The sequence below is a fragment of the Gossypium arboreum genome, chromosome 8 (genome assembly GCF_025698485.1).
Source record: "Gossypium arboreum isolate Shixiya-1 chromosome 8, ASM2569848v2, whole genome shotgun sequence".
NCBI lineage: Eukaryota > Viridiplantae > Streptophyta > Magnoliopsida > Malvales > Malvaceae > Gossypium > Gossypium arboreum.
This window is the reverse complement of record NC_069077.1, coordinates 10,625,007-10,697,095: the sequence shown is the minus strand read 5'-3', so window position 1 is coordinate 10,697,095 and position 72,089 is coordinate 10,625,007. Positions and strand designations below refer to the sequence as shown.

The 72,089-nt window shown below is 34.3% G+C and overlaps 3 protein-coding genes, 1 long non-coding RNA gene and 1 other non-coding gene across 6 annotated transcripts; 4 read left to right on the top strand and 1 right to left on the bottom strand.

The window, feature by feature from the left end:
• The first annotated feature begins 27,399 nt into the window (after positions 1-27,399).
• On the top strand, positions 27,400-30,289 carry LOC108468192 (PGR5-like protein 1B, chloroplastic). Of its 2 annotated transcripts, XM_053018410.1 has the most exons (11): positions 27,400-27,905; positions 28,052-28,094; positions 28,166-28,276; positions 28,532-28,628; positions 28,730-28,830; positions 29,007-29,063; positions 29,245-29,321; positions 29,448-29,499; positions 29,601-29,711; positions 29,793-29,890; positions 29,980-30,289. In XM_053018410.1, exons 1-11 carry the CDS (start codon positions 27,850-27,852, stop codon positions 30,047-30,049), a joined length of 873 nt encoding a protein of 290 aa, XP_052874370.1. In that variant the 5' UTR covers positions 27,400-27,849; the 3' UTR covers positions 30,050-30,289. The 2 variants fall into 2 exon arrangements, with proteins under 2 accessions (XP_052874370.1, XP_017624564.1); XM_017769075.2 differs by lacking the exon at positions 28,052-28,094 and having other exon boundaries at positions 28,161-28,276.
• A 1,875-nt stretch (positions 30,290-32,164) lies between these two features.
• Positions 32,165-33,138, top strand: LOC108469394 (expansin-A7-like). Its single transcript, XM_017770283.2, has 3 exons — positions 32,165-32,339; positions 32,415-32,730; positions 32,826-33,138. The coding sequence occupies exons 1-3, from the start codon at positions 32,165-32,167 to the stop codon at positions 33,136-33,138; spliced, it is 804 nt and encodes a 267-aa protein (XP_017625772.1).
• Positions 33,139-35,452: 2,314 nt separating this feature from the next.
• On the top strand, positions 35,453-38,395 carry LOC108469059 (uncharacterized). The gene has a single exon (XM_053018239.1). The coding sequence runs from the start codon at positions 35,738-35,740 to the stop codon at positions 36,626-36,628; it is 891 nt and encodes a 296-aa protein (XP_052874199.1). The 5' UTR covers positions 35,453-35,737; the 3' UTR covers positions 36,629-38,395.
• Positions 38,396-50,603: 12,208 nt separating this feature from the next.
• On the bottom strand, positions 50,604-50,710 carry LOC128280070 (small nucleolar RNA R71). The gene has a single exon (XR_008270251.1). It is a non-coding gene; the product is annotated as a small nucleolar RNA R71 (small nucleolar RNA).
• Positions 50,711-56,998: 6,288 nt separating this feature from the next.
• On the top strand, positions 56,999-57,831 carry LOC108468939 (uncharacterized). Its single transcript, XR_001869013.2, has 2 exons — positions 56,999-57,283; positions 57,576-57,831. It is a non-coding gene; the product is annotated as an uncharacterized LOC108468939 (long non-coding RNA).
• Positions 57,832-72,089: the final 14,258 nt, after the last annotated feature.

Genomic DNA, 72,089 nt, shown 5'->3' with positions numbered 1-72,089 from the left:
AAGCGAGAAGTAACGGAGTTCGTGGAGAAATGTCGACATGCCGACAAGTGAAAGTGAACATCAATTTCATACGGATTATCGCAACCGGTGAAAATTCCATTGTGGAAGTGGGAGAGAGTCACTATGGACTTTGTGAGTGGGCTACCTTTGACACCCACCAAGAAAGATTACGTGTGGGTAGTGGTGGATAGGTTAACAAAATCGCCCATTTCATACCGGTTAGTACTAATTACTCCCGCAAAAGTTAGCTAGGTTGTATGTGGCGAGAGATAGTACGACTACATGGAGTGCCGGTGTCGATTATTTCCGGCCGAGACCCTAGGTTTACATCTCGGTTCGGAAGAAGTTGCAGGAGGCATTGGGTACACGTTTGGATTTCAAGATCGCCTTTCACCCACAAGCAGATGGACAATCGGAGAGGGTTATTGATTTTGGAGGATATGTTAAGGGGTTGTATCATCAATTTTCGTGGGAGTTGGGAGGACTACTTGCCATTGGCGGAGTTTGCATACAATAATGACTACCAAGCAAGTATTCAGATGGCTCCATATGAGGCACTTTATGGGCGGAGATGTAAATGCGCCTACGTGTTGGACGAGTTGGGTGAGCGACAAGTGCTTGGACCGGAGTTGGTGGTAGATCTTGAAAGTAAGGTTAAGTTGATAAGAGATCGATTAAAGAGGCATCGATAGAGCGAAGTCGTATCACGGACCTAAAGCGCAAAGAGATAGAGTTCGCGGTTGGGGATATGGTTTTTTAAAGGTTTCACCTTGGAAGAAGATCTTGAGATTGGCAAGAAAGGCAAATTGAGTCCGCGGTTTATAGGGCCTTATCGAGTTCTTAAGCGAGTAGGGCGATGGCGTATCGATTAGAGTTACCACCGAGTTAGACAGAATCCATGGCGTTTTTCATGTGTCTATGTTAAGACGATATCGATCGGATCCCTCACATGTTGTGCCGGTGGAGGAGATTGAAGTAAGGACTGATTTGACCTTTGAGGAAGAACCCATACAAATTTTAGATCGAGAGGTTAAAGTTCTAAGAAGGAAGTCGGTTCCGTTGGTAAAAGTCTTGTGGCGTAATCATGGGAGGAAGAAGCTACTTGGGAATTAGAAGAGACTATCGTCAACAATACCCTCAACTATTTGGATCGAGGTAAATTTGAGGCGAAATTTCTTTAAGGGGTAGAGTTGTAACGCCCCAATTTTGGGAATTCGTGAATGTTGGCATAGGTTTAATTATGTTTGTGGGCCTCTAGAAGGCCCAAGCTTAAGATAGAACCGGTAATTTTAGTTAATTTTGTTCCATAAGAAAAAGGGAGTGAAATTATGAAATAGGACTTATGTGAAAATGTTTGAAAATGCTATAGGCTAAATTGAGGTGGCCAAATAAATAGGAGTGCAAAATAGGAGGATTTGCATGACAAACCTCCCATTTTACATGAAGTGGCTAGCCATCATGTTGTTGTAGACAATATGAATACTTGATATCCATAATTTATGGTACAAATTGATACAAATTGATAATGGGTTAGGTAAATGTTCCATGATAATGGATTAGGTAAATATTCCATGATAATGGGTTAGGTAAATGTTTCATGATAATGGTTTAGGTAAATGTTTCATGATAAGAAATTCATGTCTTTTGTATTAAAGAATTAAATGGATGAAATATGAAGTTTTATTAAAAGAAAAGGGTGAAAAGAACAAAGTTTTGTCCATCTTTGTTCATCCTAGCCTAAAGTTAGAGAAGAGAAAGGAGAGGAGAAAGCTCTTAAATGTTAGGTCACTTGGGGAAGAAAATTGAAGGTAAGTTCATGGTAGTTTGCTTCTATCTTGATGTTCATGAGTTCTTCTTGATTCTATCTTAACTCTTGAAGCATATTTTGATTTTTAGTTGTGTTGTGAGCATTTAGTCATGAATTAAAATGAAGGAAATGGTTGTTGTTTCATGTTCTTTTGATGAAAAATGGAAGATAGGTGAAGTTGAGCCAAACAAATGAGCATGCATGTGCCTTAGATGCTAAAGGGAAAAATCGGCTAACATGTTGTGCTTTAAAATGATGAAATGGAGATTATGCTTAAGTAAAAATCATAGATATGTGATGATTGATTGGTGATATACATGTTTAAATAACATGCATGCAAGATAGGTGTATGAAAGAGTGATTTGGTAATAAATCTGCTTGGGACAGCAGCAGTAACGTGACTTTGGAAAATCACCATAAATTGTGGGAGATGAATTAGAAGCTTAATAAATTATGTAATTAAAGCTTAATGAGTCTAGTTTCAAATGGAATAAACGAGAACGTATTTTGAATTCTGTACAATGAGAAATTTGATTCGTAATTAAGTGTGGTCAGATTAGTCAAACAGTGAAACATGGGAAACTTTGAGAAAAATCTGGTATTGATTGGCTAAACCAAAAATTCTGAAAATTTTATGGATAGAAGATATATGAGTATATTTTCAAGGAAAATTAACGGAACTTGATTTGGAGTTTCGTAGCTCCAGTTATAAATAATTTAGTGACTGTTGCTCAGGAAGACAGCTTGCAGTGAAATTATGATTATGTGGTAAACATTGACAAAAATTTGTTAATGAGTTGCTTATTGATTTCTTATAAGCTTACTATGATCTGTAGGTGTGGTTGGCCGAATATTGTAAGGGGTTAATACGTAGTTTGTATTTGAATAGTTAGATTAACGTGTTAGTAATCCAATTGTAGGCGGTTCGTGTGTGGATCTCGTCGACATATAAATCGCAAGCATGTGTGTAACTAACACCCTCTTTCTTAGTCTAGATCGGCAAAAGCGAAAAGCGAAATCCGAAAACCGGTATTTTGTAGATTTGCTGAGTGTGCGAATGCTCGTGAGGTAAATCGATTAATGTTTTTGGTAAGTTGCAATGTTTGGACGCAAAGTGCATGATTTCTATGCCTCGATATTTTGGGCTTAATGGGCCAAAATTGGAATGATGGGTCAACGGGCCCAATTCGTAAGAACCCTCGATGCGTGATTACATTAGTACGTGAAAAGTAGGAATATGCATGAAAAACCCTAAAATAGATAAATTACTGAAATACCTTTAAAAGTGGAAAATTTATAGTTTCACCCCTAGTAGATAAATTACCGAAATACCCCAGGGTTAAATTGACCTAAATGCATGTTTGATTGTTGTTATTCTTGCATGCCATGTTGTTATTATCGATGCATGGGATTTGGGATATTGACGGAGGAAGTACTGAAAGTGGCTTGTCCACGTCTTGGAGGCTTTGCCTCAATTTATTGATAATCGCAGCAGCAAGGTGGAATGTGGGAGTGTTGGGTGGGTTGAGCTATTCCCACATGGAGTGTATGGTGGTAGGGTGGAGTGTAGTGGTTGGTGGGTTGAGTAGTCTCTCCAAATGGGTTTGCATATGTTATTGATGTTGCATGTATTTTGAAATGGGCCTATGGGCCATCTTATTATCTGAATAAGGGCTAAGGCCCGGTTTATTATGTCTGAAAAAGGATCTCGCCCAGACCATCTATTACCCAAATGGGCTTGCATATGTTATTGATGTTGCATGTATTTTGAAATGGGCCTATGGGCCATATCATTATCTGAATAAGGGGCTAAGGCCCGTTTATTATAATCTGAAAAGGGCTCGGCCCAAGACCACCAGATTACTGAATGGGCTTAGGCCCAATGGGTTTGAGTGACTTGGACTTTGAATGGGTTTTCCTTACACACCGAGTTTCCCCAAACTCACCCTTTTATTTTCATCTACGCAGAAATCCCCAACCATAGTGGGCTTGGAGCTATGAGGGAATTCGGAGTGGCCACCCGTTCGAAAGTTTGATTTTCTTGGTGAACTGGACATCCTTTTAATTACGTTTGAGGTTTTGGGCTTTTAAATGTAATAGGGCCGCTTATTTATTTTTATGGTTTTAATATGTATTACTAAGATAGGTAATACTTATTTTAACTGTTGAAATTAGATAGCTTTAGGTAGCGTTTTCAAAAACAACAGTTGATTTCAAAATAACACGACAACAAGCAAAGCTTCCATAATGAAAGTATTTTCCAAAATAAATCACTTTTCCTAAAATGACTTAATCGAATCGGTTTCCTAGAAATATCCATGACGTTAAGGTGTGGCAATGGCGGTATGCATGTCAGGATTGGATCCGAAGGAGGTTGGTACTTAAGCGATCGATGGACTCACCACCTCTTTTAGGTTTCCTACACGGTGCATGACTTCCATTCACTTTAACCCTTAATGAATTAATCTTTTGAACATCAAGTACGATTTTCTAGACTTAGAATGGAAATTTTTTTTTACGTTTTTGATGTGGCATGCCGAATTCGGCCATAACTTCTGGACCGGGTTTAGGGTGCTACAATTTCACTGAAGCAGATCCAAGATGGTTTGGCATCCTTGTGTTTACAAGGAACAAATCGAAGACATAGCTGATTTGGCTTTTACGTGATTACGAGAAAGCAAATCTAAGATGATTTTTCGTCTCTGTATCGTCAGAGAACGAATCAAAGTTTGGCATCTTCACTTTGATGGAGAGCAGACACATAGCAGATCTCACCTTCGGATATTTATGCTGAAGCGGATCAAGATGGTTTGGCATCCTTATGCTTACAAGGAGCAAATCGAATCATAGTTGATTTGGCTTTCACGTGCTTACGTTAAAGCAAATCTAAGATGATTTGGCATCTCTGTATTATCAGGGAACAAATCGAAAAAATAGATTTGGCGTCTCTATAGTAGACGAAGGGCAGATCAAAGATAGCAGATCTGACATTCCTGTGCTTACAGTAAAGCAGATCGAAGATTTCAGCATGGCATCCCTGTGCTTATAGGGAACAGATCGAAGATAGCAGATCTGACATTCCTGTGCTTACAGTAAAGCAGATCGAAGATTTCAGCATGGCATCCCTGTGCTTATAGGGAACAAGTTGAAAAACAGCGGATTTGGCATCCCTGTGCTTATAAGGAACAGATCGAAGATAGCAGATCTGACATTCCTGTGCTTACAGTGAAGCAGATCGAAGATTTCAGCATGGCATCCCTGTGTTTATAGGGAACAAGTTGAAGATAGCAGATTTGGCATCCCTGTGTTTATAGGGAACAGATCGAAGAAGTAGATCGAAGAACTCAAAACTCGGCAAGCCCGAGTAAAATTGAGTCTTTTTAGTCTTTGCTCTATTCTTGTTAACACAACAATGAGTAAAGAAGGGCAGCTGTAGAACCCATATTTTGCCCGGGCCTTAAAATAAATAAACCAAATTTTGAAAAAAAATAAAGAAAAAAAATCAAAATGCCCATTAAAAGTTCATTTACAAACAAAGCTATCAACCTAATTACAACCCAAAAATTAAAACCTAAAAGAAGCCCAAAAGCTTAGAAACCCTAGCCCACAACCTATTTTCAAAAATTAGAAACCCTAGCCGCAAGCCTCAACCACCCACTTCCAACCACTACCAAGTGGCACATGCCTCCACCACCGTTTGCCTGCCATACAAGAAGAAGAAAAGATAGCAAATATATATAATAAAGTTTGTAAATGGCTATAAAAGCCATACTAGAACCGATTGTAAAAGGGGGGGATCGATGGTATTTTGAGGAAGAATCGATTGATTTTTGGAGAGAAGAGATTGTATTAAGGGGGGTTGTGTTACAGAGATTTTCGGGAGAAATCAAAAGGAGAAAACAAGTTCAAAAGGTGTTTGTCCTTATTTTTATTTTTGATCTTCTTTCTATTCGTTCATTTTATCTATTTTACAAATATTTTAACACAAAAAAAAAAGCTTGAAAAATAAAAAAAAGGAAAAGAGGAAAGGAACTTCTGGGTGTTCGGTTTTCCAACATTGTGGATTTATCGAGGAAGCCACCGCCAAGGATCGGTGGTAGGAATCGAATGGATTCTTGAATTTTATGGTGTTTCTCATTAATTTTTGAAGGTTTTGGGTTGTTTTAACCCCAAATCCGGCTCTACTCGAGAAGAGAAGCGAAAAAGGGCCTCGGAAGATTTTTTCGCCCAAGTGGTGACAATGGCGCCATTGTCGGTGGTCGGTGACCGGCGTGATTTGTTGATGGCGATCCGATGACCGGAGGAGGGAAGGGTTGAGAGAGTTGAGAGCCTTCTCTTTATTTTAAAAATGAATGTAGGATGGTAAGGTGGTGTTTTAACTTTTTTGTTGTTTTTTTCTTAAAAAAAAGGATTTTTTATGATAAAAAAAGAGAAAATAAAGTATGGTTTTAATTAATAATAAAAACAAAATAGTATGGGGAATGGTTTTAATTAATAATGAAAACAAAATAGTATGGGGAATAGTTTTAATTAATAATAAAACAAAATAGTATGGGGGAGTAGTTTTAATTAATAATAAAACAAAGTAGCATGGGGGGAGTGGAATCAACTTTTTTGCTTGGGACCATGCATGTTACCTTTAATTGGGTAATTTGCGTAATTGGTCCCCTCTTTTGTGTTAGCCTTCAATCGGGCCATATTTAAGTTTTATATTATTTTAAATTGGCCCCGCAATTGCGGTGCTATTTCAATTTGCCCTTTTATGCGGTATTTTAAGATTTAGGGCATTTTTAATTTTAGATCTCGGACATTTATACATAATTAATTTTAGCCCAAAGTTCGCTTTCAATAATTTGTTTTACTTGTAAGTTATCTCTTGGATTTTGTTTCTTCTCTCAATTAAGTTTCAGTTATTCTTTTAGAATAAACATGTTTCTACATATTATTTTGATTTCATACTTTTGTAATTATTATTTTCTCTTTTCTTTTTTTCACGTGCATACTGCTTATATGAAATACATTTATATTATTATTACTACTATATGTATATATTTATAATATTACTAACAATTTATTTTTACATTATTATGTATATACCATGTAAATATTTTAATATTATATTATGTATACATTATATATATATATATATATATATATATATATATATCTTTTGATATTGTATTTCTATTATTTTGCATATGCCCTAATATTATATCGTTTATATATTTTTCTATTTCCCATATTATCTTACTTTATATATATTTTAACTATATCATGTATATGCTACTACTATATATCTATTTATGTAGTATTATTAATAGTTGTTTCTAATATTATGATTATTTCTAATATGTATATATTATGTATTTACCTTCAATATTATATATCGTATATTTCTAATACTATTACGTTATTACTACTATTACACTATTATTATATTTTTACCCATTACTCTTTAAATACACTTGTTTTACCTTTTACTCTTCACTCACTATATATTGTTTACTTATCTATATATTCACATACATATATATAATTTCACACATCATTCCAAAATTTTTATTTGTATTATTTATAGCACCCCAAACCTGGCCCAGAAGTTATGGCCGGATCCGGCATGCCACATCAAAAACGTTAAAAAAAAAAATTCCATTCTAAGTCCAGAAAATCGTACTTGACGTTCAAAAGATTAATTCATTAAGGGTTAAAGTGAATGGAAGCTGTGCACCAGGTAGGAAACCGGAAAAGAGGTGGTGAGTCCATCTGACCGCTATACCAAGCTCCTTCGGATCCAATCCTAGACATGCATACCGCCATTGCCACACCTTAGCGTCATGGATATTTCTAGGAAACCGATTTGATTAAGTCATTTTTAGGAAAAGTGATTAATTTTGGAAAATACTTTCATTGCGGAAGCTTTGCTTGTTGTCGTGTTATTTTGAAATCAATTGTTGTTTTTTTGAAAACGCGCCCTAAAGCTATCCAATTTCAACAGTTAAAATAAGTAATACCTATCTTAGTAATACATATTAAAACCATCAAAAATAATTAAGCGGCCTTATTACATTTAAAACCCAAAACTTCAAACATAAATAAAAAGATGTCCATTCACGGAAGAAAATCAAACTTTCGAGCGGGTGGCCACTCAATTCCCTCACGCTCCAAGCCCACTATGGTTGGGGATTTCCTGCGTGGATGAAAATAAAAGGGTGAGTTTGGGGAAACTCAGTGTGTAAGGAAAACCCATTCAAAGCCCAAGTTAGCTCAAGCCTATTGGGCCTAAGCCCATTCAGGTAACAGTGGTACTGGGCCAGAGCCCTTTTCAGATTACAATAAACTGGGCCTTAGCCCCTTATTCAGATAACAGTATGGCCCATAAGCCCATTTCAAAATACATGCAACATCAGTAAACATATGCAAGCCCATTTGGGGAGACTACTCAACCCACCAACCACTACACTCCACCCGTACCAGCCATACACTCCATGTGGGGAATAGCTCAACCCACCCAAATTTAACACTCCACATTTTGACCTTTCTGCTGCTCATTATCAAATAAATTGAGGCAAAGCCTCTAGTACGTGGACAAGCCACTTTCAGTACTTCCTCCGTCAATATCCCAATCCCATGCATCAGATAATAACAACATGGCATGCAGTAAATAACAACAGTCAAACATGCATTTAGGTCAATTTAACCCTAGGGGTATTTCGGTAATTTTGCACCTAGGGGTATAACAGTAATTTTCCATACATAGGGGTATTATAGTAATTTAGCTGCTTTTAGGGTTTTTCATGCATATTCCTACTTTTCACGTACTAACAGAATCACGTACCGAGGGTTCTTACCGAATTGGGCCCGTTGGCCCATCATTCCAATTTTGGCCCATTAAGCCCAAAAATATCGAGGGCACAGAAATCATGCACTTTGCAGTCCAAATTTTGCAGCTTACCAAAAACATTAATCGATTTACCTCACGAGCATTCGCACACTCGCAAATCTACAAAATATGTGTTCTCCGCATTTGACTTTTCGACTTTTGCCGATCTAGACTAAGAAAGAGGGTGTTAGTTACACACCTGTTTGCGACGATATGCTGACGAGATCCACACACGAACCGCCTACAATTGGATTACTAACACGTTAATCTAACTATTCAAATACAAACTACATATTAACCCCTTACAATATTCGGCCAACCACACCTACAGATCATTGTAAGCTTATAAGAAAACAATAAGCAACTCATTAACAAATTTTTGTCAATGTTTACCACATAATCATAATTTCACTGCAAGCTGTCTTCCTGAGCAACAGTCACTAAATCATTTATAAATGGAGCTACGAAACTCCAAATCAAGTTCCGTTAATTTTCCTTGAAAATAGACTCATATATCTTCTATCCATAAAATTTTCAGAATTTTGGTTTAGCCAATCAATACCAGATTTTTCTCAAAGTTTCCCATGTTTCACTGTTTGACTAATCTGACCACTCTTCATTACGAATCAAATTTCTCATTGTACAGAATTCAAAATATGTTCTTGTTTATTCCATTTGAAACTAGACTCAATAATCTTTAATTACATAATTTATTAAGCTTCTAATTCTTCTCCTACAATTTATGGTGATTTTTCAAAGTCACATTACTGCTGCTGTCCCAAGCAGATTTATTACCAAATCACTCTTTCACACCTAACTTGCATGCTTGTTATTTAAACATGTATATCACCAATCAATCATCACATATCTATGATTTTACTTAAGTATAATCTCCATTTCATCATTTTAAAGCACAACATGTTAGCTGATTTTTCCCTTTAACATCTAAGGCACATGCATGCTCATTTGTTTGGCTCAACTTCACCTATCTTCCATTTTTCATCAAAAGAACATGAAACAACAACCATTTCCTTCATTTTAATTCATGACTAAATGCTCACAACACAACTAAAAATCAAAATATACTTCAAGAGTTAAGGTAGAATCAAGAAGAACTCATGAACCTCAAAATAGAAGCAAGGTACCAAGAACTTACCTTCAATTTTCCTCCTCCTAATGACCGAATACTCAAGAGCTTTCTCCTCTCCTTTCTCTTCTCTAACTTTCAGCTATGATGAACAAAGATGGACAAAACTTTGTTCTTTTCACCCTTTTCTTTTAATAAAACTTCATATTTCATCCATTTAATTCTTTAATACAAAAGACATGAAATTCTTATCATGAAACATTTACCTAACCCATTATCATGAAACATTTACCTAACCCATTATCATGGAACATTTACCTAACCTATTATCATGGAACATTTACCTAACCTATTATCAATTTGTATCAATTTGTCTACAACAACATGATGGTTGGCCACTTCATGTAAAATGGGAGGTTTGTCTTGCAAATCCTCCTATTTTGCACTCCTATTTATTTGGCCACTTCAATTTAGCCTATAGCATTTTCAAACATTTTCACATAGGTTCTATTTCATAATTTCACCCCCTTTTTCTTATGGAACAAAAATTAACTAAAATTGTCGGGTTCTATCTTAAGCTTGGGCTTTCTAAAGGCCCACTAACATAATTAAACCTATGCCAACATTCACAGGATTCCCGAAAATTGGGGCGTTACATTATTACTATTAATATTATTATTATCTTCACTATACTATCATTCTTTAGTCTTACATAATGATTGTTTATTTATTACTAGTTTTTTTTTTAATCTCGAATATTTCCTAGCTTATTTGTTATTATCTTTTTATTCGTTTTATTCATTTATTTGTTACCTCGAAATAAGATTTTTTGCAAATAAGGCAATGCTTGGTGTTTGAAAATTTCGAGAAAGCAGTGCCCTAACTTATTGGGTTGCCACTTTTCTCGTTGAATTCGAATAATTAAGTACCCTTCTAAGTTTTTTTAGAGGTTTTGTAAATTCAAGCCACTATCTTGGAATTTCAAAGCAATATGTCCTAACTTATTGGATATAGCGTTTTCTTTGTTTCGAGATAGGAATTTCAAAAAAGGGATAACTTAATGTCAATACTTTGACGCTAGTGAATCCCAATTTTCAAAGTTAAAATATTTTAAAGAGGACTACATCTTAAATTTTTTTTTTCTTTCGACATTAAAGACATTTGATAATCAATTAGGTACCAATTTTTGGGCGTTACGAGGGTGCTAATCCTTCCTCGTACGTAACTGACTCCCGAACCCGTTCTTTTATTTCGTGGACCAAAACTAATGATTTTAAAACAAAATGTTTTAAAGGTGATCCAATCACACCTAAAAAGATTGGTGGCGACTCCCGTTTTCGTTTTTTAAAATCGATTCCCATTTTCCAAAACTCGATTTGAAAATGGTTTCGACAAACATTTCTTATTTATATTATATAAAATAAAAATTAACTAAGTTTACACTATAATGTTAATATACTTTAAGCCACCATCCCACATTAACCTTAAAGTGGTAAAATTGCTAATTTAGGCCCTAAATCATTTTCCAATTGAGATATTCTTAAGAAATTAAACTTTTGACATTTTTCAATTTAGTCCGTGTATCTCAATTAATCCCTAATTCGATAAAATTACCTAAACGAAATTAAATTTCCTTCTAATATAAATCCTTAAATATTTAATAAAAATATTTACTGGTCTAGTTTATGGAAATGGGGCCTCGAAACCATATTTTTTGTCACTACAAACTTTTGGGTTGTTACACTCATTGTGAACTACTTGCTCAAGAGGTTCTTAATTTGCAACAAATACCATACTTAACTCCATGTCATGAGCTCAAGAAGTTAATTCTTTAAAGGACTTTGATTTTATGCCTTGGCGAATGTGGTGCAAGCCCCAATTCATGCATTGTATGCACATGTTAATGGCAAAGGATTCTGAAAATTTATCTTTGCATTTTAGACTTGGATTCCTTTAGCGATGGATGTAATTGATACTAACTCGTCTTTCCATTATTTTAAGCTTATAAGCTCAATCATGTTGACAATGTCACGAGTGTACAAATTGAAAGAATTTCCTTTCAATGATCAAATGAACTGCTCCATGAGATTTCCATCGATGTCGTTTTTATTACAAGTTTCCATGAATTGAATGACACGTTGACATGGATTTCCTTTGCCATAGAACTATTAGATTTTCAAGGGTTGATAATTTTCAAGTATCTTCAAATGATAAATCCTTTGAATATAGGATTTTGAATATGTATATGAAGGTAGAACAATACTTCTAACTTGATATTTAATGGCTTATTTGATGAGCTCCTTCAGTTGATATGAAGAAAGACTATGAAGTCATTCTTGAACAACTATGATTTCACCAACTTGTTGGAGAGTTTGATGTTGATTTTCATTGCAAGAAGTTTGGTTGCTTCCACTTAGATGTTCAATTTGAGTCACCATGAAAGGGGTCCGATTATCCATTCCTTTAAGGCTTATAGTAAGACTCTCGACCGTCTTTGCTAGAGACGCCACTTGTTCTTCCAAGGTTGTTCTGCCATTTTTCATGACATTCATTACTCTAGAATCTGGCATTGAGCATTGAATAATTTGATCGAACATCTCTGTCATTCATTACACTTGATACATGAATAAAATCTTCTTCTAAGTCATGAATCATAAAGTAGTTTGTCATTGAGCATTGAAGAATTTGATTGAACAACTCTAAAAGTGCTTTCGTCTTCTTCTTAGTGCCATATGGATGATCAAGGACATTGGTGCTTGACGATAAAGTTGAACGAGCAGTAGGGTTAGCTTAAGCAAGCTTACGAGCTATTTTATTGATGATGATCGTTTTCGGTATTTTGTTGATGATTATCTTCTTTGAGGCCATTGCACCTTTGAACTTTGACTTTTGGAGAGAAGAGATGAAAGATAGAGATTGTACTACTGGGTATGTTAGAAATTTGTACACAAATTTTGAGTTGAATTTTGACTTGAAAAATTTGGAGTCAAATTTTATTTATCACTTGAAAAGAAAATTATAATCTCTAAAAATTTCTTGAATACAAAAAAATTCTCCTTTGATTCTTCTCTTCAACTTGAGCTTCAATCCAAGGGTTGTCTAAACTTGATATTGGAAGGATGTAATTTACTTTAAGTGTCGCTAACTTGCTCTTGAAGCTGGTTTTTAAGATATGCTTGCTTGTGAATTTGATTTGATTTTAATTCAAGGGTTGTCGAGACTTGATCTTGAACCAATGTTGTTCGCTTCAATGGCCTTTTAGGCTTAATCTTGAAAAAAACGAGTTTAGCCTCTTTTATGTCGATTCAATTGAATTGAAAAGTGACTTTCTTCATAAATGAATTTTGACCTCATCTCTTAAATTGAATTGGATTGAAAGGCAGCTTTTCTTCAGAATTGATACGATGTTCGCCAAAATTTCATCAAGTTCTTCAACTTTTCTTCAGCTTCTTAACTTGTGAATATATATACAATGGCTTAGGGTGACTCCCTTTTTAGTGTCAGTCACTTAAAAAAAATAGCGTTCTTGTAGAATTTATTTTTTTATTTAAGGGCTCTAGATGAATTTAAACTCTTTTTTTTTTTTTATATCTTATTCATTTAATTAATTAGAGATAAATAATTATTTAACATTATCACTTTATTATTTTTATTTAATTAGTGGCAATATAAATTTTTATCATTTATCTCTTAATTAATTTAAATTAATTGGAGAAAAATAATTATGATATATATATGATGTTATCATTTTACCCTACAGTAATTTTAACTTGACCCATGGTAATATTGGCTTGACATGTGATATTTTGTAATTGGTTCAAAATTTTTTATCTACACATATTAATTTAAAGATTTGGGGTTCTAATACTTACCTTCTTATTAGTGGGAAAATTAGTGGTTTAATAGGTATAAATGCAATAATGAGAAATCGGTAACACCCATATGACTGGAAAATCACAAGGTGACTCCATTCCCTTCCTATTTCCCCAATCCCTACTCTATATCCCTTCCACAATGCTCTGTATATGCAAGCCAAAACGATAGGGCTCCAAATATATGTATTACTTGTTCAGAAACTATACAACAATAATATGTACATGAATTGAACTATGTTACTAGAATTTTCGAGCATCAATACACCTTTGATCATGTAAAGAATGTATACTCGAGCATGGCACTCAAGATCATCAAGTGTTGGATTTTGTGGGAGATTCTCAAAGTGCCTCTTCAACCAATCAAGCTTCACCCAGTGATAGTTAAAATCCGTGGGAAGGTTGATACTTATTCCTAATGCTCAGACAATGACATGACAAAATTAGAGCTTCCCATTATAGAATGTTCATCCACTGGAAGCCTCATCAGCAATGCTACACCTTTTAGCTTTATTATTGCTTTGTTGCATGGGAAATGAAATGCCTGAGTCTCGAACCTCAATCGAAGCATATATGAATGACAGATCGAAAGTAACTCTCCCAATTTGGCTTGTGAGATAAAAACCTATGTCCTTTAATAGAAGTGTGATTCTCTCACTAGGCCAACTTATACTCATATTTTCATGAAGTCGAGCCACAAGAGAATACTGTAATGTCGCTACTTTTAAGGAAACATGCCCTTATTCTAATCTCTATAACCTGACAACCATTACGATATGATTAGATATTGTAATTTGGAGGTTCTTAGCTATGTAGTGTTTAGGGAAGAATGTAAATCACTATTTAGCTTTGATTCTTTTGTGAAAAACTATCATTTATGACATTGGTGTCGAGTTTAATTAAAATTTTTGTTGAATTTAAAACAATTTATATAACATGCCTAACCCATTTCCATCATTGAAACAGTGTTACAGAGCATTACCAGAGTTTACAGAAAAAATACAGTTAATTCATATCGTTTACTATTCATATTCAATCATATTCAATCACATTGTCCCTTAAATGGACCCTCTTGGCCCAATTTATGCGTTTGAAACAAGTTAGGACTAAATCGAAAAATCAAAAAAACTTTTGTGAAATTTTAAAATTTTTCTTAGATGTAGGGGACACACGACCGTGTGGTAGGCCGTGTGGCTCACACGACTGTAACGACCTGAAAGTTAGGGTTGTTGAAAAGCATACTTCCGAGAACCCCACCTTTGGGTGTTGGATATAAAATATTAATATTTTAGTGTTTAGAGTTTTCTTAGAAGTTGATTGAATAGTCAAGTAGTAATTTTAATTGGAATGGACTAAATTAATTATGACAAAGAAATAGTTACAAGGACTATTTGAATGAATAACCCACTATCTATATTAGTCAAATAGAGTTAGTGGAATTATAAATATATATATATATATATATATATATATATAAATCTGTAGGTGATATCATTAATAGATATTATAGGATGGCTATTATGTGTGATAGTTAATAAAAGAAAAGGAAATAAAGAGATGAATAAATAAAAATAGGAGACAAAAGAGAGAATAGGTGAAAAAGAAGTTAAAGAAAAAAAAAAGACAGAGAGAGAGATGAAAGTCTTGTTCTCTTGCTGCCAAAATTTAGAGGAAGAAAAGAGGAAGAATGTTCAGCCATGGGTGTTAATGCATGTATAAAATTTGTAAGTAAGGTTTAGTATTTTGGCATGAAACTTATGTTTTTTATGATATAATACTATGAGCTAGGTTACCCATGTTGAAATTTTAAGAATGAATGGAGATTATGAAAGTTACCATGGATGAGAAACTCAAAGGTTTGGGATTATTTTGTTGAATATTAAATGTTTTTGAGGTGATGATTTGAGTATAAATTTTTGTAGACTAAATTGGTCATATTGAGTGATGGTTCTATTAATAAAAATTCCTAGGGACTAAAATGTTATTAAGTCAAAATAACATAGCTTGAATTGTTAAATTTGTGAGTTATAAGGGTTGTTTTTAGTGGACTATTAGTATGCTGGAAAAATTTGGGACTTGTTACTAAGTCCATTAAATACATGGAATATGTTGTGATATGAAATTGACGAGAAATAACTAGAATTGAGAAAAATGTTATAATATAAATTTGATTAATATTAGTAGAAAACAAGAATGGTATTGATTGAGTTAAATTGTTAAAAAAATAGATCACGAGAAGAACAAAGCAAGTATCAACAGAGGGAAAGAAAAGGCCATTGAGTAGATATCAGTCGTATTTTGGTAAGTTCGTGGACCTGAACTTAATTTTATTTTTAATTACGATTTAAATTAATTAATGCTAAATTAGCTCTTGATATAAAATGTATGCATATTATGGAATTAATGTTAAGGAAAATGAATGAGGAATTTATGGAAGTAAATAATTGTACAATCGTCGATATATTCGACTAGCGCTGGGCACAATCTTTGTCAGCCTATCAAACTGGTGTTGGGCACACAATTGTTGGTTTATCTGACTAGCGCTAGGCGCAATTATTGTTGGTTTATCCAACTAGAGCTAAACTCACAATTATTATCGTTGGTTAATTCGACTAGCACTGGGTGCAAATATAGTTGGTTTATCCAACTAGAGTTGGGCTCACTTTCATTTTCATCAGTTAATCCGATTAGCACTGGGTGCAACCCCTTTTTGCGGTTTACCGCTAGGCACTAGGTGTTGTATCGTTAATTGATCTTATGATAAAGTTACCTGAATTATTGAGAGAATTGAAATCTTATTGGGCTAAATTAGAATTTCAGATTAAGAGAGGTTGGAATTGTGTTTAACTAAATAATGTAACCTATTAATGATAAATTGATTTTCATGTTGTAGGTTAGATATATATATATATATATATAGTAGAATTGGACTCGGCATCCAGTGAGAATCTCGTACTCAAAGTTGGTGACGTTTTCTTTCTTTTTGTGTTTTGGCATGTAACTAGGATGCAAATTTAGTGATAGTGTCCTTTTGTTAAATGAACACTTAAGTCTTGGCTCTTTTTATAAGTGTTTATAATTGTAAATCCTTCTTGTTATTTTATACTATGTTAAAAATGATGTTTGTTTAAATGAGTTGAATATGAATTATGAATGAAGAATGTGCAATCAGTAAATTTAATGTGATATATGATAATAATACATGTTTTAAGTCTATTCTTGGGTTGATTTGAATATTTATCATTTCATGGTCTTATGCATATGGTTGAAATTAGGTGGGTATCTATTTTGGTGAGAAATAAGGCTTGGAAAATAGCCTATTTTTGTCCATACAGGTAGAGACACGAGCGTGTGTCTCAACCATATGTGACACACAGTCATGCGTACTGGCGAGTGGTTTGGCCATGTGCCCTCTACCCCTTAATTTTGAGAAACAGAATGCTCAGAATTGAGCACAAGGCACTGGCATGTGTCTCAGCCACGTGGACGGCACGGTCTCGAACACGGGCGTGTGCCCTGGCCGTATGAAGTTTGCACTTATTTTGTGAAAATTAATTTTCCATACGGCCTAGCGCACGGGTGTGTGAGTTGGCCGTGTGATCTCAAATTGTTTATGAGTTACAAGTTAGAGAGTTACAAGGGGTCAAGACATGGGCATGTGTGACCATACGGGCTGACCACACGGGCGTGTGTGACCACACGGCCTAGCCACACAGGCGTGTCCCAAAACCACATGGGCGTGTGACCCCTGTATAGTGGAAAATTTTCTAAGTTTTGTAAAAAATTCTAAAGTTCTAGGTTTAGTCCCGAACCACTTATAAAGCATGTTTCGGGCCTTGTAGGCTCGTATTAGGGACTCTATAAATGAATGTAAATGGTTTTAATTTGGACGAAAATTTATGATTCAGAATTGTGCGATTGCTTGTGATATAAGTCCAGTAACGCCTCGTACCATGTTCTGGCGTTGAATACGGGTAAGGGGTGTTACATAAGTGACATGCCTGTGTCCTAGGCCGTGTAGACATTTGATGTAAGGCACACGGCCATGTCCCTGCTCGTGTCTATACCCATGTAACTCTCTGACTTGGGTTACATTGCCAAGCCACACGCCAATGTGCTAGGCCATGTAGACAATTTAATTTTCAAAAATTAGATGCAAGGTTCACACGACCAAGACACATGCCCGTGTGTTAGGCTATGTGTCACACACGGCTGAAAAACACGCCCGCGTCTCTACTTGTGTGATCAATTCTGAGTATTCTGTTTCTCAATTTTAATGATACAGGAGATACACGGTCAAACTACACGCCCGTGTGCATGGCCGTGTGTTACACACGGCTGAGGCACATGCCAGTGTCTTTTCCTGTGTGGACAAAAAAAGGCTATTTATAAGCCTTATTTCTCACCCAAACTTGTTTTCCACCTACATAAATGTTTCAACACATGCATCAACCAATTCAAGGCATGTAATGTAACAGCCCGTTTTTAGTCAAATCAGAACAGTGGTTTCAGGACCACAAATCTGAAGTCGAAATAATTATTTTATTATTTTAATGTTTACAATACGATAATATGATTGTGTGAAAATTTCGTTAAGAAATTTTATCGTTTGAGTGCTTAATTTGATAAAAGGGACTAAATCGCGTAAAGTGTAAAATTTGTGTTCTATTAGTTAAAGGTATCTAATAGCTATAGAATATTAAATTAAAGGTCCTTATGTGGCAATTAGCCCATTAAATAGATAGTGGATGATATTGGCTTCGCATTATGGAAATTTTGATTAAATTTTAAGGTTAATTTTGGTATTTAGTAAATAAAGATTAATTAAATAAAACTAAATGAAATTATTCATTCATTCATCTTATTCAAACCATTTCTTCTTGAGAAAATAGGGCTAGGGATTCGGATATCTTGATTTCCTTCAATTAGGTACAATTTTTGTCCCCTTTTTAATAATTTCTATATTTTTTAGATCGTTGCAGCTTAACCTAGCTAGCCCAGGGACTAATTTGAAAAATTGTTAAAGTTTTAGGGCTTTTCCATTAAATAATATATGTGTGTTCTAATGTTTGATGATAGAAAATGCATGCTTGTTGTTAGATAAACAACATTTGTAAAGTGATTTTTAGTAAAATGTTCAATTAGGGATTAAATTGTGAAATGTGCAAATTTTGTCATTAAATTGTGAAATAAATGAAAAATATGGACTTATAGGGACCTAATTGAAATTCGGCTAGCATGGGTTTTGGTTGAATTGCATGAATTTGTGATTTTATGAAATAAGGACTAAATTGTAAAAATGTTGTAATGTTAGGGGCAAAAGTGTAAATTTTCCTTAATGTGTATTTTGGACTAAATTGAATAGAGTGATAATTAAATAAGCTAAATTTGATATTATTTAGATCAAGAAAGGTGAAATATGGATTTCAATAGGGAAAAGAACAAGGTTTCGGATTAATCGACTTATTACGCCGTTTTCGCATTTGAGGTAAGTTCGTATGTAATAAGATTTGTTATAATTGTATTTTAAATGCTTTGATATTACATAAATTGTGAGCAAGACTCTACGGACATGTTCGACTATAATTCGGCAAGTGTGAAATCCCGGTTGAACCTTAGGAATAGATTAGGATAAGAACGACATGTCATTAGGGGTTATGTGATTTGGGTGTTGGTCCGTACGTCCTACTGGTGGCTGAGTTATCCGGCATGTGTTGCGGATACTCTTCAGCTTGTGTGAGCAGCACCGTGTAGCTTCTTTATGACCGTCAGCTTGTGTGAGCAGACCCATTGATAGCTCTAGTATGAGAATTATATGTGATATGAGATTGAGATAGCTTCGGCTATATATGTGGCACTTAGGGTGTGAGATTCCCGAGTATCCGATAGTATTCTGAATGGTTAAACCGGTAAATCAATGATGTGGATTAATATGAGATTGATACGAGATGGTATAGGTACGTACATGAACCGTATAAGCTTAAATTGAAGAAACTTGTGAAGTTCACATTTAACCTTGTGATAGAAAATGTGTTTGGTTTGTGTTTTATATGAGTTTTATATTCATATAATAAATTGTTTGAATTGTATATCTTTGGTAAGTTGAGTTATTTTCATACGAGCTTATTAAGCTATAGCTTACTTTGTTTATTTTTCGTGTTTTATAGTGAAATCAAAGCTAGCTTAGATTCGGGAATTTTCAGAGACTTCATCACACAATCCAACTATCACTTGGTACTTTTGAACTTAAGTATTTTGGGTATATGGCATGTATAGGATTATAGTCATTTTGGTATATGTTTTGTTAATGAATTTAGTCATTTGAAATGGCTTGTAATTTTTAAGTGTTTGGTTTTGTATATAGCCATGAGAGTTGCCTTATTTTGGTTGATTTGGTTGTGTATATAATTGTACAAATGGCTCTTCTTATGTGCTTGATTATGAATATGTGACGCTAGATGGTATTTGGTAATTAGGGGTACTAAATGGTTGAGAATTGAATTTGGTATATTTGTGAGATTAGGCTTAATGATGCATGTTTGAAAGTGATTATATTGTTGATTTGAGATTATGAGTTTTGGTAGGAAATTGAATGGCACATTGTGGTATTGATGTGTTTTGTATTGGTTGGTATTGAAATGGTATGAACTATTCTTGATTGAGGTTGGTTAAATGCCTAATTATGCCATGTTTTTCTGCCAATTGGGTTGGTTTAGGTTTGTGCAAATTTGGGTCGCAAGATGGCTTGGTAAATAGCCTATTTTTTGTCCACACGGGCGTCTATCTCAGCCGTGTGTGACACACAGTCAGTTTACACGGCTATGTGTCCCCTGGTGTTGGACTAGAAATCAATTCAGTATGTTCCACACGGCCGAGCACACGGGCTTGTGACTTGGTCGTGTGGCATAAGTCAATATACCCTACATGTTTGGCACGGCCTAGCATACGAGTGTTGTGGCCATTTCTTAGGGCACACGGACGTGTGTGTTGGCTGTGTGACCCAAGTTAGAGAGTTACACGGAGTTGGACACGGGCTTAGACACGACCATGTGATCCAATTTGGAATGTCCACATGGCATGTGACAAGGCCGTGTGTTTGGCCGTGTGAGACACACGGGTGTGTGTCCCCTATTGTTTGAAAAATTTTCTAAGTTTTGTAAAAATTTCCTTAGTTGTCGGTTTAGTCTCGAACCTCCCCAAATGCATGTTTAGGGCCTCGTAAGCTCGTATTAGGGACAATGTGATTGTTGTTAAATGATGATTACATGAAGTTGAAAAATATATGAGAAGTGTATGTTTAATTGTGTTATAAGTCCGGTAATACTCCGTAACCCTATTCTGGCGTTGAATACAGGTGAGGGGTGTTACATGTAAAATAGACTAATAAACAAGATTCATACATGTCATGTTATCACATATGTTCGAGTAAACATTGTACCTTTTTGATCATACACTTATTTAAACATGTTTATACCTAAAATACCAATCCAAACATACTCACATACCAAACATAATACCACCTCATGCATATACATCAAACATATCATTTCTAGCCATTCTAATGGCTAATTACAACCATAACATTGCATCATTTGACCTAGCTTAGCCTATGCATGCCATTATACCAAAAGTAGTTTTGCTAATTATACCAAAGTGAGCTAAAGGATAGTGTGATTTTGCTCTAACCCGCTCCAACCTTTACGAGCTTCTGAGTACCATAAAACAAAGGAAATAAGCAAAGTAAGCATTTAATGCTTAGTAAGTTCATATAACAAGAATTTAACTTACCAATCATGTTCATTCAATGTAAGCATACAAACATGCATCCAAAACATTTTGGTCGATTGCCTAAACACATGCTTTCATCAAACAAGTCAGTCATGAAATTCACATGATTTTCAAGAAAACAGAGATGAGCTCATCGTGCAACAATTTCCTGGTATTTCAAGGATATTCGAGATATAATTCATTTACATCTGATATTTTCTCACATCATGAGTTTTGTTCGTTGAATCATTGAAATATCGATGAATACCCAGGTAGTACACACAAGGTGTACCAAACAGTGATCCATCAATTCATATTCAGAGGTGCTCATTAAAGCACATAATCGGGAAGCACTCTCTCAAGCATATAATAGAAAGCTCATTTGAGCCATATAATAGAAAGTCGTATTCAGGAAGCTCATGCGAGCCAATAGCGGGTAGCTCCGAAGAGCCATTAATCGGGAAGCTCCCGATAGCCATATATCGGAAAGTTCAAGCGAGCCATTATCGGGAAGATCACAAAGAGCCTTGAATCGGGAATGTAACACCCCTCACCCGTATTCAACGCTGAAATAGGGTTACGGAGCATTACCAAACTTATCACACATTAAACGTACATTCCATATACAATTTAAACAGTTCATATATATTTCAATCACAAACAATCATTTTGTCCCTATTATGAGCATACAAGGCCCTAAACATAAATTGAGAGTGGTTCGGAACTAAACCGATAACTTTGGAAACTTTGTAAACACTTAGAAAATTTTCTCAAAAATAGGGGACACACGCCCTTATAGCCCAGCAGTGTCTCTCACATGGGCAACAGACACGCCTATGTCATAATCCATGTAGACATTCGAAATGGGATCACATGGCCATGTCCTAACCCGTGTAACTCTCTGACTTGGGTCACACAGCCAACACACATGCTCGTGTGGCTAGTCTGTATGCCTTAAAAATGGCCATACACGCCTGTGTGCCAGGCCGTGTGCTAGGCCGTGCCAAACCTGTAGGGTATACTTATGCCACACGGCCAAGTCACACGTCCGTGTGTGAGGCCATGTGGAGCATACTGACTTAATTTTAATTTCAACACCAGGGGACACATGGCCGTGTACATGACCGTGTATCGTATATGGTTGAGACACACGCCCGTGTGGACAAAAATAGGCTATTTACCAAACCATTTTCCACCCAAACTTGTGCTCTCTTACATCAAACTCAAAGGCACCAATTAGCACCAATAGGCATTTAAATCAACTAATTCAAACATAATTCATGCACATTCAATACTTCCATTCTCTATACACACTAATCACAAAACATGTCATACCATTTATACCAAATCCACATTTATAATTCAACTATTTGTACACTTCCAAACATGCATCATTATGCATCAAAATTACAAGCATATAACTACTATAATATCAACCATTTATCCTCCACAATCTTCATAATTCACAAGCATCATATATCCATCTATGAACTCACAATACAAACCATATATGAACATATATATATATATAACCAAATCAACCAAATCAAGCCAACTCTTATGGCTATATATACAAACCAAAACATAGCAATTCACAAGCCAACTTATATGGCAAAATTCACTACCAAAATACATATGAAAATGACCAAATTTCCTATACATACCATATAACCAAAACACAAGCTCAAAAATACTAAATTGATAGGTGGATAGTGTGATCAAGTCTCTGACGATCCCCGAATCCGAGCTAACTTTGATATCATTATAAAACATAGTAAAATAAACAAAGTAAGCTTTATAGCTTAGTAAGCTCGTATGAAATAAATTAAATCTCAACATAAATATACAAATAATCAATTTGAACATACCAACATGTAGTTCATTTAACTAACAAACCTTTCACATTTTCAATCATAATCTTATGTATGAACTTCACAACTTCTTCAATTTAAGCTTATATGGTTAATGTACATACCTGTACCATCTCGTATCAATCTCACACACAACCACGCCTTTCATTTACCCGTTGAACCATTCAGAATACTATCAGATACATGTGAAACTAGCACCCGAAGTGCCACATATATAGTCGAAGCTATCTCAATCTCATATCACATATACTACTCATACTAGAGCTATCAACGGGCCTGCTCACAAAAGCTCTGGGTCAAGATGTAACTACACGGTGCTGCTCACATAAGATTTCAAGTAATCGCAACACATGCCGATATACTCAGCCACAGGTAGGACGTACAGGACCAGCACCGGATCACATAATCACAATAATCCTCTAATGACATATCACTATTATCCAAATTTATTCCTAAGGTTCAACCGAGATTTCAAATACCAAATCGTCGTCAAATTATTGTCGTACATGTCTGTAGTCTCGTAATCACAGTTTATGCAATATAAAAGCATTTAAAATACATTTATAACGAAACTTATTACATACGAACTTACCTCGATTCACAAAAACAATAGAGTGAATCGACTAGTCCGATATTTTATTTTCCCCACGATCAAGATCCAAGTTTCACTTTTCTTGATCTATATATAATCAAATTTAGCTTATTTAATTACCTTACTATTCAATTTAATCCAAAACACTTAGTAAAGCATATTTACACTTTTGCCCCAAGTATTTCACAACTTTTACAATTTAGTCATTATTTCATAAAATCACAAATTCATAAATTTCAGTACTAACCCATGCTAGCCGAATTCTCCTAGTATACATATCAACCCATATTTTTCATCTGTTTCACATTTTAACCACAAAGTTTCCACATTTCACAATTTAATCCCTATTTCGCATTTTCACTAAAAATCACTTAACAAAACTTGCATAACTATCATCAAACATTCATAATCTATCATTAAACATCAAAATACTCATGTATTCATCAATGGAAACATTCATAGTCTTTAACGATTTTGCAAAATAGTCCCTGGGCTAGCTAGACCTAGTTGCAACGATCTCAAAAACATAGAAATAATTAAAACATGACAAAAACGGACTTACAATTGACAAAACAGTGTTGGCCAAACCTAACTCAACAATGGATTCTTTTTCTTCCTTTAATTTCGGTTGTAGATGATAGATTAAAAGATGATAGCTTTTGTGGTTTTGTTATTTTACTTATTTAATTTACTAAATTACTAATTTAACCTTAGTTATATAACTTAAAAATCATTTAATACTTGTCCATATTTGTCCACTCAAGCTAATAATGGTATAATTACCCTTTAAGGACCTTAACTATTTAATTTCATAGTTAATAAACCCTTTTAGCTTATAGAACTCCAATTTTTCATTTTACGCGATTTAGTCCTTTTTATCAAATTAACTAATCAAACAATAAAATTTCTTAACGAAAATTTCACACAAACATATTATCATGCTGTAGACATTAAAATAACAATAAAATAATAATTTTAACTTCGAATTTATGGTCCCGAAACTACTATTTCGATTTGACTAAAAATGAGCTGTTATAGGGAAGTTCCATAGAACCATATATCGGGACGCTCATAAGAGCTGCAGTGTGTCTACAACACATGCAGGATCACAATCGATTGGGATGCTCTAAAGAACTATTAACGAGAAGCTCGCAAGAACCATATAACAGGAAGCTCAATAGGGCTAATAATGGGATGCTCTTTTGAGCAGTGGTGTGTCTGCAACATATGCAGAACCACAACCAATACGGAAAAACTTGTATCCATCAAATTTCATCTTATTAAAACGAAACTTAACATTTATCAGGCATGTCGGTTATATAAATATTTTTATATATTAACAAATTCATAATTCACATATACAACATTTAATCTAAACATGTAAATATATACAATTTAGTTACACGAACTTACCTCAACACTTGCTCATGTATGAAAATCTACTAATCCGACACTTTTTCTTTTCCTCGATCTAACTCCTTATTTGGTCTTTTCGGATTTATATAAATGAATTTAACATCAATTTAATAAAATTTACATTCAATTTAGTCCAATTCACATCTTAGACAAAATTACCATTTTGCCCAAATACTTTTAATTAATTCCAATTTCATCCCTAGGCTCAGAATATGAAATTCATACAATTTAATCCTTATTCCAAGCCTAGTCGATTTTTACATATAACATTTACAGCTCATGTATTTCACAAAAATAAGAATTTTTTCATGAATTTTATATCTTTTCAATTTAGTCCCTAAATCACAATTTCATGAAAATTTCCTTTACAAAAGTTGTTTATCTATCAACAGCCTTTCATTTTCCACCATAAATTTCAAAATTTCAGCACATTCATTAATGAAAAAATTTTAATACTTTGATAAATTTGCAAATTGATTCCCAAAATAGATAGATTAGGTTATTACGATCTCGAAAATGTAAAAATTACTAAAAACGAGGCATGATTACTTACCCAATTAAGCTTGCTTGAAGTTCTCTCTCTTAGCTAGTGTTTCCATAGAAATTTTAGGGAAGATGATGATATGAAATTATTTTATTCAATTAATTAACTTATCATCCATTATTTTTTTAACTTTCCAATTTAGTCCCTTTCCTTTTCTAATTTTCCATGGATGAATCATCATAAATATCTACTAACCCTTCTTAATCGTCTATTTACCATATAAGGACCTCAAATTTTAAATTTCATAGCTATTTGATCCTTCTAGCTACCAAAATTCAACTTTTGCACTTTATGCAATTTGGTCCTTTCCTCCTAATTAAACATGAAATCGATAAAATTTTCTTAACAAATTTTTCATACGTTATTCCTATCATAAGACAGACCATGCAATAATATTAAAATAACTTTTCTTTCTAACTCGAATTTGTGGTCCAAAAACCACTATTTCAATTTTACTGAAAACGGGTTGTTACCATTTATGTCATCTGTTATTATTCTTATTTTTTTTGTTCAAAAATTGAAAACCAAGGTTGTCGAGTTTAAGGTTGCCTATTTTCCACAGCCGTTTTCAAAATTAATTTACATTGGCCATTTATTTTTCAAATATTTTTATTTAAACTTGACAATAATGGGTGTTGAGGTAGTTTAATCATATCATGAACCTGATTCTAAGGTAGCGCCAAAATATTAGCATGTATATTGAACTTGATACCAATGTGTATTAAGGTAGTCCTAAAAAAACATTTTGAAAAATAAGTTTCCCACATGTCTATTATTATAAAAAAATATATTAAAATGTGTAATATTATTGTAAAAGAAAACCACTTATTTTATGCATTTAATTTACATGGGTATAATTTTTTATAAAGTACTGTATAAATATATGTATCATAATTTATAATATAATTTTTCTACATTGGTATTAATACAATATATAAATTATTTTTAATATTACATATTTTTAATATATTATTTGTCAAATATCTTTATTTTAATCTCATAGATATAATATTTGTAAATTCATTAAATTTTAAAAATTTAATATGAATTAATTTAAAGGTAAACTACATTTAAGGCAAATAGTTCAATGACTTAGACGAAAACTTTCAAATAGTATAGTGACCATTTTATAATTTTTGAAATTGAATGGCAAAAACATAAACTTACTAATAGTTTAGTGACTATGGGTATAGTTTAACCTTAATTTAATATACTTTAATTATTATTTTTATACAATACCTACAATTTTTCGTAAAACTTACTCAATCTTTAAATAAATTTTCCTACATTAACAATAATATAGATGTTAATCCACTAAGTAATATGTTTTAATTATTAAACACAATAAATTCATGCCTAATTAAAGCAGTAATAATTAATCAATATAGATAGATACCGAAAAAGCAATCCTTCTTAACTTAATAATTAAATCATCATAATTCAACAACAATAAACTTTAGTTAAAGCAAATGAATCCATTAATTATTCCCATCAAAAAAGTTATTGGCTAGAAAAATGGGGCTCAAAAAGAGTAGAAGAAACCCAAAGCCCTTATAAAGGAAACGAAGCCCAAAGAAATGACGAGGGGGAAGACTGGCATCCTGGAAAACGACCAAGGCAGATGATGATGAGGTGGCAGATTTTGTAAGATCAAAAATCGGTTATCCTTTGAAGCCAAGACAACATACCCAAGACCGTTGCATTTCCCTCCACACGTTCCTTAGTTGCCTTATCTTTGAGCTGTCTTTCTTTCCCTCCAGCAATCCCTCCCCGAGCAAAACATAACAACAACAACAATAATAATAATAATCACAAATATCTCGCACCAAAACCCAAATAACCAACCTGCTTCCTCATGCCTTATTCATCATCATCATCATCATCAATGGCTAGCAAATTGGCTTTCACTTTGATGCCTCCTCGTTTCTTCACTGCGACTATTCAAAAACCCGTGGTTTGTTTCTCTTCTTCTTCTTCTTCTTCTATCAGGTTTCAACCCAGTGGGAAGCATCTATGTTTTCGACGCCGATTGCTCTTACTACCCCTCAAGGCTACTGCCGATCAACAAGGTTTCATTCATCTTTTCTTCACCATACCTTTTTCTGTTTAATTACGGTTAGTTTTGCAAGAAAATTGGAAATATATATGTTCCTTAAAGTGATTTACTCTCCTTATTTAAGCTGCTCTTTTTCTTCTTTTTTTTTCTCATAACTAGTGGGTCCTTAGGGGGCAATTTGAGCACCCGTACGTTTATCTATGTAAGTAGGACTCGTTTCTGTTTGGACTTTGGAGAGAATCCTATGTGATTCTAACATTATTTGCAGGTCAGGTCGAAGAAGATGAAGTTGTTGATAGTAAAATTCTGCCTTACTGTAGCATAGACAAGAAAGAGAAGAAGTCTTTGGGTGAAATGGAACAAGAGTTTCTTCAAGCCCTACAAGTAAGCTAGCACAAATACGTTTTTCCATTGCAAACATTTAACACATATCAATTCTACCAAGCAACTATATCACTCGGATTATATGAGTATGATCCTTGGAAAAAAACTTCGAAAAAAATTAGTAAAACCATGTTGGACACATCTGAGTGATGCTTACTTGAACATAGGCAATGAATACTGCATGACCACATAACTTCAACCTGGCTGCTAAGCATGGATGATGACACCATTTTTGCTTCCTCCTGTTTTATGCAGGCATTCTATTACGAGGGAAAAGCTATAATGTCGAACGAGGAGTTCGATAATCTCAAGGAAGAACTAATGTGGGAAGGAAGTAGTGTTGTCATGCTAAGTACAGTCCAATTTCGTATCAAACCTTTGTTCAAGCAATAAGGTTATGAGTCATGTACATTAGTCTAATTGAAGATGCCTTGGTTTCCACTATTTTTGCAGGCTCTGATGAACAGAAGTTTCTAGAAGCCTCAATGGCTTATGTATCTGGGAAACCAATTTTGAGTGACGAAGAATTTGATGAGTTGAAGATGAGGCTAAAGGTTTGTCTCTTTTCTCAGATGACATAAAATGATATATCAAATATTGAAAACATTGATGGGGTATTAAGACCTGACCTTGCTAAGTTTCAATGCTTAAGCTAGGAAAACTATGCTTTGCTAGTTCAATGCAGCATCTCCTTTTAATATTTTCATTCTTTTTCATAACTATTGTCTAGATGGAAGGAAGTGAGATTGTGGTTGAGGGTCCACGATGCAGTCTCCGAAGTAGAAAGGTATACATTCTTTCATTTTCATCTCTTGTACATGTTAGTGTATTTATGGATAACCATGAATAATTTTGCACTAAGCATGCTTCATAGGCAAGCACTGCATATATTCCTGCCATTTTTCAACTTCACAAGCACAAGGAACTTCCTTGTTCATATTCATCATATCATATCTTTGTTCCCATAGGTTTACAGTGACCTATCTGTTGACTATCTCAAGATGTTCCTCTTAAACGTCCCAGCGACAGTAATTGCACTAGGATTGTAAGTTTTTCCTCCCTTATTTCTTTCTGTTATCCTGAAAGTTAGCTAGTTTGATATGCTTTTTCATCTGTAGTTATGATATGATTTAGCCCCACAAATCACTCGATCTATGTTTGGTCTTGCCAGGTTTTTCTTCCTAGATGATCTCACCGGATTCGAAATCACATACCTTTTGGAGGTAAACTGTTATTGCCACTGTTTTGCTGCTTAAACTAATACATGCAAAGGCTGATATATTTTTGTACTTGGAACTTTTTAATCAAAATTGTTGAATTGCAGCTCCCAGAACCATTCAGTTTCATTTTCACTTGGTTTGCTGCCGTGCCCTTGATAGTTTATTTAGCACAATCCCTTACAAAAGTGGTTGTGAAAGACTCTTTGATCCTAAAGGTAAAAACCCTTGCTCCATCCCTTTCCCTTGGTACTTATGAACTGCCCCATATGAAACTAATTTTTAACTTTGCCTTACAGGGCCCTTGCCCAAACTGTGGTACTGAGAACGTCTCCTTCTTTGGCACCATACTATCAATTTCCAGTGGTGGAACCACCAACACCCTTAAATGTTCAAAGTAAGTCCACCATTAACCATAATCTTTGTCTTTTCACCCTTCACATTGCTGCAAAATTTTTAAGTTCCCAACTCTTCTTTTCACTTCAGTTGTGAAACCACGTTGGAGTATAATGCGAAAACGAGGTTGATTACATTGCCAGAAGGAAGCCAAGCTTAATTGCAGGAGAAAGTACATCCAGAGATCAACATCAAGAATGCTACTGACTCATAAAGTTGGAGTGAAGAGTGTGATGTATTTTGTAAACCTAGTGGGTTATGATGTGCAGCTAAGTAGGAAATTTTGATAAGTGCTGCATTGTAAAACATGTATCTGTTGTATTTTTTATGTGCAACATAACACTCTATTTGTAATTAAACATGTAATATATATATATATATATATATTTTTATACCTAAACAGGCATGTTGACAAGAAGAGAAGAGAGCAAAATTGTTGTGAAAATCTTTAAATTTAATGAAAACCATACTCTATGCAATGTTCTGAATGAGTTTAGTTTCATAAAAATCATACAGCTGAAGCTTTCTTTTGATTTCGTTCTTACCATGCTGCTCATAGTGGTATCATTTCTAATTCATAAAATTAATACAATGCCGTTTGTCACATTACTCTTTTCAAAATGCAAAACATGTTAGAGGTTACTATACTCTTTTAAAATTTGATTTTTGTATTTTAATATTGAGGTCTACATATTTTATTTTAAAATTTTGTTCCTTCATCCAATTTTGCAATTTAAAAAAGGTAAAATATTTTTTAGCCTTAATGTTGATAGTTTTTTGTCAATTTGATTCTTATTTTTAAAAACACAGATTATAAAAAGAATTTAAAGAAATAAAAGGTTTTTTAATATTTTTAGTACAAAATCCTAAAAAATAAATTATATATATAATTTTCTAAAAATCATTTAAAATTTTAAAATATAAAAAGTTTCAAATTTTCAAAAAAATATGTCATTTACTTTTTAAATGGTAATAAGATCTCCAAAATCCAAAGTTTGAGCTATTCATTTTGTCACTATTAAATCAAATTTTAATATAACTTTTGAATTAAATTAAAAATAATGAACAAATAGCTCAAAGTTTGGAAAGATATTATTTCTATTCAAGAAGTAAATAACACATTTTTAAAAATAAAATAAAATGGATTTCTTTTTTATATTTTTATATTTATATGAATTTTAAACAATTTTTATAATTTTATGTACTTTTAGAGAGTAAGGACCAAATTAATAAAAATTGTAAAATAAATAAGATTTCTTTTTATAGTTGCAAAATTGAATGAAGGATTACAATTTTAAATAAAAAATATAAGGAGTCCATTTCTCATAGTTAAATTATAAAATTAAATTTTAGATATAAAAAGAGTAAAGAGAACTCTAGTATATTTAAACTTAAATAATAAATAAATGTCACAAGTCACAATGTATTATAAAATTGCACTTGTAACTAAATAAAAGAAACCTCACGAAACAACTCAACAAAGATTTCTGGTTTAGTTATAGTGTATTTGAAATTTAATCTTTTATTTTTAATATTGATAATTTAGTTTCTATAATCTTTTGATTTAGTGAAGTCCAAAAGATAGTATTATCAAATGAATTCCGTCAATATTAAACTTGTTGAAGATTAAATAAGCAAGTGAAAAGGTTAAATATGAATTTGTAAAGTTTCCAGTTATGAATATGAGGTTATAAGATTTTTTAGCATTGCTTTAAAGAAGCAAAGTAAAAGTTAATATATTTTTTCTTACATGGCTTCCACGTTGTTTAAAGTTGAACAAACAAGTTTTTTTTGTTTTAAAAATGTCAAATCATTTATTTCACAGAATTTACTGATCTGTGTTATAAATTAGAATTTAATTACTAAATAAAAATTAAAAGGACTAAATTTTTAGAATTAAAAATAGAGAATAAATTTTAGATGTGCATAATAAAATCTTTGAAAACAATATAATAGTGGCCAACTTTCCTTCTATCATAGATCATCTAATTAACCTACTAGAGCACGAAATAGAAGCTGCCCCCACGTTGAAGATAATTAAAAAACAATATCAAAGGATAGAAGAAGCATTACATCCTATCCATTTTCAAAAAGAGAATTTGGGTTTGACTTAAGATAATTTATCTTCGTGAGTGTCACGAAGGCATGAAAGTTGGTTTTTGCCTTTGATCCTTGTGCTAAACGTTGGTATATAAAGGAAACACGTACATATATAATAGTCATCAAGCACTCTTCTAATTTGTTTTAGAACTTGTCTCCAAGGGAAAAATAAACCATGACTTCTTTTGATTCATGGAGTTTCAACTTCTTTTCGATGACGCTTGCAACGTTGGCCATCATCATCAGCAAATCTTCAGTCACTGTTGCATTACCAATCGAGTTCCGGCCAAGCCCTTGGTCTCTTGCCCATGCCACCTTTTATGGCGACGAAACCGCCTCCGAGACGCTGGGTATGTTTATCATATAATCACCTTCATAATGGCTAGTTATTGATGAGTGCATATTTTCATTTGTTATGGTGACAGGAGGAGCTTGTGGTTATGGGGATTTGTTTAGCAATGGTTATGGTACGGACACAGCTGCTCTAAGTACAACATTGTTCAACAATGGTTTTGCTTGTGGGACATGTTACCAGATAAAGTGTGTTGAGTCAACTTGGTGCTACCCTGGGGTTCCATTCACCACAGTGACTGCTACCAATCTTTGCCCTCCAAATTGGGCCCAAGACTCCAACAACGGTGGCTGGTGCAACCCTCCACGAGTCCACTTCGACATGTCCAAGCCCGCTTTTATGAAAATTGCACAATGGAAAGCTGGCATTGTCCCTGTCATGTATAGAAGGTATATTTAAAATTTCAGTTTGATTATTCAACATGAATTTACATATGAAGAAGGAGGTTATGAACCATGATCAACTTGGATTCCAATGGTTGCAGGGTTCCATGTGTAAGGCCGGGGGGCCTTCGATTTTATTTCCAAGGAAATGGGTACTGGTTGTTGGTATACGTGATGAATGTAGGAGGCGGGGGTGACATTGCCCAAATGTGGGTTAAAGGAAGCAAAACAGGGTGGATTAGCATGAGCCATAACTGGGGAGCGACATATCAGGCATTTGCAACTCTTGGAGGCCAATCTCTTTCCTTTAAGATCACTTCATACACATCCAAGGGGACTATCATTGCCTGGGATGTTGCACCTGCTAATTGGAATGTAGGATCCACTTACACCTCAGAAGTGAACTTCCATTAATCCACAAATTCACAATACCTCTTTTTGTTTTATAGCTTGCCCTTTTTTTCTAGCCTCTATTTTCATTTGTACTTTCTACAGCATAGGCAACTGAGTAGCTCCATGGTTCAGTTTTTTCTTTTACATTTAGAAACTATTTCTGCAGATAAATTGTATTTTGGTCAATATCTGCTAAGATTGAAATAAAGAAATCAAAAGATTTGCTATTGTGGGTTTTTTTACTAAAGTAAATTTAAAAAAAAATTATTTACTAAAATAGGTTGTTAGCCCGATTATTTACTAAAATGGGGTGTTTTTTTCATTCGCGCCTATCTGACAGGCACGAATGATTATTTTATATTAATTTTTTTTTGTTTTGTTTTTTAAAATAAAATATTATTTTTTTATTTTCAAAACAGTAATTGCGCCTACCTGAGAGGCACGATTAATCGAGCCTTTCTCTGAGGCGCAAATGGTGGGGCCCACATTTTTCATGTGTTATTAAAATGCATATTTTATCCGGATAAAGTATGTATTAGCAGATTCACTAATATGATATATATATATATATATATATATATATATATATATATATATTTACACATATATCACATTACAAAAACAAAAATTTAAATACTTATACCTAATAAAACGTGTATCTCATTACAATAATATTTATTTTCCAAATAACATATTATTTTATAATTTCATTTCTTATTTAATATTTTAATTTAATTTTAATAATGCATACTTTACGGATGAAGTATATATTAGCAGATTCACTAATATGATTATGTATATATATATAATATATATATACGCATGTATCTCATTACAATAATAGTCATTTTCAAATAACATATTGTTTTATAGTTTTATTTCTTATTTAATATTTTAATTTAATTTTAATAATGCCTACTTTACCGGATGAAGTATGTATTAGCAGATTCACTAATATGATTATATATATATATATATATATATATATACACACGCATGTATCACATTACAAAGACAAAATTTTAAATACTTATACCTAATAAAACCGAGTATTAAAATAACTTTATAATATTACCAACTTTCATCGACTATATAATCCACAAGTTTGCCTTAAATATTACCAATTTGCTAATACATGCTTCATCTGGATAAAGTATGCATTTTAATAACACATGAAATATGTGGACATTAACATTTAAGGCAAACTTGTGGATTATATAGTCGATGAAAGTTGGTAATATTATAAAGTTGCTTTTAATACTGGTTTTATTAGGTATAAGTATTTAAATTTTATTTTGTAATGTGATACATATGTAATATATATATATATATATATATATATATATATATAATATCATATTAGTGAATCTGCTAATACATACTTCATCCGTAAAGTATGCATTATTAAAATTAAATTAAAATATTAAATAAGAAATAAAATTATAAAACAATATGTTATTTGGAAAATAACTATTATTATAATGAAATACATGTTTTATTACGTAGAAGTATTTAAATTTTTATTTTATAATGTGATACATGCGTAAAAATATATATATATATATATATATATATAATCATATTAGTGAATCTGCTATTACATACTTCATCCGGATAAAATATGTATTTTAATAACACATGAAAATGTGGGCCCCATCATTCTTAAATAGGCTCGATTACTGTTCCGAAAATAAAAAATAATATTTTATTTAAAAAACAAAAAAAATATTTTTTTAATATAAAATAATCATTCGCGCCTGTCCGATAGGTGCGAATGAAAAAAACACCCTATTTTAATAAATAATCGGGCTGACAACTTATTTTGGTAAATAATTTTTTTTTTAATTTATTTTAGTAAAAAACCTTGCTATTGTAATTCATGTCTTCGGCCTGAGCTATAAACCTAGATTAACCAAGCATGACACCATGTGTGCTTGTGCACCTAATGAGAGAGGTAAAAAGAAATGGAATGGGATGTCATATGGATAGCTAGCATGAGACCCACAAATTTATTAAGAGTGGGAAACATGTTAAAAACACAACATGAGTAGTAAGCCCCCTAAAGAAGGAAATATACCCTCATTTCAATCACACAGCACGCCACCTTTTCCTTTTACAAATTGCTTTTTTGATATGAGGGGTCATCATCATCAACCCACCCCCCAAATCATTTCTCCCAATCTCGTCAAAAGTTTTCTTCCCATGCCACAAACCCAAAAAGGCAAATTTATTAATGTATATTCCAAAATCACTATGTCGCCAGTCTAAAAGCAAATTACGTAGCGGTGGCTGTTGCTTGTTATAAACTCAAAAACCCTACTAAAATCATATAATATTCAGTAATTTTCTCTGTGGATCGTATATGGGTTGATAGCAAACAACAAGGGAAAATCCCATGCCCCCACATCATCTACAAGAGTCAATGCTGCAATGTTACAGCTATGTCACTTAGATTCTACCTTGGACACCCCTATATTGCAAAAAAGCAAACAAACAACAACTTTCTTTTCCCTTCAATTCAAAGCCTTTATCATCTATAAACTTCCCAAAACACTACAAACATTTCCTCTTTGCAACATCAGAACTTGTCACATCTAGAAGAGATCCTAAGATCCCTCTCATGGGCGTCGATCTTTTCTCTTTCATATTCATAATATTTTCATGGGCATCATTGCTCTCAATGAAAGCTGAAGCTGAAGCTGAAGGGATTAAATCTGCTCGCCTTCTTGATCTTCTCATTAGGGACTACACTGTGAAGTCTCTTGACAGGGACTTGAGAACAGGTATTGTTCACACTGTAACTTTACCTGCAAATTTCTCTGGCATCAAAGTGGATACAGTAAGGTTCAGATGTGGAAGTCTTCACAGATATGGTGCTCAGGTTAAGGAATTTCATCTGGGAAGTGGTGTGATTGTGCAGCCTTGTGCAGAGAGAGTGATGGTAGTAAGACAAAACTTGGGTTATAATTGGTCATCCATCTATTATGCTAACTATGATCTATCAGGTTACCAGCTGGTGTCACCTATACTAGGCCTCCTCGCTTATAATGCTGACAGTGATCTGAGTTATGGTAGCCCTTTTGAGCTTGGGATTCTAGCCAGGGAAAAACCAATTAAAATAAATTTCAGCAACATTACAAAGGCATCCAACAAGACAGGAAACTGGCCATTATGCGCTAGTTTTGAAGGAAATGGCAAAGTAACATTGAAGAAGCAAGTATCACCCAATGTTTGTGTTGCAACCAAGCATGGCCATTTCGGTTTGGTAATGGAATCACCACCACCATCGTTGCCAGTGAGGAAGAAGATCAGCAGATGGAAACTGGTGGTGGGAAGCTCGGTGGGAGCTGCTTTGGGTGCTTTCCTCTTAGGGTTGCTTTTAGTGGCAATGTTTGTTAAAGTGAAGAAGAAAGCAAGAATGGAGGAATTGGTGAGAAGAGCGTATGAAGAGGAAGCTCTTCAAGTTTCCATGGTTGGACATATAAGGGCTCGAACAACACCTACAATCTAACATGATCTTTGAGTATGTACGATCATTCTTTTGGAAAGGTTAGCTCTATTTGTACCTGAAATAGAAAAACAAAATCCAACCAAATATTCTTATGTTCAATATCCAGAAACAGAACAACTCTGTTTTTCAAAGGATATGTTGGTTCACTTCATTATTCAGTCAGTGTCTAGGAAAATGACAACCCTGTCCAGGATATGTTCTTTTTCTTACATCTCTTACTAAGGGATTCAGCATTCTATATCTTGTTTATTTGAAATTTCGGATTTCAAATAGCATAAAGGGGAAGGGTTTTTCTTTTCTTTTTGGTGTACAATACAATACATTAGTCAAAAAGCCATGACCATGAGCTTTAAGTATTTTCTGAAAATGCTTGTAACTTTCACTGACAATAAAAGGTCAAAAGAAACCCAAAGTGCCCCATTAACCCGTCATCCATCCCCACTCCCATCAACATGCTTGAGATCAGATCAACAAAACATGAAAAAAGTTTGCATGTAAAACATTGGATACTGCTTCTTTCTTTTTTTTTAAGAAGGTAAGTTATTGGCTGAGAGGAGACTCTTTGATTGATAGGTGTGGCAAAGTTTGAACGCAAAGACTACATGCTTTGCAAATCCTTTTTCTCCTTTGTGTATCAAAAGTCAAAACATAATTATCAGCCAAAAACCCTTGAAATTTAAGACTTAGGGTGTATGACTATGGACCACAATTCGTTGGCTTCCATATTATATAACAAGAGATTTTCAGCTTCTAATGTAACAGACTAATATATGAATTAAAAAAAAAAGTATTCTCGTGCAATTGAAAAGGAAAAACAATTATTTCCCTCAGTTAAGATAGAAAATAGGTCTCGGCTATGCCAGCCAAAAGTGGGACCTTTAATTCATGGATGTTATAATTAACCTTCATTTCTTTTTCTTATATTATGGCCTAAATCTTCCATTGTTACAAAGAATGCAAATTCTGGATAAAACAAATTGTATATAAACCTAAATCCGTTGAAAAAAAATAAATTAATTGAGTTAGAATTTCGTATGCAGTATGTTTATACTTTTTTGGCTATGGATCAGGTTTAGTGATGAATTTGGGTGTCTTCGATCTCTTGCAAGACGAGCATAAGCTAAAGGGTGCTGAAGTTTGTGCTTGGGAATAATGCTTAAGTCGGTCTCAAAGCTTTGAAATAGAGAAATCAAGGGATAAAGTTGAAAATAATGAATAAGAGATGAAGATAAGACATGTGAAGGTGGAGATGAAAGACTCCCGTGACCTAATGATGACCTAAAAAAAGCTTGGACATCATTTTCTTTGCGAAATATGTAAAAGTAAAAGCTAACTTGTTTGGCTTGATGGTATTCGTCGAGGGACTAGGCTCTATCAAGTGTGTGGGAGCTAAAGAAATAAGAGTCAATAAGGTGAAAGGTTTGCTACTAACAAGTAGGTGTTTACTGCTAAGAAGCGGAAATTGTTGAGGAAGAGAAGTTTGCTGCTGAAAATCAGTTGTTGAGGGGTTTATTAGATGGCTGAGATTTTTCTTAGATATTCTAACAGTGTGTGTCAATCTTTTTGATGTCTTAGCTTGACAGAGCAATTATAAGCAGTCAAACATGATACACCTAATGTGTTAAATTATATTTGGTTAGGTGATACAATTTTTTTGATGTAATACTTGCTGAAGTTTTAGGGTATGATCAACCATTGCAACAACAGTAGTCTTTTGTATATTATCCACCAAAATCTTAATGAAAGATAGACTATTCAGTTGTAAAATTTTTCCGATTTTGTTTTCTTTTCCAGCTCTTTCTTTTATTCTGTTCCATAACTTAACATGGTATCAAAGCTTAAAAAATTGACCTTGAGGGACTATGTGTGAGCTGAAAAACTAGAAAAAAATCTTTTTCTTCTACACAAAAAACCTTCTTAGAACCTGATATGGCTTTCAGCAGCTTTGCACCCCCAAATCCTCCTGTATTCACAGGAGAAAACTACCCTATTTGGACAGTGAAGATGAAGGCATACCTGAGGGCTTTTGACCTATGGGATGTTGTAGAAACAAATAGAGATGTGCCTCCCTTGAGAGCAAATCAAACTATTGCTCAAATCAAAGAACATAGTGAGGAGGTAACTAAGAAATGTTGAAGATTGGTCAGCATGCAGCACCATGAAGCTGGCCACGCACACCAAGCCATGCAGGAGCAGCAGAATCGAGTGCAACCACTGCCATCTAGTTCCATTTTGATTCATTTTGTTGATGTAATGAACTCTAGTTCATTTTGAATTATGTTGGTTTAATGATTGATGTAATTTGGTGGTGATTGAGCTGATAAATCAGCTTTGTTCAAGTGTACAAGTTATTTTCCTATTTTCCATGTAATTAGTGGTATTAGGTAAACTTTAGGTGAAAAATTTGACTTAGTTTGCTCAGTCAATGACTAATATATGTAATGGCTATATGCCAATGTTTTCTTCTTAATGAAAATCATTGAATTTCATTCATTTTATGCTCCATTTTCTTTGTTTTTCGTTTCTGTTCTTGTTTTCCTTTGCAAAGTTCTGTTTGTTTCCTCCACAAGCAACGAGCCTTGTTGCTCAAGACTCAGTTTTGGATGCTGTTTTGTTCTTCAAACACCAACAAGAAATACAAGGCTCTCTCTTGCATTCACTCTTCTGTAACAGATGTGATTTTCACAAGGATAATGACATGTGAAACTGCAAATGAAGCATGAGACAAGCTCAAGGAAGAGTTCCAAGGAAGTGACAGAACAAGGCAGATTCAAGAAAGAGTTCGAGGTTCTAAAGATGAAAGAGTCAAAGATTGTTAAATAGTATTCTGATAGGCTTATGAATGTCGTAAACCAAATTAGGTTACACAGGGAGGAGTTGCCGGACAAGAGGACAGTTAAAAAGGTGCTGGTCAGTGTTCTAGAGAAGGTCTGAGTAAAAAATTTCATCTCTAGAAGACTCAAAAGACATATCAAAACTTACCTTGATAGAAGTTGTAAATGCTCTTCAAGCTTTGGAGCATGGAAGGGCTATTAGGCTTGAGGATTCAACCGAAGGATCTTTTCAAGCTAAGTTCAAAGACAAACATGGCCTTAACAATTTTGGAAAAAAACAATCTGGTGAAAGAAAAAACAAAGGGAAAAAAGAAAGAGATGACCAGAAGTGGAAAAGAAAAAAAAAAGAAGGAATCCACCTTGTTCTTATTGCAAGAAAAGAAATCATATTGAAAAGTTTTGCTGGTTTAGACCAAGGGTAAAATGTAGAGCTTATAATCAACTTGTACATGTGGATAAGGTTCGCAAAAACAAAGCAAATCAAAAGGGCCAAACTCAGGTTGCTGAAAAGCTCAAGTAAGAAGAATAAATTCTTTTCGTTGCTACTTGTTATGCTGCAAATAGTGGAATAGAAACATGGCTGGTGGATAGTGGATGCACCAATCATATGACTCATGATGCAAGCCTCTTTAAGGAGTTGGACAAGTCCTATGTCTCTAAGGTGAAGATTGGAAATGGAGAGGTTGTGGATGTCAAAGGAAAAGGAATGATTGAAGTTGAAACTTCTTCAGGTACAAAGTTTATTTCTAATTTTTTTTTTTTACCTGATATAAGCCAAAGCTTGTTAAGTGTGGGACAAATGTTATAAAAGAACTATATTTTGCACTTTCAAAATATGTCATGTTTCATTTTTTACCCTACCGGTTCTAAATTGATGATAGTCAAAATGAAGAATAAAAGTTTTCCAATAGAATGGAAACAATCATATTTGAATGCTTATGCTAGTGTAGTGGATGATTCTATCTCATGGCATAAAAGACTTGGGCTTTATTTTGACACCTTATACCCGGCTCAATTGTTGGATCCCAATATAAAATGTCACATTTCGTTGCCGAAACAACTCACTTTTCCATATTTTTTTTCTGAAAAGAAAAAGTAGTGGTAAAATAATTTTATAAAAATTTCAGCAACATATCTACCTATTTTATATAAACCCCCTGCAAAATTTAGATTTTCACAAAATATTCACATTCAAATTATCTCCCAAATCAATTCCTAGCAGTACGATTTCTCAAAACATATCAATAAACTAGATTTCTACGCCTTACTATTTTATCAAAACATTAGTTATAAAATACTAGCTAAGAAAACATAATGAAAATATTTAAATTTAGTTTACGACATAATATTATATATATAAGCCTAGGTACATGCCATTTACATCAATTATAAAGTAAACTCTTCACCAACATTGTTTGAGCTGAACTTTGGTTCTTCAGATACTGCTGGAACGATCTAACGAATCTAACTACCTGTGCATGAAAAAATAGACAAACCGTACGCTGAGCAATTTTTATGCTCAGTGGTGCTAATATCATATAAATCATTACATAAGTATTGGACACAAATTAATTAATAGAAATAAATTAAAATATGATTATAAATATCATTAATAACATCACAATAAAAAATTTTCTAATATTAATAAATTTAATATTTTGATATTGAAAAATCGAATAAAGAAAATAAGCTTTTTAATTAAATTCAAAATCGTGTAATTAATTTAATTTGCACAATATGGAAATTCAAATAAATTCAAGTTTTGTTTCTACTTTTCTTTCAATTTAGACCCCGTACTAAAGTTTAGACTCATAACCAGATACACGAATTCGACACCCTGAGTTGTTCGGCAACAATGGCTATCAGAATAGTCCACGACACTTTGAGAATTGGGACTGCCCAACTGACTAACTTGGCCTTTTCTCCATTGACCCTCTGGGAATTGGGGAGGTCTAAATTCTCTGACATAAAGACTCTATGGCATGCCAACTATATCTGATTTAGTCTAACTTAGTGAAACGGGATAAAAATCAAATTTCATGATCCATTTCAATTCTATTTTTATATAATTCTCATTTCAATTCTGTTTCATATTCAAATCACATATAGCCTAATGTAAAATAGGCTTCTAATTTAAAACATATTAAATATTTTCATCCTCAATCATCTAAAATCATAATACTCAAATCCAAATCATAACAATGAATTCGCTAATTTAGTCTTATGAAAATATAGTATTCATCTCGAAACCTAATTTTATAAATATTAACTAAATTATTCAAGCTCATCCAAAAATCATAAAAATAAAATAAAATAAATATAACTAGTCATATTAAATTAAATATTCTAAAGTTTTATATAATGAAAATAAGATATTAGCACAAATTGAAGTTTTAATCGCTTTACTCCTTTTCTTCATCTTTCTCCTTCAAGATATTCGCTTCGATTTTAGCTCCAATAGGAGCAATTCAATACAAAACAACATCATTTATCCATTCTAAAACTAAAACTAATAAAAACAAACTTAAATATGTATGATTATTCAGATTAACAACTTAAGTTTTCTAGTCTGAAATTTGCATATCTTTCGACTCGATTATCCGTTTTCAATTTCGTCTTCACTAGAGTACTCACTGCTCCACAAGCTATCATTTAGCACTAATATTACACAAAGTGACCAATGTTCTCTACTTCCCCTTTAACATGACCAAATATACCAACTAAACTTTTCATTTATTTTTGTTTCTTTTTCACACTTCTAACAAGCTAGAACTCATCTTCTAATAATTTCCTATCCAAAAATATATCTATTTCACTTAAGTTTTCTAAGCTTCCATCAATGTCCTTTAATGGCAACTTCCAAAATACTTGATAAAAAAAAATTATTGGTATATATATGTAAAGCAAGCTTTAAAGATTCAAAATCTATAAAAGAAATTGAAGAAAAACGATAACTTAAGCTTGAAATTGAAGGAAAATGGTGAAAGGGGTTTTCTTTTTCTTTTTCTTTTTCTTTTTTTCCCAATATTGCGTGAGAAAGATGAGAAAGAACTTATCTTTCTCTCTTTGTGTATATATATATATATTATAATATTTAATAAATTACTATTATTTTAAATAAAATGTTAAATAATATTTATTTAATGAAAATATCATTTAAAGCCATCATGCAACTTTTGATTTTTCTTTAAGTAATGGAAAAATTACCATTAAGTCCTTTCCATCAAAATAAAAACAGGATAATTTCACTTTATTCTTTATGCTTTTCTAACTTATTCAATTTAATCCCTGAACTCGATTCCAAATTTTTAACTTAACCACATACTCCTACTAATAATCCTTTGTGTTTTCATGTCTAACGGTTTTCTCTAAAACCAGTCACAATTTCTTATACTACTATTTATTTATAGATCACTTATTCAAGGACTTCTAACATAAATATTCTTCTTCTCTTCTTTTTTTTTTCTAAAAAAAAAGTGGGGATGTTACAGTTATAATAATTCAGCTTTGAGATATATGCATGCAAATAAACTTTGTTAAAAATCCACCTGTTATCTATGAAAAAGTTAATGTATGTGTTGTATGTCAATTTGGTAAGCAAGCAAAGCTTCCCTTCCCACATAAAAACTGCTCAAGAGCTATAGAAAAGCTACAACTAGTTCACATAGATGTATGTGGACTTATGAGTACTCCATCTCTTAATGGAAGTAGGTACTTTCTCTTATTTGTGGATGACTACACTAAAATGTGCTGGGTATATTTTCTCAAAAATATTAGAAGTATTAAATGCATTCGAAAGGTTTAAGAGCATGGTTGAATTTGAATCGGGCTGTCTAATGAAGAAATTGAGATCTAATAATGGGACTGAGTACAACTCAATGGAATTGGTTCTCTTCTGTCAATAAGTTACAACTCAGTAACAATTGACTATCACTTACACTCCTCAAGAAAATGGATTGAGTGAAAGGAAACAGAATAATCATGAAGATGGCTAGATATTTGCAATTTGAAAAGAATCTTCCAAAAGTATTTTGGGCTGAGGTTGTAAACATCTTAATATACTTGCTAAATTTGTTACCTACAAGAACCTTGGTTGGGAAAACTCCTCATGAACGTGGCATGGTGTAAAGCCTTCAATTGAACATATTAGATTTTTTGGATGTGTTTGTTTTTCTTTTGTGCCAGAAGTAAAGAGAGGAAAGCTTGATAAAAGGGCTGAAGTTGCAGTATTTTTAGGTTATAGTACCAACTCCAAAGGCTACAAGTTGTATAATGTGACTATTAAGAAAGTGTTTGTTAGCAAAAATGTCTAGTTTGACGAGCATGTAAAGTGGAATTGGGAGAAAAATGAAATTGCAGCACAAACACGAATTGTTGTGTCTCAAGAACAAATTTCAAAATCTGAAACTGATACAGAATTTGTAGTTAGGGGGCATTGGATCATTAGATGAGGTTTATACTAGGTGCAATGTGGCTACATTAGAACCTTCAAGCTATGAAAAAGCTGCTAAGCATGATGAATGGAGAACAACAATGATTGATGAGATCAAAATGATTAAGAAAAACTCAACTTGGCAGCTTGTTGACCGGCCAAAAAATTGTGTGGTTGGTGATAAACCATAATATATACATATTTTTACCCCATGCTTGGCATATTTATGGATGATATTTCTTTGGTTTCATTGAATTTGATGCTCCTAATCCTTTAATTTCATATTTTATACTCAGGAAAGCTTAGGATAGCAAAAAGAGCGAGAAACGGGCCAAAAACAGAAAAATTGGGCCTAAATCAGTGTTTCACACGGCCTAGGCGCTTCCACACTGGTTATCCACACGCCCGTGTGTGACACACAGGTAGACCACACCCCCGTGTGTCATGGTCGTGTCCATATTAATCCAAGTCAGAATTGCACACAGCCTAAGCATCTTCACATGAGAGTGGCACACGGTCGTGTCCCTATCGAGCCCAAGTCTAGTTCTACTCGGAAAAGGCTAATTTTGGGCTATTTTGGGCATTCGAAAGTATATATAAACACCCTAGAAGAGGATTAGAGGGGACACACAGAGTAGAAGGCAGAAAATACTCAAGGATAGCCATCGAAATCAGCTCGGGAGGAGGATCTACATCAAGACTGAAGATTTTCATCCAATTTCCTAGAAGTTCTTTGGGTTTCTTTATGTTTTGTTGTTTTCCAAATTTTGAGATGTTTTCCATTATTATTATGAACTAAACTCCCTAAATACCTAAGGGAGATAAAACCTAAAACAGATCTTATTACTATTTGAATTATATGATAAATACTTGTTCTTGTTCTTAATTGTGAGTTCTAATCCTTGTTATAATGTTTCAGAATATTAATTTAGGTTTTTGATGTGCTTATTCAGTAGAGCAAAAGTCCCTGTTTAAGAGTAGATCATTCATAATTAAGCAGAGTTGCATGCAATCCTAGAGATAGGACGACATAAATCTGTCGGATTAGAGTCAAATCTAATAAGAGAATCCACAAATCGAGTTAATACGACAATAGAGGTTTCAATTAGAAAGAGATTTCGATTAATCAACCTAAAGTTAGTTGTTTTTAGTCTCGAGAGAGATATTAACATAAATCAGGGATTTCTACGGATTAAGTCAAGTGAATAAATCATCTAATTCAGAAGTAATGAGTGAAGTCTAGGTGGATTCTTCCTTGGATATTGTCTTCTCTATCAGTTTTCTAAAAAGTATTTTCCAACTTTAATCTCTGTCGTAATCTTAGTTAATTAGATAATTAGTTTCAGTCTAAAATCATTCTTTAATTCTTAAGCTAGATAATAAAAAGATAGTAATTACTAGTACTTTTAGTCCTCGTGGATACGATATTTCCGGTCTCACCACAACTATACTACTGTTCGATAGGTGCACTTGCCTTAGTCAAATTTTGTTAGTTAGTTTTACGACCACCAGTTGGTGTTAAATGGGTCTATAGAACCAAATTAAATCCAGATGGTTCCGTGAACAAACATAAGGCTAGATTGGTGGTGAAAGTATATTTTTAACAACAAAGAATTGATTTTTCAAACACTCTTGCTCCTGTGACAAGGAATGACACTATAATACTTTTACTAACCTTAACAGCAAAGGAAGGCTGAAAAGTCTATCACATTGATGTAAAGTCAGCATTCCTAAATGATTTGCTTGAGAATGAGATATTTTTGGAACAACCAAAAGGTTTTCAAGGTTCAGAAAATGAGGAAATGTGTATAAGTTTCATAAAGCTTTTTATGGGCTGAAATAGGCTCCTAGAGTCTGGTATAGTAGAACTGACTCCTATTTGTTGCAATAAGGGTTTATAAGGAGCGAAAGTGAAGCTACATTGTATATTAAGAAGCTTGATGATAAGAAACAACTCATTGTTTCATTGTATGTTGATGATTTGCTTGTTACGGGAGATAATGAAGTGTTTATAGAACAGTTCAAACAAAGAATGAAAATATGTTTGAAATGTCTGATTTGGGTGATATGAAGTATTTAATTAGGATGAAAATTCACCAATCTGATGCTGGTATTTTTATTTCTCAAAGAAAGGACGCTCTGGACATTTTGAAGAAGTTTAAAATGGAAAATTGCAAACCAGTAGCTACTCCGCTGGTTTTGAATGAAAAGTTGTCTAAGTCAGATAATTTCGAAAAGGCTGATGCTTTTGTTTATAGAAGTTTGATAGGCAACTTGTTATATTTTTCTGCTACTAGGCTAGATATAATGTATGATGCAAGCTAATTATCTAGATTCATACAAGCTCCTAGTTGGACTCATTATGGTGCAGCTAAAAGGGTTATGAGATACGTTAAAGGTACATTTAACTATGGCATATGGTATTTGAAGAATGATAGTTGCAAGCTTGAAGGTTATGCTGATAATGGGTTGGAAATGTGGATGACTGCAAAAGCCCCTAGGGTTTTTTTTTTATTTTTAAAAGTGGTACATTTGCATGGAATTCAAAGAAGCAAGATAAGGTAGCTCAATCCTAAGTTGAAACTGAGTATGTCTCTACTACAGTAGTGGCTAATCAAGCCATTTGGCTTAGAAAGATCTTGGCTGACTTGGAACAAAATACTAATAAAACTATTGCAATTTGGGTGGATAATAAATTTGCTATAGCTATCACCAAAACTCCAGTCCAGCATGGAAGAACTAAGCATATTAATATGACCTTTCATGTAATCAGAGAAGCTGAAAAACTTGGTGAAATCAATGTGAGATATTTCAAATCTGAAGATCAAGTTACAGATGTTCTGACTAAAGCTATCTCAAGGCCTAAATTTGAATTTCTAAGAACAAAGCTTGGAGTCTCCCAGAAAATCTCAATGAGGAGTATTAGATGACTGAGATTTTTCTTAGATATTCTAAGAGTGTATGTCAATCTTTTTGATGTTTTAGCTTGACAGAGCAATTATAGGCAGTCAAGCATGATACACCTAATGTGTCAGTTTGTATTTGATTAGAATACATATTTTTGTAATGCTTGCTAAAGTTATAGGATATGATTAATCACTGCAACAGTAGTAGTCTTTTGTATATTATGCACTAATGAAAGATACACTATTTAGTTTTAATTTTTTTTTATTTTCTTTTCCAACTCTCTCTTTTATTCTGTTTCATAACTTAACAGAGTTAGAGCTTGTTGTTGAATAGTAACAACTAAGAAGTTATAGCTTGTTGCTAAGGAGCAACTTGTGAGAAAAGAAAAGTTTATTTCTAATGTGCAACTGTTGGAGAGATAAAGCTTACTGCTGAGGAATCTTAAAGCATTGGGCTCTATCACATAGCATGAGAACAAGAGAAATGAGAATCAAGTTATACCATGTGGCGTAGGAGCAAGAGAAATGAGAGTCAAGTTATTTAACTTGATGGTATTCCCTAAGGGTGGGAGTATGAGAAATAAGATTCAAGTTATTTGACTTGATAATATCCCCTGAAGGATTGAACTCTACCACATGGCCTGAGAGCAAGAGAAATGAGAATCCAGTTATTTAACTTGATGGCATTTCTTGAAAGACAGGGCTCTACTACGTGGAGTAGGAATAAAAGAAATAGGAGTCATGTTATTTGACTTTATGGTATCTCTTAAAAGACTAAGCTTTACCATATGGCATTAGAGCAATAAAAATGAAAGTTAATTTATTCGACTTGATGGTATTCCTTTAGAGAGTAAACTCTATCACATGATGTGGTGCAAATTTGAGAAAGTACTTACTTGGAGCAAAATTTTGCTACCGAAAAAAACAGCATGTTGTTAAAGGAAGAAGTATATTATCAATGAAGAGACTTTTGTTAGTAAGAAGGAGGATGAGTTTATTTGAGCATCACTAAGAATTTTTGAATACTTAGTTCGTGGATATTTCTCTCCTTCCATAGGTTGAGGAGCTACTGGGAGATGGTTGATGTAACACCCCAAACCCGGTCTAGATGCTATGGCTGAATCTGGCAAAGTCACATGAGAGTGTTTAGAAAAATGTATTGACCTTCAAATCATTCCATTTACTAGCTTTTACTCGGTTCAGGAATCCGAGTTGTACTTGATTTGATTCAAACCATCTCTTTTACGCTGAAGCTTTTGAAACCCAAATAATTAATTTTAAGTGAAATCATTTTTATTTACGAAAACCATGGCTTTTAGGAAAACCGTATTTTGGTGGGTTGCAGTTTAAATAATCACAAAATCGTAATAAGTCCCGAATGAAAACCAAACAATCCAAGTCCAGAATTACATCAAAAACCAAATAAATAGTTAAAAACTGGATGTAATTGGAAAAATAGTATAAATATTTACGTGTGGCCACCCACGAGTTCACCGCCTTACCGATCCATCAAATCTGGGGATTACCTACACTGATTAAATAGAAAAAGGGTGAGTTTTTGCAACTCAGTGTTTAATCCCCACAGAAAATCATGCATACAGTTATACATCAGAATCAGTCTGAGCCGGAGCCCCTTACAAAAATCAGTGTAGGCCTTGGCCCATTCAGATGCAGAATTAGACATATGTATTAGGGTCTTAGCCTATCTTAGAAAGAGTATGCAGAACAAAACAGATTAAACAGAGTCTTAACCACCAGCCTCTACACATCAACTCCGTCTAACCCTTGATAAACCATAAAAGTAATACATTTTAATCCCATGCTTAGCATGTTTTTGGATGGTTTATTATTTAATTTAGTGAATTTGATGCCCTTAATCCTTTAATTTCATATTTTATACTCATGAGAGCATAGGGGAACAAAATGAACAGAAAATGGGCCAAAAACAGACAAAATGAGCTGATTGAAAGATCCACACGGCCAAGACCAATTCCACACTAGCTGAGCACACGCCCGCGTGAGCCACACGGGCTGGCCACATGCCCATGTGGCAGTCCATGTCGATATCGCTCATTATTTCCTAAACACGCGAAAAAATCCAATTTTTAGGGTTTCTGAGTATTCTAAAGGCTATAAAAACACACTAGAAGAAGACCTAATGGGGCATAGAGAGTAGAAAGCAGAAATTACTCGAAGGAAGCCATTGGAATCATCTCGAAAACAGATCCACTTCAAGATTGAAGATCTCCATTCAAATTTCTCTCTAAGTTTATTTGGGTTTTTTATGTCTTGTTGTTTTTCTAAATTTGAGATGTTTTCTTTTTACATTATGAACTAAACTCCTTAAATACCTAGGGAGGATGAAACCTATGATTGATCTTATTATTTAATTTTCTGAATTACATGATAAATACTTGCTCTTGTTCTTAATTATGTGTTATCAATTCTTACCTTAATATTTTTAGGATATTAATTCAAGTTTGATAAGCTTATTCAGTGGAACAAAAGTCTCTTTTTAAGAGTAGATCTAGCATAATTAAGTGGAGTTGATTGCAATCCTAGAAATAGGACGACATAAATCTGCCAGATTAGAGTCAAATCTAATAAGGGAATCCATAGATTGAGTTAATGCGATAATAGTGGGTTTAATTAGAAAGAGATTTCGATTAATCAACCTAGAGTCAGTTGTTCTTAGTCTCGAAAGAGATATTAACATAATTTAGGGATTTCTACGGATCAAGACAAGTGAATAAATCGTTTGATTCAGAGTTAGAATAATAAGTAAAGTCTAGGTGGATTCTTTCATGGGTATTGTCCTCTTTATAAGTTTTCTTCAAGTATTTTTCCCAATTCGCTCTCTGTCGCGTTCAGTAGTTAATTAGTTTAGTTAATTTTAAATTAAAACAAATCCCTTATATTTTAGGCTAAATAATAGAAAGATAGTTAATACTAGTACTTTTAGTTCTTGTGGATACAATATTCTGGACTCACCATAGCTATACTACCATTCGATAGGTGTGCATGCCTTAGTCGTGATCGTAGTCTAGTTTAGTGATTCATAAAATGATCATCAAGTTTTTGGCGCCGTTGTCGGGGACTAAGATATTAGGAACGCTTGATTTTTATTACTTTAGCCATTTTTATTTTTATTGCAATTTAATTTTGTTTTTATTTTAATTTACTAACTTATCTTCCCTTTGCTTTTGGCAGGTTTTCTTTAGTTTATAACTAGAAGAAATCCATCGGGACCATTGCTTTTTGATAGTGAAATTGAAAGCACAGCTCGTAGAAATCGTAGAGAAATAAGGCGAGGTCTACAGTATATAGAGGAAGAGCACCAGGACGTTACCAATAATACCGAGGAGATGGCTGAAAATTAGAATAATCCGCTACCTCCTGTGGTTGCTACGAATCCTGTAAATCAGAATCCTGCTCCCCGTACTATGTACAACTGTGCTAAGCCTAATTTAGCGGGGGCTGAATTAAGTATTGTTAGACCTACCATTGCTGCAAATAATTTTGAACTGAAACCTAACACTATACAAATGATTCAACAGTTTGTTCAGTTTGATGGTTTGCAGGACGAAGACCCAAATACTCATTTGGCCAACTTCTTAGAGTTCTGTGATACTTTCAAAATTAATGGCGTTTCTGATGATTTCATTTGCCTTCAGATATTTCCCTTCTCGCTGAGAAATAAGGCTAAGCAGTGGTTGAACTCCTTACCACGAGGGTCCATCACTACTTGGGATCAAATGACCGAGAAGTTTTTATTGAAATACTTTCCGCCGGCCAAGATGGTAAAGTTGAGGAATGATATCTCTTCTTTTGTGTAGATGGAATTAGAGACCCTATACGATGCATGTGAGAGGTATAAGGACTTATTGAGAAGGTGCCCTCATCATGGGTTACCTTTATGGCTACAAGTTCAAACTTTTTACAACGGTTTGAACACCTCAACTAGGCAGTTAATCGATGCAGACGCCGATGGGACCGTAAATAACAAAACACCTGAGGAGGCTTATGAGTTTATTGAAGAAATGTCACTGAACAATTATCAGTGGCAAGTCATAAGGACAAAGGCAACAAAAGTCACTGGTATTTTCAACCTCGACACAGTCACCATGTTATCAGACCAGGTAGAGCTCTTAAATAAAAAAATCGATGGTTTATGTGTCTCTATGTAGGTACATCCGGTAATGCAGTGTGACATGAGTGGTGGAGGAATGAATAATCCAGAATGCTTAGCCTACGACCCTAGCACTACGAACGAATAAGTCAACTATATGGGTAACAATTCTAGACCTCAGAATAACCCTTATTGTAATACTTACAATGCAGGTTGAAGGAACCATCCCAATTTCTTTTAGGGTGGTCAAGGCAATCAAAGACCACAACCCCCTCCAGGATTTCAACCACCTTACCAGCAGGAAAAGAAGCCAAACATTGAGGAGATGCTAACTAATGAAATTCATCTTGGTGTTAGAAACACGTTTCTAAAACACTGAAGCATCGCTTAAAAATCAGCAAGTGTCGACTCAAAGGCTCGAGAATCAAATAGGTCAGCTTGCTAAACTGATCTCAGAAAGACCACAAGGTAGCTTGCTTAGCAACACCGAGACTAACCCAAGAGAACAACTCCATGCAATTACTGTTCGAGATGAAGAAGGTTAGTTGATTCCAAACCAGAACCAAGGCAAGAAGGCATGGTAAGTAAAGATAAGGTGGATGAAAGCCAGAATAAACAAAAACTGGTCAGCAGAGAATATGCACCTTGTGTTCCATACACTAATGCGACAAAGAAAGACTGCACAGATGCACAATTCAGTAAATTTCTTAACATTTTGAAAAAGTTGCATATTAACTTACCGTTCATTGAAGCTCTTTCGCAGATGCCCAACTTAGTAAAATTTTTAAAAGAGCTTCTGGCAAACAAACGGAAGTTAGATGATTCGTCCCACGTGGAGTTGAATGCAGTTTACTTGGCCATTTTGCAGAATAAATTACCCAGTAAATTGAAAGATCTAGGGAGTTTTACTATTCCTTGTTTAATTGGTATTTAGCTGTTAATAATTCTTTGGCTGACTTAAGGGCAAGTATTAACGGCATGCCCTATAAAATGTTTAAGCAACTAGGTTTTGGGAAACCCAAACAAACTAGAATGAGTATCAACTAGCGAATAAAACTGTTAGATTTCCTAGAGGTATAATTGAAGATGTACTAGTAAAAATTGATAAATTCATATTCCAGTAGACTTTATTATTTTAGACATGGAAGATAACGGTGACATTCCTTTAATCTTAGGGCGACCCTTTTTAGCGACTGCCAGGACTGTTATTAATGTTGGTACAGATAAACTTACACTTCGTGCAGGTAATGAAACGGTTACTCTTCAAGCTCGTGATTCGATTGAGATATCAAGTAATGAAGACGACCTTATAAATCCAGTTAATAAGACTAATTATGTGGTCCAATCCCCTTTGCAGGAAACACTATCGAGAAGCATAAATGAGCCATGTTCTAGTTCATGCACTAATAATGGAACAATCCATGAAAGACGAATGCTACAGGTAGATGAACTAGACGAATGGTGGATTTATGGCAAGGAAGAGAAGAAGCAACACCATGTCGAGTTTAATAATAAAACCAATCTATTCAAGGGTGGGGACCAAGTCTTGTTAGATAAGACGGACCCTTGAATTATCATTACAGAGCTCAACGCAAATGGAGCGACTCCTTTTACGGTACTCAATGCCTTTCCATACGGTACGGTCGAGGTAACTCATTCTCATTTTGGCACTTTCAAGGTAAACAGTACTCGACTTAAACCTTATTTAAATAAAGGAATTTACAGCGAGAAAGAGGAGTCTCGACTCTGTGATCTACCATGACCATGTAAATGAGAGGTAAGTCGAGCTTAAACTCTAAATAAGTGCTTCTCGGGAGGCAACCCAAGCATTAACACCACTAACTAGTTTATTTTATCTATTTTTCATGTCTAAATGCAGGTTTTTGACCCACACTGTCTGGACACACAGGCGTTTCCCAGGCCGTGAGCTCTAACAGGGGTTAAACAGTGAGTTACATGGCCTGCCGTGTGACCCACACGGCCTGGACACATGGGTATGTCCTTGGCCATATGGAAACTAGAGCTAAATTTTTATTTTTTTTAAACAAGTCAAAAAGCTACACGGGTGAGGCACACGTCCGTGTGTTCGGACACACGAGCGTGTGGGAGAACACAAGGGTGTGAGAGAAGCGAACAACGTAGCACACAGTAGTGCGATGCGGCCGTGTGAACCACACAGCCTGGACATACGGGCGTGTCCAAGGCCATGTGACGAGTGGGCTATTACTTTCCTCGACGAACATGAGCTGGAATTCGAGCCACACAGGCGTATGACACGGTCGTATGGCCCAACATAGGGCTCATACGACCGTGTCCTCATTTAAACCCTAAATCCCCTTTCATTTTTATCTTTTTCCCCAATCTTCTTCAACTACTATCCGCCACTCCCCTTTCCCTTACTCCGGCCACCATCCTGCACCAGTCTCCCAGCCCCACAGTCGCTCACCGATGCACCACTGTGTGCCTCTAGCTCCATTCGGCCTCCATCTTCTATTTTTCATTCCCCCTCTTTCTTTCCCTTTCTTTCACTTTTTCCCCTTTTTTCTTCCTCCTTCCTTTTTCCCTGCTGGTTCGAAACACCTCAGCCCCGACCCCTACACACCCCTCCCTCCGGTTACCACCCTACCACTGACGGTCTTTGCCATTCCCATTAAGTTTATTTTATTCTATTTTATTTGTATCTTATTTCATTATTATTATTTAGTTAATTTCTTATTTAGTTATTTATTTCTATATTCTATTAGCTTATATCTTTACTTGTTTAGTTCTTTGTTTCTTGATTATTTCATTTCTTTATTGTTTTGATTTTTGATAGTTATCTTTCTTTTTCTAGTTTTGCTTATTATTGTGATGATACTTATTTCTTTTTAGTTGGATTGATTTTTCATCAATTTTATTCATCTTGGTTAATTGTTATTCACATTCTGAATTGATTATCTATGATTTGCTGTCTTTTTATGCTTCTTTGTTTTAGAATATTTAAATTTGCCTTCTAGTTGAGAATTAGTTAGTTGATTTATCCTTATTTTCCCCAATTTAAATCATGATGACTTCATTTTTGGTTTTTACATGCTAGGCATAATTTCTTATTTAAGACTACTTAGACTTTGCTTTTATTTACAAATTTGGTGATGATTTATTTATTTTTTGATGAACCTTTTTTTTTCTTTTTTTAGGACCATTATGAAAAACACACGAGGTAAATCCAAAGTCGCCGTCCCCATTTCGACAAAGTGAAAGGGTCCCGGCGCGACCTCCTCGAGCACCTCTGCCGAGGTTCGACATTATTATCTCAGATTCTCTGCAGACCCATCTGAGGACTTATTTCAGCTCCTGTGCGTGCGACCACTAGGTTTGGGATGATGCATTGACTGGGTAGTGTTGGAGCAAGTAGGACTAGCTGAGGAGGTTCGAGCCTTTATTACTATGGCACCATGGGACCGTTTCTTTGATATCGTCGAGCCCATATATATGGAGCTTACGTTGGAGTTTTGCTCGACGTTTTACCTTCAATGCGTGATGTCATCACATAACAAGAAAAGTACCATTACATTCTGACTTGGTGGCTTGGTGCGACATATGAGCGTCCCTGAATTTGGCACAGCTTTGGGCATCTACACCAATGAGTTTATGGGTGCTGAAAACTTTTCTCACCTCCACCGTCACACCCTTTACTCACCTTCATGTTGTTGGATCGATCTCACAGCTAGTCAGATACCTTATTGTCGAAACCCTTTTTATTTTGAAAACAATGAGAATCGACTTTGAAAACAAAAATGTAGAGTCGCCACCAATCTCTTGATTTAGGTATGATTGGGCTACCTACTAAAACGCTTTATTCAATGAAAAAAATAATTTTGGTTCATATAAAATCAAATAATGGGTTCAGAAGTCGGTTACGCATGAGGAAGGGTTAGCACCCTCATTACGCCCAAAAATTGGTACCAAATTGATTTGATGCTATCCTTATACCAAAAGGTTTCTCTTTAAAGAAAAGATTTTTCAAAATATGATTCTTTTTAAAATGTTTGAATAGTTCAAATTAGTGGTCAAAAATCTCTCGTTTCAAAGATATGCAGTATCATACCCAGCACGATTGGATACGATCCTTTATACCTTTAAAAATACGATTGATTTTTAACTTTTGAAAACTCATACACTAAAATTATAAAAGGTTATCCAAATATTTAGTTCACCGAAAAAATCATACCCAGCACGATTGAGCACGATTTTTCGAATTCTCAAATATTGGATATTGCATTGTTTCGGAATTTTTGAATAATAAAGAAAATTGAAAATTCGCTTAAAACACGTTTATTTGTTTTAAAATAGATGGAATACTTAATGCATTGTACCAAAACTTTTGTATGAGAAAAGATTTATGAACACGAAATAATAGGAGGCAACAAGTCACAATTAATAAATCCAACAATTATGTACAATTATTCTAAGTAAAATGTGACCAAATTCTTAATTATGGATGGTGAACAATCAATACAAAATGATATACAATAATAATTAACATGACATAATATAAAATGTGCCACCAAATATATACAAAATAAAATGGAATTAGAAATCAATATTTAGTATAAGACATTTTCAAAATAATGATGAATTAATAACATAAGTTAACAAATTGGTATGAAAGCTAGGGATATATAATTATTTGAAGTAAATATTGTAGAATAAAACATTTGTAAAATATTTCAAACACAAGTTTTAAAAATTGACAATAGGCATGGTAGCTTAAATAACATATAAAAGAATAATAAAACACAGGCTAAAATATTATATACATAACAAATTTATAAAACATGTATATATAAATAAATTTGAAAATAATTATGAAAAAACATGAAATTAATAATGTATAGAAAAAAATTAAGTAAATATATAAATGATACATATAACAAATTCTAGAAAATATAATCATATACACAAAGAGGTAAAAGAATATATTTACAAAATGCCTAAATTTGGTGATGTATATTTATAAACTATATTTATAAAGGAAATTTTAAAACAAATAATATATAACATAATTTTACATGTGACAAATTGGTTTGGATTGATGGCACATATAAATAATACATACGTAAGGATAATAAAATATGAAAATATATACAATAAGTAAATTGTACAATTTAAAATGTGGTCCTTAAAAGAAATATATTATACACATGAATAACCTTAAGGGAAGATCTATACATAGAAAAATATTTACATAAAGCTATATGAAATTAATAACATGTGTTATAGTAAAAATAATTTAATATGGGTTATATACATGTGAAGAAATTTTAGAAATAATTGTAGGTCAAAATAATATTGAATTAAAATATGGATTAAGATTAACTTAATATTATCATAAATTATATATGTAATAACTTTAAAAAAACACAATTATATACAAATTTATTAAAAACTATATGTATAAAAATGCCATGGCCGTAATAATGCATGTGAGTTAATCATAAGTATTAAATATATGCTTAATAATTACTTAAATAAAATAAATGAATTTTAAGAAGTATATTAAAATATGTAAATAAATTCAAAAGAAATTACAAAATAGCATAAAATTAACAGCATACATAAATCAACATGATCTTTATTGTGAATAATATACAAATTATCAAGATGATAGAACAACAAAACCAAAATCATATTAAATATCCAAATATATAATCAGCATGTAATAGAGAGCAATATGCAGTGACTAAAAATATAAATAAAAAACTTAATTAAAACAAAATTAAAATGAAAGGGTCACTTTACACATAAAATAATTACAAATAGGATTAACGTGTAACGCGCGTGAATGTAAAGGGACTAGAATTGAGAATAGTCCAGGCCCCAAAATGTAGCACTGCAGCGCAGACTCGATTGCAAAAACGCGAAAGTTTTAGGAGAAAATTAAAAAAACATGTGAGACGCAAATAGGGACTAATTGGAACACGGAACAAAAGGGGAAGGACCTTCTGCATAAATAATCCATTTTAAGCGCAAAAGCGCGGATCCGGGTCTTTGGACTGGTTGACGCGCAGGTTACTCCTTCCTAAGCTGTGCCGTTTCATTGTTTGCCCAAAATTTAAAGGAAATTGAATGGCAATTAGCCATTCTTTCCGAACGCAAGCCAAACACCCAATTTGTTTAGGGTTTTGACTCAACAGCCTTTAATTTCTAAGGCTATTTCATCACCAGTACACCATTAAAATTGGTGACGGGTATGGAAGCAGCCTTTATTTCATCAGAATTAACACTCAAAGACCACTTTTACTTATGGATCCGCATTTCTAACCCCAATTTCGACGAAGAAGCCAAGAGATCTCATCGATGCATTTAGCAGAGGTAACTTTCTCGTTTTTCTTTCTTTTCTTTTTTTAAAAAAAAAAACTAAAAACCAGAAATATGCAAAAGAAGAAAAAATATATTGAAGACGGAAGAGAAAAATTTAAAATCACCTTCTGATTTTTTTTATTCTTAGTATTGGATTTTCACAGTGTGCGTAAAAAATTGTGGATTACATTTCTGGCTTTTATAGCCAGATTTTCAAAATAAATAAAAACTTAAAAATCCTATTTTCCTACTGTCGTTTGCTGTGAAATCTGTTACTGGCTCCTTCTGGTGTATTCTTTTGCAGGTACGGAGAAGATGACCCGGGGATCTCACGTGGGAAGGCGTTCCTCTGGTGCCCTTCCAGTGCATTCCAAGAACTTCTAGAGTTCTGGACTGCTGGAATTCTTTTTCTTTTTGGGATCTTTTGGGTTTGGGCTAAATTTAGGATATGGGTTTATTAGAATTGGGTTTTAGGTCATGGGTTATTTTGGTAATTTATGTATTTTGAAAATTGTAAATGGACTTTTTTAGACTATTTAGTCTTGGACTTTATTTCTTTATTTGGGTTTATTTATTTGCAAATATATTAAATGGGCCCGGACAAAATTGGTTAACTACACTTATGATGCGAGTCACTTGAAGGCGACATCTCTTTCTCCAGCTCTATGATACATCCATGCCTTATTAGCTCACACTTTGACTGGCAGGAGAGAGAGCACGGGAGTTGTGAGCATTACTAACGTGTATTATCTCTGGCGCATAGAAACCGGCCACATATTCGACTTAGCTTATTTTATCGCTTTCGCCTTTCGCTACCAAACAGATCACCATAGGAAGGGTCCCATTTATCTAGGCCCTTACGTAACTCATCTCGCTCGACACTTTGGCCTTCTCAACACACCAGAGCAGTCTTCAACACTTACCCTCGTCGGCCAGATGCCCCCTCAGGACATCTCGAGCATGATCCATATAAGGATGATCGAGCTACGACGTAGAGTGGACCCTCCTCAGAACAGACTATTTCAGTCTGATGTCGAGCATGACCCAGAGGATTTCACTGATGATGTTCCTCCCTATCACGAGGATCCACCTCAGTCACTATATTCGAGCCATAGATCAGTCCATTCTGCTGCTAGCTCTCGAGGAGTGTACTATGAGGAGTTCATGAGTTTCCGTCAGTACTGTTCTGAGCTGTTCGATAGGCATGATGCGACTTCGCAGCAGATCTGCTAGCATTTACATATTACTCCTCCAGTGCCAACGATGCACGCATCTGACGATGAGGACCATTGAGTCTATTTATCTTTATGTTTATTTTTATTTTTTGTTTTTATCTTTATTTTTATTTTTATTTTTATTTTGTTTTGTTTTTCTATTTTAAACTTTCTTTTAATTATTACGGTTGTTTCTAATCGAGTAACCCTCTTAATCATCTTCAGTATTGTGTTTATTTTCTTGTCAGTTGCTTAGAATTTTGTACTCCCTCCACATTTATCTACAATTCCGCTTTTCACTATTCTGAGAAATTTATCCACCGTTCAGGGCAGTTTCGATTATCTCCCTATCTTATGATATTATGTTTCTATTATGTTTATATATTTTTGTACATTGAGGACAATAAACATCTTAAGTGTGGGGAGGATATTTATATAATCATTTGAAAATCCCTGAAATATGCCTTGTGCTTAAGTAATTTCCTCATATTACTGTTAGAATGAATTTTTCTTCGATTTATGATTCTTATTGATATGTTTTTAGATTAAATTCATAGATACTTGTGCATTGATGGTTTAAAATTTAAGATACTAGAGAATCAAGCATGACAGGTCTATTTTTTAGAATAAAAAAAAATTAGGTTGTTTCCCTAAATTGAAGTATTACCTTGAAGTTTAAAATTTGCAAGATTAACATCAAAAGCCATAATTTTTGTGAGATTTTGAGCCTTTAAAGCATACATTTTTTCGTGCTCACTTTATTATTGGTTACGAGTGTGTCAATATTGAATTGTTATTCTAGAACCTGCTTCGATTATACATGTCGAGACCATACCTTTGATTTGATATACTGAGATGATAAAGGCACCAAGGTTTTAATCCATTTACCCCACAAAAAGCCTACCTTCACAATTAACCCTTAGTGAACCCCTTTGAGCCTAACAAACTGTTTCTTAATTTATCCTTAATATTAACCCATACATCATACTTTTTGATTCATTGAGAATTTTTCCTATTTTATTGACTCCTTTTTTTTATCGAAATTTGATTTGGTTAATTGCCTAACCATGTTCTTTTATTTCAGTTGTATAATTTTCTCTTATTATTCATTCATTCATTCAAAAAAGGAAAATAAATAAAATACATATATGTTGATTATTATTAGTTATTTGTCTTGAGCTTAAGTAGTTAATTTCATATTTTGAGAAGAATCTCATGTTTATCTTTAATAAATTCAATTGATGTAATTATTTAGTGTTAGTTTATTTTTCTAGTTAGGTAATTTATCAATTTGATCTCGATTCTAACCTTCTTTTTTTACCGTTATCCAAACCTTTAACCCAAGCCCCGTTACAACTCTTTAAAGACCTTTTAATTTGTGTATCATCTCATTTATAGTGGGGGAGATTTGATTTTCATGCAAGCCTATGGTAATAACTTTTCATGTTTGACTCTTGAGTGCTTAACTTTTGAACCTTAAACACTTTGAGTGCTTTGAGTGAATCTTTAGTGAGGATGTTAATCCTTTTCGATTTTGGATTAAAGGTAATTATTTAAATAAGGGGAAATACCTATATTTTCATGCTTTAAAAATGATAGACTTGGATTGCTTGTGCATTTAGTGCTCTTTTAGTTGAATTATCAAGGTATGATTATTTGTGAAATTATGATAAAACATTATTGATGAGAATTATGAATTGAGAGAGTTTAGTTTTAATTGTGAGTTGAGGATTTTGCTTGAGGACATATGTGATTTTCGAGTATCCTTAATGATTCCGAATGGTTCAATGGGCATAGTCAAGGCAAGAATGAAAGGACAAACGAAACAAGTAATATAGGTACGTACAAAACTTATGTGAGAATCGAATGAAAGTAGTGAGTTCATATTGTATCATGTATATGAAATGAGAAAGATTGTGTATAAATATGTGTTATGCCAAAATGGATTCATTTAGCTATATCGAAGTATGAATTGGATGTTAAATGAGGCATGAGTTATGTTGTTTTATCTATATATACATAAGGTATATAACGTGCAAAATACAGTTAGATGATGATATTAACACAATTCACCTGGGCTAAAGAAAATGTGAGGAAATGTTGGTTTGAATGAAGTTATATAGATAGTTGATTTTGTATATGTAAATGTAATCGAACTGATAAGAATGTTTTTTTATCCGTATGAGCATTGAAATAAATAAACTTGTGAAGCTTTGATAATTATATGATTGGAATTATGGTATAAAGATGAAATCAAATGAATTTATATTATAGTATATGTAAATGGATTCATGTTATAAAGGTGAAAGTATATGTGGACATTATAATTTATGAAAATGTTAAATTTATGAAAATGTTTAATATATGTTTATTCAATAAGTTGAGTTTAATACTTTACGAACTTACTAAGATTTATAGCTTACTTTGTGTTATTTTTCTATGTTTTATAGTGATTTGAACGTTCGCTAGGGTTGGAAGCCGGTGGAGATCGCATCACACTATCCGATTTTGATTTCGGTATTTATACAATTATAACTTGGTTATATGGCATTTATAGGCTAGTAAGTTCATGATATGTTTTGGGATATGATATAGCCATGAGATTTGGCTAGCTTTTGATGTAAATTATTTTTGTGTATTTGACCATTTAAGTTGGCTTGAATTATGTGTTTGATAAGTGATATATGTGCTTTATAAGATACCTTGCTTTGGCATGTTTGCCTTGGTTGTTGATATGGCTAAATGGTTGTTCATTTGGTTAGTTATTAATTGATATATCAAGGCTTGAAGAATGGTATATTTTGATATGATGAATTGATTTGTTTGAGAAGCATGATTTAGTTGATGGAAAGGTTATAGAATGCATTTAGAAGTTATGTGAGTTTGATGACTGCGACATATTATTTTGGCATGTAATTAATCATGGAATTGAGTAGTAGAGAGAATGGCTACATGGCATAATATATGTGTTGAAATGGCATGAAATGTCTTGTTGTAGGAAGGCATGAGGAGGGTGAAAAATGTGGCTTAAACCAAGCCTATTTTCATTCCACACAGCTGAGCACACGAGCATATGGATTGACCATCTATGACATATGGCCTTGGCACACGACCGTGTGTCCCTTTAGGTGCCCTTTCGAATTAAGTCAGTATATCCTACAGGTTTGACACGACCTAGACACACGGGCGTGCCTACTGGCCTTGTGTGGTACACGAACTAGCACATGGGCGTGTGTTGATCGTGTGACCCAAGTCAATAACCCCTTTAGATTTCACACGGCCTGGCACACAGGCATGTCATCTACCATGTGGTGCAAGTCAGTATGTATGCCCTGTTTTCACACAGCTTGTGACACAGACGTGTCTGGTGGCTATGTGAGGCACACGGCCTATTCACACGGGCGTGTGACTACTGATTTCATGAAAAATTTTATAAGTTCCCAAAGTTTTTGTATGTTATCGGTTTAGTCTCGAACCACTTTTAAAGCATATTTAGGGCCTCATAGGCTCTCTTAAGGGACAATGTCATTGTGTTAGTGTGATATTTATATGAAATTGAATCATGTATGAGAAATGTACATTATATGTTGTGATTTGATCAGTAATGCCTCATAATCCTATTCAGGCATCAGATACGGGTTAGGGGTGTTAAGACCCTATAGGACACTTACTGTAATAGATGATTATGTACACCAAATTATAAGTCTGGAAGATTAGTAGTCGAAGTAAACAATTTTCTCTATATGCTTCTTTTATTTTTTCTTGTTCTTCTCTCGTTTCTCTTCATATTCTTTCTCCCACAACAGAATAATGGCTACAAATCAGGAGCCACAACAACTGTTGCTGAACAACCCCAAGCCACCCGCATCCCTGACAAACCAAGCACTCAAGCACCATGGAAGGTGATGACACTGGTAATCAGTGAACAGATTAGTATTAGGAGATTAGCACTGAACTAGATTTGCCCATTTAAGAGGGAAAGACGAGTTTGAAGATTTCAGTTTAAGAATCCACATGGAGAAGAGGAAGAAGTGCAAAGGTGCGTAGCGGCTGACTGGAGCTCATTTCGAGCCTGCTTACGTACTTTCACGGGATCAAGTCATCCGTAGTTCGAAGATTTGACTCCATCCAGGATCAATGAATATAAAATAAAAATAATTAAGTAAAAGGACCAAATTGAATAAAGTGTGAAAGCTAAATTATAGATTAAAAGAAAATAAAAAGGACTAAAAGGGCAATTATACAAAAAGTATAAATTGAGGCGGTTTATCGTGAAGAAAATCTAAGATTTTTTTATGTTTAGTATATTATTATATTATTATATTATATTATATTATATATATAAACTAAAGAAGCAAATGAAAGGAAATAGAAACAGAATGAAACGAAAGCAGAGCGGGGAGAAAAGAAAGAAAGAAGGGAGAAAAGGGAAAATTGAAGGTTTGAAACTTTAAGCTTTAATAGGTAAGTCAATCAAGCCCTTTTACTTAATTTTGATGTTTTAGAAGTTTTAGAACAAAGTTTTGATGAAATTAAGTTAATGTTTTGATAGATATTAGATTTCTAGATATTGTCCATGTTAAATAAAATGATGAATTAAGGGCTAAATTGATAGAAATTCAAGTTAAAAATGATACAAGGATTGAATTGTAAAGTGATTCATAAGTTTTATGCTTTAAGGACTAAATTGAAAGAATTTCGAAATTATGGTTTTATGATGAAAAATAGATAATTATGTCTAAGTTTGGTTAAAAATTGAGTATAAATAAAGTATGAATTAAGATAGAAAAGTAAGTGAATTTAGTTAGAATTAAATTGAAATTAAAGTAAATCAACATTTTGTACTAAGACTATTTTGGACAGCAGCAGTAGTCTAAGTTTGAAAAATCACCAAAAATTGAAGAAATTGAATTAGAGGATGAATAAAATATGGAATTAAATATTATTGAGTCTAGTTTCTTATAGAAGAAACGATATAAGCAATTGAATTGTAAATTATGAGATATAATGAATTTTGTGAGACAAGGTCAGAATGAATTTGGGTTCCCCTGTTCTGACTTTGGAAAATCACCAAAAATTGAATAAAAATAATTAGAGGCTTAAAGCTATATGTTTAGAATCCCTAATGAGTCTATTTTCAGGAGAAATCAACGGGAATGCTATCCGAGTTCTGTACTGTGAGATAATTAATTTTTAGTGAAGAAGGGGTGAATTTAAAGAATAAACTGTACTTAATGGCTAAACCAAAAATTCTGAAAATTTTATTGTAAGAAGATTTGTGAGTCTAGTTTCAGGAAAAATTAGCGGATCTTAATTTAGAATTCTGTAACTCAAGATATGAATTAGTAATGTATTAATGATTATGAATTGTATTAATTTCGTAGTCAATGTGGTACCGGAAATGTAACGCCCCAATTTTCGGGAATTCTGTGAATGTTGGCATAGGTTTAATTATGTTAGTGGGCCTCTAGAAAGCCCAAACTTAAGATAGAACCCGACAATTTTAGTTAATTTTTGTTCCATAAGAAAAAGGGGGTGAAATTATGAAATAGGACCTATGTGAAAATATTTGAAAATGCTATAGGCTAAATTGAAGTGGCCAAATAAATAGGAGTGCAAAATAGGAGGATTTGCATGACAAACCTCCCATTTTACATGAAGTGGCCAGCCATCATGTTGTTGTAGACAAAATGTACACTTGATATCCATAATTTATGGTACAAATTGATACAAATTGATAATAGGTTAGGTAAATGTTTCATGATAATAGGTTAGGTAAATGTTCCATGATAATAGGTTAGGTAAATGTTCCATGATAATGGGTTAAGTAAATGTTTCATGATAATGGGTTAGGTAAATGTTTCATGATAAGAATTTCATGTCTTTTGTATTAAAGAATTAAATGGATGAAATATGAAGTTTTATTAAAAGAAAAAGGGGTGAAAAGAACAAAGTTTTGTCCATCTTTGTTCATCATAGCTGAAAGTTAGAGAAGAGAAAGGAGAGGAGAAAGCTCTTGAGTATTCGGTCATTAGGAGGAGGAAAATTGAAGGTAAGTTCTTGGTACCTTGCTTCTATTTTGAGGTTCATGAGTTCTTCTTGATTCTACCTTAACTCTTGAAGCATATTTTGGTTTTAGTTGTGTTGTGAGCATTTAGTCATGAATTAAAATGAAGGAAATGGTTGTTGTTTCATGTTCTTTTGATGAAAAATGGAAGATAGGTGAAGTTGAGCCAAACAAATGAGCATGCATGTGCCTTAGATGCTAAAAGGAAAAATCGGCTAACATGTTGTGCTTTAAAATGATGAAATGGAGATTATACTTAAGTAAAATCATAGATATGTGATGATTGATTGGTGATATACATGTTTAAATAACAAGCATGCAAGATAGGTGTATGAAAGAGTGATTTGGTAATAAATCTGCTTGGGACAGCAGCAGTAACGTGACTTTGGAAATTCACCATAAATTGTGGGAGATGAATTAGAAGCTGAATAAATTATGTAATTAAAGCTTATTGAGTCTAGTTTCTAATGAAATAAACAAGAACATATTTTGAATTCTGTACAATGAGAAATTTGATTCGTAATGAAGAGTGGTCAGATTAGTCAAACAGTGAAACATGGGAAACTTTGAGAAAAATCTGGTATTGATTGGCTAAACCAAAAATTTTGAAAATTTTATGGATAGAAGATATATGAGTCTATTTTCAGGAAAATTAACGGAACTTGATTTGGAGTTTCGTAGCTCCAGTTATAAATAATTTAGTGACTGTTGCTCAGGAAGACAGCTTGCAGTGAAATTATGATTATGTGGTAAACATTGACAAAAATTTGTTAATGAGTTGCTTATTGATTTCTTATAAGCTTACTATGATCTGTAGGTGTGGTTGGCGAATATGGTATGGGGTTAATATGTAGTTCGTGTTTGAATAGTTAGATTAACGTGTTAGTAATCCAATTGTAGGCAGTTCGTGTGTGGATCTCATCAAGATATCGTAAGCAAATGTGTGTAACTAACACCTCTTTCTTAGTCTGGATCGGCAAAAGTCGAAAAGCGAAATGCCGAAAACCGGTATTTTGTAGATTTATGAAAAGCGAATGCTCGTGAGGTAAATCGATTAATGTTTTTGGTAAGCTGCAATGTTTGGACTGCAAAGTGCATGATTTACGTGCCTCGATATTTCGGGCTTAATGGGCCAAAACTGGAATGATGGACCAACGGGCCCAATTCAGTAAGAACCCTCGGTAGTGATTCTGTTAGTACGTGAAAGGTAGGAATATGCATGAAAAAAAACCCTAAAATAGATAAATTACTGAAATACCTTTAAAAGTGGAAAATTTACAGTTTTACCCCTAGGTGATAAATTATCGAAATACCCCTAGGGTTAAATTGACCTAAATGCATATTTAACTGTTGTTATTTACTGCATGCCATGTTGTTATTATCTGATGCATGGGATTGGGATATTGATGGAGGAAGTACTGAAAGTGGCTTGTCCACGTACTGGAGGCTTTGCCTCAATTTATTGTTAATCGAGCGAGCAAGGTCAAGAATCGTGGAGTGTTAAATGGGTGGGTTGAGCTATTCCTCACATGGAGTGTATGGCTGGTACGGTGGAGTGTAGTGGTTGGTGGGTTGAGTAGTCTCCCAAATGGGCTTGCATATGTTTCTTGATGTTGCATGTATTTTGAAATGGGCCTATGGGCCATCATTATCTGAATAAGGGCTAAGGCCCGGTTATTGTAATCTGAAAAGGGCTCGCCCAAGATCATCATTACTGAATGGGCTTAGGCCCAATAGGCTTGAGCTGACTTGGGCTTTGAATGGGTTTTCCTTACACTCGAGTTTCCCCAAACTCACCCTTTTATTTTCATCCACGCAGAAATCCCCAACCATAGTGGGCTTGGAGTCGTGAGGGAATTCGGAGTGGCCACCCGCTCGAAAGTTTGATTTTCTTCCGTGAACTGGACATCCTTTTATTTACGTTTGAAGTTTTGGGTTTTAAATGTAATAAGGCCGCTTAATTATTTTTGATGGTTTTATATGTTTTATTAAGATAGGTAATATTTATATTTAACTGTTGAAATTGGATAGCTTTAAGGCGCGTTTTCAAAAACAGTAATTGTTTTCAAAATAACACAAAAACAAGCAAAGCTTCCGCAATGAAGATATTTTCCAAAGTTAATCACTTTTCCTAAAAAGGACTTAATCAAATCGGTTTCCTAGAAATATACATGACGTTAAGGTATGGCAATGGTGGTTTGCATGTCTAGGATTGGATCCGAAGGGAGTTTGGTACTTAAGCAGTCCGATGGACTCACCTCCTCTTTTCCGGTTTCCTACCTAGTGCACAGCTTCCATTCACTTTAACCCTTAATGAATTAATCTTTTGAACATCAAGTACGATTTTCTGGACTTAGAATGGAAATTTTTTTACGTTTTTGATGTGGCATGCCGGATCCGGCCATAACTTCTGGGCCGGGTTTGGGGTGCTACATTTAGTGGTATCAGAGCCTAGGTTGCAACAACTCGGCTGTGGAATGGGTTTACAAAAACAAAGATTTTCGAAAACGAAAATTTTATAAAGAATGCGAAAAACTCGATTTTCAAAATTTAGATATTTAGAAGGTGGCATTCAATCTCCTACCAAGCTCGTAAGTATTACTCGAACTCTTTCGAATATTTTCTCAATTATCTGTGCATCTTGAAACCCTACTAGGATACTCTAGATAGGATGATTCTGAAACCATAGGAAAATCTGATAAGAGACTGAAACTGTAGCTAGACTTCGATTCTACGAAAACAAACTTTGAATTACTGTCTGATTCATAAAACATCTGTAATAAACACTGGAATATTGAATTGATGCATAAAAATTCATAATCAAGATAAATCGATATGAGTACGAGAGCTACTCGGGGAAGAGGCCGTGGTCGAGGCCGAGGTAGTACTCAAGCTGGAAATTCGTCTTCTGAACACATACCCACTAGAGTAGCACGACCACCACCGACGGATGAGAATGGGCCGTATGATAAAGCCGCCGAGGATGATGCCTTGTCACAGGCAATGCTTCGTGTTCTGGAAAGGGTTGCCGGAGCAAGTTCGAGCAACGAAATTCAGGGATCTATTTCTGAATGACTTCGGGACTAACGGAACGAAGATCTTTAAGGGCGTGTCTGGTATAGCCCCGAATGTGGCGGAATATTGGTTGGAGGCCACAAAACGGATTATGGACGACTTGGACTGCTTTGAGGAGATTGTGAGTGGGGTATCTGTACTAAGTCCTTTGGGTCACTCGGTTAGGGTAGACAAACTGTATAGGGATGTACCCTTAGAAACTCAAGGTAAGATTTTCCCTGGAGATCTGATGGAGTTACCATTCGGAGAGTTTGATCTCATTTTAGGAATGGACTGGCTTGTTAAGCATAACGCGACTTTGGATTGTGCCGCTAAACGAATGGTGTTAAGGACCACAAAGGATGAGGAGGTTATAGTGATAGGTGAGCGAAGGGATTATTTGTCCAATGTGGTGTCGGCTTTAAGAGCCGAAAAGTGGATTTGGAAAGGTTGTGAGGTCTATTTGGCATTTGTAAGTCAGTCAGAAGAGGAGGGACTGACAGTGGATAAGGTTAGGACCGTAAAGGAGTTCCAAGATGTTTTTCAGAGGAGCTTCCGTGATTGCCTCCGAACCGAGAAGTTGAGTTTGGAATAGACTTATTGCCTGGAACGGCACCAGTATCTATCGCACCGTATAGAATGGCACCGAAGGAGTTGGTGGAGCTAAAGGCTCAAATTCAAGAGTTGTTGGATAGGGGCTTTATTAGGCCAAGCGTGTCTTCATGGGGAGCACCGGTGCTATTCGTGAAAAAAAAGGATGGTACGATGCGGATGTGCATTGATTATCGCCAGTTGAACAAACTGACGATTAAGAATAAGTATCCACTGCCAAGGATTGACGATCTATTTGACCAGCTTAGAGGAGCTTCTGTATTTTCCGAGATTGACCTTCGATCTGGATATCATCAGTTAAGGGTCAAGGAGGCAGATATCCATAAGACGGCATTCAGAACTCGGTATGGTCATTACGAGTTTCTAGTTATGCCATTTGGACTGACGAACGCTCCTGCAGTATTTATGGATCTGATGAATCTAGTTGCCATCTGGCCCAGTATCACTGTTACCTGAATGGGCTTAGGCCCAATAGGCTTGAGCTGACTTGGGCTTTGAATGGGTTTTCCTTACACACTGAGTTTCCCCAAACTCACCCCTTTTATTTTCATCCACGCAGAAATCCCCAACCATAGTGGGCTTGGAGTCGTGAGGGAATTTGAGTGGCCACCCGCTCGAAAGTTTGATTTTCTTCCGTGAACTGGACATCCTTTTATTTACGTTTGAAGTTTTGGGTTTTAAATGTAATAAGGCCGCTTAATTATTTTTGATGGTTTTATATGTTTTATTAAGATAGGTAATATTTATATTTAACTGTTGAAATTGGATAGCTTTTAAGTAGCGTTTTCAAAAAGCAAGAATTGTTTTCAAAATAACACAAAACAAGCAAAGCTTCCGCAATGAAGATATTTTCCAAAGTTAATCACTTTTCCTAAAAAGGACTTAATCAAATCGGTTTCCTAGAAATATACATGACGTTAAGGTATGGCAATGGTGGTTTGCATGTCTAGGATTGGATCCGAAGGAGTTTGAATCAAGCGATCCGATGGACTCACCTCCTCTTTTAGGTTTCCTACGGTGCATGACTTCCATTCACTTTAACCCTTAATGAATTAATCTTTTGAACATCAAGTACGATTTTACGGACTTAGAATGGAAATTTTTTTTACGTTTTGATGTGGCATGCGGATCCCGCCATAACTTCGGGCGGGTTTGGGGTGCTACATTTAGTGGTATCGAGCCTAGGTTGCAACAACTCTACTGTGGAATGGGTTTACAAAAACAAAGATTTTCGAAAACGAAAATTTTATAAAGAATGCGAAAAACTCGATTTTCAAAATTTAGATATTTAGAAGGTGGCATTCCGAATCTCCGGCTCAAGCCTGTAAGTATTACTCTGAACTCTTCTGAATATTTTTCTGAATTATCTGTCTGTACTGAAACCCTACTAGGATACTCTAGATAGGATGATTCGAAACCATAGGAAAATCGATAAGAGACTCAAAGCGTAGCTAGACTTGATTCTACGAAAACAAACTTTGAATTATCCATCGATTCATAAAACATCTCGTAATAAACACCGGAATATTGAATTGATGCATAAAAATTCATAATCAAGATAAATCGATATGAGTACGAGAGCTACTCGGGGAAGAGGCCGTGGTCGAGGCCGAGGTAGTACTCAAGCTGGAACTTCGTCTTCTGAACACATACCCACTAGAGTAACACGACCACTACTGACGGATGAGAATGAGCCGTATGATAGAGCCGCCGAGGATGATGCCTTGTCACAGGCAATGCTTCGTGTTCTGGAAAGGGTTACCGGAGCAAGTTCGGGCAACGAAATTCAGGGATCTATTTCTGAATGACTTCGGGACTAACGGAACGAAGATCTTTAAGGGCGTGTCTGGTATAGCCCCGAATGTGGCGGAATATTGGTTGGAGGCCACAAAGCGGATTATGGACGACTTGGACCGCTTTGAGGAGATTGTGAGTGGGGTATCTGTACTAAGTCCTTTGGGTCACTTTCTTGTTAGGGTAGACAAAGCGTATAGGGATGTACCCTTAGAAACTCAAGGTAAGATTTTCCTGGAGATCGATGGAGTTACCATTCGAGAGTTTGATCTCATTTTAGGAATGGACTGCTTGTTAAGCATAACGCGACTCTGGATTGTGCCGCTAAACGAATGGTGTTAAGGACCAAAAGGATGAGGAGGTTATAGTGATAGGTGAGCGAAGGATTATTTGTCCAATGTGGTGTCGGCTTTAAGAGCCTAAAAGTGGATTCGGAAGGTTGTGAGGTCTATTTGGCATTTGTAAGTCAGTCAGAAGAGGAGGGACTGACAGTGGATAAGGTTAGGACCGTAAAGGAGTTCCAAGATGTTTTTCTAGAGGAGCTTCCAGGATTGCCTCCGAACCGAGAAGTTGAGTTTGGAATAGACTTATTGCCTGGAACGGCACCAGTGTCTATCGCACCGTATAGAATGGCACCGAAGGAGTTGGTGGAGCTAAAGGCTCAAATTCAAGAGTTGTTGGATAGGGGCTTTATTAGGCCAAGCGTGTCTTCATGGGGAGCACCGGTGCTATTCGTGAAAAAAAAGGATGGTACGATGCGGATGTGCATTGATTATCGCCATTGAACAAAGCGACGATTAAGAATAAGTATCCACCGCCAAGGATTGACGATCTATTTGACCGACTTAGAGGAGCTTCGTATTTTCGAGATTGACCTTCGATCCGGATATCATCGATTAAGGGTCAAGGAGGCAGATATCCATAAGACGGCATTCGAACTCGGTATGGTCATTACGAGTTTCTAGTTATGCCATTTGACCCATTTAACGCTCCTGCGGTATTTATGGATCGATGAATCTAGTTGCCATCGGCCCATAGATCTTTATTACTGAATGGGCTTAGGCCCAATAGGCTTGAGTGACTTGGGCTTTGAATGGGTTTTCCTTACACACCGAGTTTCCCCAAACTCACCCCTTTTATTTTCATCCACGCAGAAATCCCCAACCATAGTGGGCTTGGAGTCGTGAGGGAATTTGAGTGGCCACCCGCTCGAAAGTTTGATTTTCTTCGGTGAACTGGACATCCTTTTATTTACGTTTGAAGTTTTAGGTTTTAAATGTAATAAGGCCGCTTAATTATTTTTGATGGTTTTATATGTTTTATTAAGATAGGTAATATTTATATTTAACTGTTGAAATTGGATAGCTTTAAAGCGCGTTTTCAAAAAGCAAGAATTGTTTTCAAAATAACACAAAACAAGCAAAGCTTCCGCAATGAAGATATTTTCCAAAGTTAATCACTTTTCCTAAAAGGACTTAATCAAATCGGTTTCCTAGAAATATACATGACGTTAAGGTATGGCAATGGTGGTTTGCATGTCTAGGATTGGATCCGAAGGAGTTTGGTACTTAAGCAAATCAGATGGACTCACCTCCTCTTTTCCGGTTTCCTACGGTGCCTGACTTCCATTCACTTTAACCCTTAATGAATTAATCTTTTGAACATCAAGTACGATTTTCGGACTTAGAATGGAAATTTTTTTTTTTACGTTTTTGATGTGGCATGCCGGATCCGGCCATAACTTCTGGGCCGGGTTTGGGGTGCTATAGGAAATCTCGACTAAGAAAGGACAAGACAAAGTCAACGGGAGTTAGCTCGAAAATTACGGTTTGTATTTCTATAATCCGAACTTAGTTATTATTTGTTATATTTATATACATATGGCAATTGTTAGTCTTAGAATTATGATGTTTTACAATTAGAATGGATTGATTTTGGTATGCGATGAATTTATTGAATTTATATTGATTGAAATTATTTTGATTGAATTTATATTGATTGAATTATATAATATATATGATTTATGTAGAAATTTGAATATTGAATGAATATTATATTGAAAAATATATTGATTAGA

Coding starts and splice junctions, on each gene's coding strand:
- LOC108468192 (XM_017769075.2), top strand. CDS start 27,692: ATGCCTTATTCATCATCATCATCATCATCAATGGCTAGCAAATTGGCT. Junction 28,629..28,729: donor AAGTAGTGTTGTCATGCTAA/GTACAGTCCAAT, acceptor CTATTTTTGCAG/GCTCTGATGAACAGAAGTTT. Junction 29,322..29,447: donor ACAGTAATTGCACTAGGATT/GTAAGTTTTTCC, acceptor TGGTCTTGCCAG/GTTTTTCTTCCTAGATGATC.
- LOC108469059 (XM_053018239.1), top strand. CDS start 35,738: ATGGGCGTCGATCTTTTCTCTTTCATATTCATAATATTTTCATGGGCA.
- LOC108469394 (XM_017770283.2), top strand. CDS start 32,165: ATGACTTCTTTTGATTCATGGAGTTTCAACTTCTTTTCGATGACGCTT. Junction 32,340..32,414: donor AACCGCCTCCGAGACGCTGG/GTATGTTTATCA, acceptor TTATGGTGACAG/GAGGAGCTTGTGGTTATGGG. Junction 32,731..32,825: donor GTCCCTGTCATGTATAGAAG/GTATATTTAAAA, acceptor CAATGGTTGCAG/GGTTCCATGTGTAAGGCCGG.